The sequence below is a fragment of the Cervus canadensis genome, chromosome 21 (assembly GCF_019320065.1).
Source record: "Cervus canadensis isolate Bull #8, Minnesota chromosome 21, ASM1932006v1, whole genome shotgun sequence".
In the NCBI taxonomy this organism is placed as follows: domain Eukaryota; kingdom Metazoa; phylum Chordata; class Mammalia; order Artiodactyla; family Cervidae; genus Cervus; species Cervus canadensis.
In genome coordinates, this window is record NC_057406.1 from 14,070,602 (window position 1) to 14,139,496 (window position 68,895).

General features: G+C 45.4%; 1 protein-coding gene across 1 annotated transcript; it reads left to right on the forward strand.

Annotated features, from left to right (window-relative positions):
• Positions 1-14,666: 14,666 nt before the first annotated feature.
• On the forward strand, positions 14,667-57,360 carry GALNT8 (polypeptide N-acetylgalactosaminyltransferase 8; the record flags this gene model as incomplete). Its single annotated transcript, XM_043439902.1, has 11 exons — positions 14,667-15,135; positions 22,609-22,906; positions 35,368-35,534; positions 38,791-38,974; positions 40,309-40,506; positions 41,196-41,310; positions 44,579-44,764; positions 46,372-46,509; positions 47,644-47,739; positions 48,700-48,867; positions 53,181-57,360. Coding segments are annotated over 11 exons (2,163 nt in total), but the record flags the coding sequence as incomplete, so codon positions are not given.
• Positions 57,361-68,895: the final 11,535 nt, after the last annotated feature.

The following is a 68,895-nucleotide window of genomic DNA, read 5'->3' on the forward strand; positions in this document are numbered from 1 at the left end:
AATCCCATGGACAGAGGAGCCTGGCAGGCTACAGCACATGGGGTCACAAAAGAGTGGGACACGACTTAGTGACTAAACAACAACTAAAAGCAGAACATACTTTCTGAAGGCAGGAAGCGTTGAAGGGGACAGGGCCTCTGCTAACCTGCTGTCCCCCTTCTGGTCCTACAATCAGCCCTGAATGCATCTGTATGGGGTCCTTGGTCTTCTCAGAGGATAGTGGGAAAAACCCTTTAGAGCTATAGGGTTAAAAAATCCATGCTCCCGGAAAGGTAGAACTAGCCTGAGTAGCTGGGAGGAGAGTGGGCTGATGGCAAACTGCCCAGACCAGGCGGAGCAGGCCAGGAGGACATCACAGCGGAGAGGAGAGGGAAGAGACACACAGGGGAGGGGAATCAAGTGGTTTCCCAGGACCCACCTCTGCCCTGAAGCTCGGAGCCTCTCAAAGAGCCACTCGACCAGTTTGAAATTCATGCCATTACTTGCAGAAGATATCAGCCAGATTTAGAATCTGCACTAAATCAGCCGAGATGACAATCATTGGCACACAGACAACTGAGATGCACGCACCCTGTCTCCTATTTTGGGTCACGCTGCCTTCCTCAAAAGGCGTGAGAAAAAAACAAAAAAAAGGTTTTTAAAGGAGAGGTGCTCCTTTTAAAAAATTATTTATTTATTTATTTTTGGCTGTGTTGGATCTTCACTGCCATGGACTTGCTGTAGTTGTCGCGAGTGGGGAGCTACTCTCTAGTTGCGGTGCTCCGGCTTCTCAATGCGGTGGCTTCGCTTGCTGCAGAGTATGGGCTCTAGGGCTCGTGGGCTTCTGTAGTCCTGGCTCGTGGGCTCAAAAGCACAGGCTCAATAGTTATGCTGCATGGGCTTAGTTGCCCCGAACCATGTGGAATCTCCCTAGACCAGGGACAGAACCTGTGTCCCCTGCGTTGGCAGACTGATTCTTAATCACTGGACCGCCAGAGAAATCCAGGTATGGGAAAATTTCTATTTTGTAACTCCTGAGAGATGGAGGGAGAGTCTATTCCTAAAGAACTAGAAATAGGACAAAATGCCTAATAAAGTTTTTTCAAACATTGCCTTTCTTCCCCCGCCCCCCCGCCCCCTCCCACCAAGAATAATCCCACTGTGGCAACATTAAAGATGGCTTAGAGAAATCACAGCAATAGTTAATGATCATTAGCAATAGCTGTCCCAGAAGCACTCTACAGCCAGGCTGCCTCCCACCAGTCGTGGAAACAGTGTTACCAAACCTGGTTTGGGGTTTCCTCGCTGGCAGTAAAGCAATCTACTGACACCGGGTTGGGGTGAAAGAAAAAACAGTGTTTACTGTAGGGCACCAAGCAAGCAGAATGGGCAACTCATGCATGCTCAAAAGACCCAAAGTCCCTGATGGCTTTCAGAGGTGGGTTTCTTTTAATCAATTAATTTGTTGGTCACACCTAGAGGCATGTGGGATCTTAGTTCCCCGACCAGGGATCAAACTTGTGCCCCCTGCCTTGGGAGTGCAGTCTTAACCACTGGACCACCAGGGAAGTCCTCAGTGAAGGGTTTTTAAAGGCAATATTTTGGGTGAGCGTTGCAGCTTGCGGTCTTTCTTCTGATTGGTTGCTGGAGAGTTTGACAAGGTGATGTTTGGAGAATCTTAATCATCAGACGTCTGGTCCCAACCCATCTGGGGTCACCGTGCTGGTGGTCCGCATGTAGTCAGCATCTTCCACCTGGGTGGGGGGCAGCAGTCTCAGGTTCGGTAAGACAACTCAAAGATAGGTGTCAAGTGGCTATGCACAGCCCTTGGGAAGGCATAGGGCTCTCTTTTATCCTTGAACTATTGTTTAGGCTCTCGTTACTTTTCTTGCTTAACTGCTTTCTCTTTGTTTCTGTGTCGCCTCACTTCCCTAATCTGTAACTGCTTGAGACTGCTCTCTGGAACTCAGAGAAGGCTTAGGAGACTAAAGCCTCTTCCCACAAACAAGAAACGGGACCCAGAGGGGCTATGGTCCTGCGGAAGGCACCGGCGGGTCCTGCCTGGTTTCAATAACAATGTCCACTCATTCCATCACACAGGAGGTCACGCACACCACCACCACCACAAACCTATGGAGTCCTTCTGAAGGAGGAAACAGACAGAACAGGTTCCATCTTGAAAGCAGGACTCCATCTTCAGCGGGACTGTGGACTTTGAGCTATATGCTCAGTATTTATGAAAACAACATTCCAACTGGAAAACCAGACCCCCCGCCGCCGACTATGGAAGAGTCCCAGGGCTCGTACCTAGACTGTCTGTCACCTAAAAAAATACCCTAATTATCTGTGTAACTGCATAGAATCATAAATTCTATTATGCTTACTGGGGTATGACCACAGGCCTATTGATAATTGTCCACTGTTAACTATCTAGGCTTAAGGCATATGAATCACAGGTTAACTTTGTATCTTTCTTTTCCTTTGTCCAGACTAGTTTCAGAGAATTTGGGGAGATGGGTTTGAGCACGTACACTTAGGGTATATAAGGTTTTCACAAAAACTGTTCGGGGTCCTTGGCTAAGAGGAGACTCTGCCTTGGGCCCGCTGGTGTAATAAACTGCACTCCACTATCTACATTGTCCTTCTGAGTGAGTTTGTTTCCCGGAATGCTTGGCTACAACATTTGGTGCTTGGGCCAGGAAACTCCTCACTTTGAGGAGACAAGTCCCATTTGGGACTCTGAGGCCTTGCGGCTTGAACCTTCTAGAGGTGGGGAGGCTGCCCGCCCTTCTGGAAGGATTCTGCTTCTCAACGGCCAGACCTTTCACGTTAGCAGGTGGTGGACGGCAGCAGGGGAACTGAGCGCTCAGGCGAGGAGGAGCCCACCCAGCCGGCAGGGTGGAGGAGGGGCCCTGATCACCCCCCTGGGAGGGGCTGGAAGGGGCTCGGGCCCACAGGAGCCTGGAACAGGCAGGTGGCGGCGACTGCTTGGTACACAGGTCGACGAGCTTGGCAGGGCTTAGGAAGGAAATTTGTGAATGTCATTCAGGAGATGGTGTCCACGCCGTCTTGGGGAAAATTATTACCAAGTAATTGCCAGGGGTTTTTAGGAGAAAAAACTTGGTCCTTATGTGTTCACGGTCTTCCCTCGTCAAGGAGGTGTCCCATCTGCTGTGAAATTCTTGACCCCCTCGGAGTTGTCAGGCTGGAAGGAGGGGGATACGTAAGTGAGTACAAATTGGCTTTTCCAGAGATGGCCTGGGGCATGGGATAGTTAACCCATCTGTGTTTTCATCTGTACCTGATCAACCCTACCAAAGCAGAAGGGACTTTATAAGTTAAGGGAGAAACAGTCTTGGACCACGTGGTGTTCTGGTTTGGCCGTGCTGACCGGCAGGTGAAGACATGCAGATCCCCCTTCTCCCTCTGGGATCTGGCAGGTAAGGCTCTTCTCACCCCGGCTAGGAAGGAGGCGGAATGGCAATTTAAGTGTCTCATTGAGTGGGAATATCAGAAGTACACAGGGTACTGAGAACTTCGTAGACAGAACGAAAAGGAAAAGTAGAAGAAGGTCTGAGAAGGTAAACAAGATAGGGGGAAGTGAATCTAAGGCAACTGTATTGGAGTGCATGATTAAAAATTTAAAGATGGAATTTGGAGGAGACTATGGGGCGAAGGTGACGCCTAACTGCTTCCACCTACACTGTGAGGTCAAATGGCCCCCTATGGGAGTAGGATGGCCACCAGAGAACACCATGAACTTAAAAATAGTGAAAGCAGTCTATACAGTAGTCACAGGACAGCCAGGACACCCGGATCAATATCCATATATTGACTTACGGCTAGGGTTAGCTCAAGACCCTCCTGCTTGGATAAGGTTCTATATCCAGAAGGGAAAGGGAAAAATATTAATGGCACAAAAATTGACTGATGATAAAAAAGGAAATTCTACAGGATTTGGATGGAGATGACCTGACCCCTCCCCCATACGGGGTAATGAGGCACCTGCCTCCCAGTGCTCCACTAGGACCAGAGGCTGCCTTAATGCCCGATCCAGGGCCAGGTGAAGTTCCTGCAGCAGCCACTGCTCTTCCACCAGCTCTCCTGGAGATCGTAGAGCCACCGTTTCTGCAGGCTCCGATCCCAGCGATGGAGACTTCTGATCAATGCCCCCAGGATTCCACCTCAGCCGGACCTCCTAGATTGTATCCTCCTCTCCTGGTGAGTATTGATGGGAAGAGGGAAGAAAACACAGGAATGAGACAGAGGCTGTGCTCTGCCAAGGAACAGGGGCAAAGAACCCCACTACAGATGCCCCTCAGAGAGCTACAACAGCCTCCGGTTCAGGACACATGTGGGCACTACCATCAGCCCCCCTGTAGCCTATTATTACCAGCCATTTTCCTCTACGGATGTATTAAACAGGCAGAGACACACTCCACCATACTCGGGGGAGCCACAAGCCATGATTAGCCTAAGGGAGACTATTTTTCGAACCCACTGCCCTACATGGGATGACATAATCCAACTACTAGTCTCCCTTTTCAACCCTGAGGAAAGACAGAGGATCCTAACTGAGGCCAGAAAATGGTTAAGAGAAATGGCACCTGAGGGTACTACAAACCTGCAGCAATGGGCAGAACCAGCCACCCCGGATGAGAGGCCCAACTGGGACTGTGACACAGAGGAAGGGATGGGCCCCCTGGAGAGATATCAAGAGGCTATTTTACAAGGTCTCAAGAGCGGGGCCTGAAAAACCTGTAAGTGGGGCAAAACCCTCCAAAGTGATTCAAAGGGAAAGCGAATCACCCTCTGAGTTCCACGAAAGACTGTGTGAGGCCTGTAGGCTTTATACCAATAGAGCCAGAGGCTGCTGGGTTATAAATGCAGCCTTTGTGCCTCAAGCCTACCCCAAAAATGTCAGATGAGGGGACACCAAGTGACTCATGAATTTTTATACATCCCTGAATGCCCAGTACCTTTGTTGGGAAGAGACTTGCTGTCTAAATTGGGGGCACAAGTGACCTTTCCCCCAACGAAAGACCCTCTTTTCGAATGGGCTCAACCACCTGTTTACTCTTCCTCTTGGTAACCCCTCAAGATGAATGGAGGTTGCATGATCTCCCAGAAGGGAAACTGGACAGGCTAAACCGTTGAGAGAGAGTTAACTCAACAATTCCCTGAGGTCTGGGTGAAAGACAACGCCCCCAGGCTTGCAAAACAAGTCTCAATGCTAATAGAACTCAAACCCAGTACAATGACGTCAGCACTTGCCTTGGGCCTGCCAGACCTTGCTAAGCTGTTTATTCTTTAAACAGAAAAGGACTGTTTAAAAAGTGACTGAAAAGGACATGGTGGCCATGGGAGTGTTGTCCCAGACTATGGGGACATGGGACAGATCCATGGCTTATCTCCCGAAACGGCTGGACAATGTTGCCACTGGGTGTCCGGGATGCTTACAGGTAGTTGCTGCAGTTGCCTTACTGGTCCGGGAGGCAACCAAGCTGACTTTGGGCCAAGATTTGATCGTAAAAGTCCCGCATGAGGTCAACACTCTCCTGCGAGGGCACCCCCATAAATTGAGTATCCCGGATTACTCAATACCAGGGACTATTATGTGAAAACCCCTATGTTACTATTGAGCCTTGTCAGGCCCTGAATCCGGCCACTCTCCTTCCTGTGGGAGAAGGTGGGCCCTTACATGATTGCAAGGAAATATGCCAGCAGACCTGACTTAAGAGACCAGCCAATCCCAGACCCAGATTTGGTCCTGTACACCAATGGCACCAGCCTGGTGAAACGAGGACAAGGACTGTGGGGATATGCAGTAGTCATGGAAGAAACCATCGTTGGGGCTAGCTCTTAGCCATCACAATGATCCGCTCAACAGGCTGAACTATATGCTCTAATCCAGGCCCTCCAACTGCCAGAAGGTAAGAAGACAAACATTTACACAGACTCCAGTGTGCTTTTGCCACACTCCATGTACACGGGGCTCTGTGTAAGGAGAGAGGGCTTTTGACAGCTAGTGAAAAATAAGGAAGAAATTAAGACCCTATTAGATGCTGCCTGGGAACCAGAAAGGGTTGCAGTCATACACTGCCGAGGACATCAAAAAGAGGATATCCCCCGGGCTCGGGGAAACAGACTGGCAGATAAGACCACTAAACAAGCAGCCGAGGGCTTGGGGGTGACAAGTGAAGCCCCTATTAAAGCTCTCGTATTGGTGGAGCTGCCTGAGCTAACACTAGACTCTCAAAAATACACTGAAGGCCAAAACCAACTAGCCAAAGTCAAGACTAAAAAGGGATGGTGAGAATTGCCAAGTGGCAAATTATTGGTACCAGAGGAGCTGGCACCCACTCTGGTAAGCCAAACACACCAAGCGACCCACCTAGGTCACAATAAACTGGAGGAGCTAATTGGAAAATATTTCTTGGTTCCCCGCCTCTCTTCCCTATGCAGGACAGAATCTCAGAACTGCACTGCCTGCTCGCAATTCCTCCCAGCATCAGGGTCTTTTCCAATGAGTAGAGTATTGGGCACCTACCTCATATTTAAAGAACAAAAAGGAAAAGAACACCCTGACTGGCAAGGGAGGATAGGTTTCTAGGTATGCTGAACAATTATACCAAGTCTGGGATGAATAGTTCTGGATGACCCCAGAAAAGAGTCAATTAATTACTCCCACCGCTATATGCTGGGCACAAAAAGAACAAGGGGTAGGGTTTGGTGACTGTCCATTAGACCCAAAAGAACTAAAATATATGGGGTACCTATCTCCCAAACAATGTAAATGAACATTTGAGGTCACATACCACCCCAATCAGTCCATCCATTGGCCAGGCTCTGATTGGAAATATAACCCTGGAATCCGCTGGGTAGCGCCCAATGGAACCTAATGGCTTTGTGGGCCTAACCTTTGGCCTTGGTTGCCAATCGGCGGGGTAGGCCGTGGCACACTGGGATTCACTTTTGCCCATGGCACCATAAAACCTAACCCGCAACAAGCCCTGGTAAATCTCCCTTATTTACATGCTAGGTGGATAAGGTCTGTGTTTCAATGGTATGAGTATACTGCTGCCTTATTCGTACCTTCTATAGTTGGAGAAGACTCTTGAGAGTCCCTTGGACTGCAAGGAGATCCAACCAGTCCATCCTAAAGGAGATCAGTCCTGGGTGTTCATTGGAAGGACTGATGCTGAAGCTGAAACTCCAGTACTTTGGCCACCTGATGCGAAGAGCTGACTCATTTGAGAAGACCCTGATGCTGGCAGGGATTGGGGGCAGGAGGATGAGATGGCTGGATGGCATCACCGACTCAATGGGCATGAGTTTGAGTAAACTCCGGGAGTTGGTGATGGACAGGGAGGCCTGGCATGCTGTGATTCATGGGGTCGCAAAGAGTTGGACATGACTGAGCAACTGAACTGAACTGAACTGATAGGGACAACAGATATTATGATTAAAGTAGAGTAAATTTCACAAAACTAATTGACTAATTTCATGAAACAAGTCCTCCTAGATAGTGATAAAGCCATCCAAGCCTTAAATGCAGAACAAATCCAAGTGAGAAAAGCCTTCAGTGTGAGAGACCCTAGTTTGATCCCTGAGTGGGGAAGATCCCCTGGAGAAGGAACTGGCAACCCATTCCAGTATTCTTACCTGGAGAATCCCATGTACAGAGGAGCCTGGTGGGTTACAGTCCATGGGGTCGCAAAGAGTTTGGACATGACTTTGCAACTAGACAACAAGCAACAACAACTGGATCAGGAGAATAAGGCAAGGGCCCCGCATATAATTCAGGCAGGAAAATAATACCTGGAACACACAGTGAAAGATTGAAAAGGGCAATTAAAGAAGGAAGAAAAACCTACAAATGTGGAGGAGGAAGATGCCAAGATGTTCTAATAAGTGGTCTACAGTAGACCAGAAAGCTCTCTGCTGAGCTGGACATTCAAAGGAAAGAGAGACAGCCAAAGAGATGCATGAAAGGAAATGAAACAAAGAAGAAGAGACTGCAGCTCAAGAAAATGATTTTAAAAATCATTTTTTATCTTTTTTTTCCCTTCACATTGGATAATTTCTATTGATAGATCTGGAAATTAATGACCTTTTTGTCTGAAGTTGCCAGTCTGCTATTAAGTCCACCTGGTAAATTTTTAATTTCAGATACTTATAAATTTCAATTCTAGAACTCTCATTTGGTTCTTTTTTAGAGTTTCTACTTTTTTCATTGAGAGTTCACCACCTCTTCATTCATATGCCCATCTCTTTCTTTAAGTTCTTGGACATTTTTATAATAGCCATTTTTAAGTCCTAGTGTTTGAATGACCACATGTGAGTCACCTTCTGTCAGTTTCTGTTGACTTGTGTTTTAATGGGTCACATTTTTCTTCTTCTCCATATGTCCAGGAATTTGCAATTGTATCCTTGACCTTGTGAATGAATCCTTGTATACGTGCTGCCGAAGCGAGCACTGAATGAATCCTTGTAAAGCATCTTGTTCGTGTTGTTTTCCTTTAAAGAATGTTGAGTTTTGTTCTGTCAATATACTGGAAACTTACCTTGATACTGTTGAGACTTGTTTTGGTCTCAGAGTGGGTTTTCAGTTCAGTTCAGTTCAGTCGCTCAGTCATGTCTGACTCTTTGCGACGCCATGAACTGCAGCATGTCAGGCCTCCCTGTCCATCACCAACTCCCGGAGTTTACCCAAACTTATGCCCATTGAGTCGGTGATGCCATCCAACCATTTCATCCTCTGTTGTCTCCTTCTCCTCCTGCCTTCAATCTTTCCCAGCATCAGGGTCTTCTCAAATGAGTCAGCTCTTCACATCAGGTGGCCAAAGTACTGGAGTTTCACCTTCAACATCAGTCCTTCCAATGAACACCCAGGACTGATCTCCTTTAGGATGGACTGGTTGGATCTCCTTACAGTCCTAGGGACTCTCAAGAGTCTTCTCCAACGCCACAGTTCAAAAGCATCAATTCTTTGGCACTCAGCTTTCTTTATAGTCCAACTCTCACATCCATACATGACTACTGGAAAAGCCATAGCCTTGACTGGACAAACCTTTGTTGACAAAGTAATGTCTCTGCTTTTTAATATGCTGTCTAGGTTGGTCATAACTTTCCTTCCAAGGAGTAAGCATCTTTTAATTTCATGGCTGCAATCACCATCTGCAATGCTTTTGGAGCCCAGAAAAAGAAAGTCAGCCACTGTTTTCACTGTTTTCCCCTCTATTTGCGATAAAGTGATGAGATTAGAGTGTTCTTTATCCTTGGGCATGGTTCTTACATGTAAGCAGTGGTTTTCCTACTGTCTTAGCAGAATACTCAGGGTGTTTTTACTAAGATGTCTTCTTCGTGACTCAGCCAGAATTCCTCTATCTACCAAGACTGTGTGATCTCTAGCATCTTTGTTATGCCTCAGGCCTGTAGCAGTTTGCTAACTAGACCTTGTGGAGTTTCTCCCTGGCTCATTCCCTTGTCTGGGAATCTGGAGGGACTCCTCAGAAATCTTCCTCTTTCTATGTAGCTCCTTTAACTTTTTGGTTCCCTGCCCTGAAATTTACAGATGCTTTAGCAACTGCCAAACTCTGCTCTCTGATTCTGCTTGGGGCTTACTATCTTACTCCATGGTTGCAAAATGATCTCCAGATTGAGAGATGGGGGTAAATGTAGGGTTCATCTCATGTTTCCGTTCTCTTAGGGATCACAGTTAATTGTTGCCTACTGCCTGAAAACCAGTGTCTCATATATTTTGTTCAGTTTTATAGTCTTGTCAAGAGGGACAATCTGATTCCAAATACTCTGTCATAGCTGGAAGCAGACATTGATTCCAGAATTTTTTTTTTTTAAAGCATTGTGGTGTTTTCTTATATGTTTTCAACTGCATGTGTGTGCTCAGTTGGGTCTGACTCTTTGTGACCTTATGGACTGCAGCCCGTCAAACACCTCTATCCATGGAATTTTCCAGGCAAGAATACTGCAGTGGGTTGTCATTTCCTATTCCAGGGGATCTTCCTGACCCAGGGGTCAAACCCACATGTCTTTGTCTCCTGCATTGGCAGGTGGATGCATTACTACTGAACCACCTGGGAAGTCCTTGTTTTCAGCTGAATCTTCAGTAAATTCAACGTAAGGTAGAGATACCACTTTCTCAAACCCAACAAACTAACCAGCACTTGTCTGAAATTCCTGAATATCTTTTCCTTAGTGCTTCTTCCATATATTTTTTTTTCAAAAGGATAGTTTCACCTTGAATTATTTAAAGTCTCACTGGAATGCCTAAATGAAACAGAAGCTGAGCTGTTGCTGGCAGGTGGCAGCTGGTAATTAAGATCGTGCTTCAAATATCATCCATCAGATAACATTTGAAGAACTGAGTTTAAAGGTTTATGAAAGTGAATTACATGGACAAGTCTGGGCATGGACAATTACATAAAACTTACATTTACTCTAGTTCTGATAATAATGGCCAAGACTTTCTGGCTAGGTCTCTGATGAAACTCACAACCAGATGTGATAAAAAAACAAAGAAAAAAGCCAGACTGTTTTGGTTGTGAGTCCAGATCCTCTCTTCTTATGTTGCTTTGTTCTGCCATCTATATTGGTCCATTTTTAAGGCTATTTTTTTTCCTTGGCCCAACTCTATTCTTTGATAAGCACTCAGAACTGATGAACTAATTGCAAGGAATCCTGTTGCTCTACTATTTCTCAAAGTTAAATGTTTATCAATTGTATTGATTACACCATTGGCTCTTCCTAATTATGTACATATGCGTTAGATTTTACAGTGCTAATTTTGCAGTGTGATTCTCTTTCCTCTGTTGTTCTGGTGGAAAAACTTGTCTAAGCCTCTTGATTATCAATGGGAAAGGCCATCTTTAAAGTGAATTTCCTACTCAACAATTTGGCTCACCTTATGATTTTGGGGGTGGTGAGGGAAGGCATCTTACAATCTTATAGTCCCACTCCTGGCTAAGCAGTTGAAGCGAACAACTGTTGCCTTGGAACTCTTGTTTCTGCATCATACATACACTTTACCATAATGACAAATATATAGGCAACCAGTCCAGGAGGTCAGGAAGGACGTTAGAACATGGATATCTGTGCAAAAGAAAAACTCTGCAGTTTATCTGTACTAATCCCCCAAACTACAGCATAAAAAAGTGAAAGACGCTCAGTCATGTCTGACTCTTTGCAACCCCATGGGCTGTAACAGTCCATGGAATTCTCCAGGCCAGAATCCTGGAGTGGGTAGCCTTTCCCTTCTCCAGGGGATCTTCCCAACCCAGAGATCGAACCCAGGTCTCCCACATTGCAGGTGGATTCTTTACCAGCTGAGCCACCAGGGAAGCCCCATAGCATAAAAAAGTGTGATTAAAAAGCTGAAACAAGTACAACCTAATCCAGAGTGCTTACCTTCTGATTCTGCTTCCTTATCTGTGATGTGGAGTAATAGTCCTCCCATCACGGGGTGGTTATGAAGGCCAGATGAGATCACAAGCACCCAGTGCCTACCGCGGGCTGGTCCTACCACTTAAAAGAGATTTATTTCTCTTTCCTTACAACGCATGCTCACAATCCACAAATAAGCTTTTTCTTAGCCACTGTCATCAACCCTATTCCTTGTCAAATGAATGAATCCTCTGAAATTACGCAGATATTTGTAACTGGTTAAGAAAGGGTACAGTTTAAACTATTGAGGACATACTATCCTTTAGTGATCATAGAACGAGCAGAAATTTTAGTGGTGAAGTATGGAAGGGGGCTGGAATTTCCTTCTAAGAAGTCAGCATTTATGATCGACAAAAGCAACCCGTTCTGAAATGTTTACTGTCTGGCTGGAGGTTGTATGCAAGGGAAAGAAAAGACAGACATTATTAATGATTGAATCGCCATTTTTTCCCCCAGGAGGATTTAAGACACTGTAATTGAAGGGAATGACAATCCACTCCAGTATTCTTGCCTAGAGAATTCCATGGACAGAGAAGCCTGGCGGGCTACAGTTCGTGGGGTTGCAAAGAGTTGGACACGACTGAGCAACTAACAGACAGACAGACAGAAACCATTTAAAATTTTTATTTATTTTACTTTCCAGTTAAAAAATTTCCATCTGGTTCTCCTTTATGTCTTCTATTTCTTTCCTGAGATTTTCTACTTCTTTGCTGACTTACTATTTTTTTCATTTCTTTCAAGCATGTTTGTTAACTGCTTGTCAAAGTACTTTTCTAATGGCTGCTTTAAAACCCTTATAAAACAGTTTCAACATCTGTGTCCTACTGCTTTTAGTGTCTGTTGATTGCCTTTTCTCATTCAAGTTGAGATTTTCCTGGTTCTTGGTACGGCACATAATTTTTTTTTTTTATTATTGCATCCTGGACATTTTGGTATTATATCATGAGATTCTGTGTCTTGTTTAAATTTTCTGTTTTAGCAGGACTTTCTGACACTGCTCTGGTGGGGAAAGGGAGATGCCACTTCGTTATGACAGGGAGGGGTGAAAGTCTAGGCTTCCCACTTGGCCTCCATTGACACCTGGGGGAGGGAGGCCTCATTATTGTTGTGGAGGGGGAGGAAGTTCAGTTTCCCCTTGAGCTCTCTGCTGACACCACATTGGCTGAGAGAGAGAGGGACACTTCAGTGCTGTTCTTACTGACATCACAGGGAACAGGGACAAAAGTTACGGCTCTCTGACTCCATCCTGAAGGGGGATGGTGGAAGGCGCCCCTTGTCACAGCTGGAGAAGGGGGGTAGGAGTGAAGGCTTCCCGTGTGGTCTTTGTTGATGACTGGTCCTGATGTGATGGGTTTTCAGGGCTGTTTGGCTGGAGAAGGGCAGTTTTTTGGTTGTTGTTTTTGTTTTTAAAAAATCTTTGCTTACTTGGCTGCACTGGGTCTTAGTTGCAGCATGTGGGATCTTTAGGTGCACATCATGTGGGGTCTAGTTCCCTGATCAGGGATTGAACCCAGGCGCCCTGTCCTGGGAGTGCAGAGTCTTAGCCACTGGACAATCAGAGAAATCCCTGGAGTAGGGCAGTTATTATTTGAAGGTTTTCTGTCTTGCTAGACTGCCCCTTTGTGTATAAACAGCAGGCATTTCTCGGTGCTTTTATAGTTTTTGCCTGTTGATATGGACAGGTTGGCAACTTCTCAATGTTCAGTCTAGGACCCCTCAGCTGAAAAGTGAAACCGGGGAACTCACTACTGAATTTTTCCTCAGGTCTCAAGATCTCTAGCTGATCTGCTCTATTCTCTCCACCTTTTAAAGTCTGATGTACAGTGGCCAGAGCTTTTGGTTATTCTTTGTGGAGAGGAATAGAGACAAGTGGGTCCATTCCACTTTGCATCAGAAACGGAAGCAATCAGCCATTTAAAATTTCTTTTGACTCTAATTTGCATGTGAACGCAAGGGAAAAACTGATGAAAACAAAAGAACTGATTACTTTTCATTTGGTTCTTTTTCTTTCCACCTGCTTTTCCTAAAACCCTATGTCTTTGCTTTAATCCACACTCGTCTGCATGTGCTGTGTTTGGGGACCTGGGACAGAGTGGATGATATTATGAAGCGATTCAACCCTTAGTTAAGAACTTTGAACTTTGGGGCTCTGGGTACCTATTTTACTATTATTATTTTTAAAATATTTATTTATTTTATTTTTTTCTCTGCTGGGTCTTCACTGCTGCATGCGGGCTTTCTCTAGTTATGGCGAGCGGGGGCTTCTCATTCCAGTGGCTTCTCTTGTTGAGGAGCACACTCTAGGGCACTCAGAGTCCCGTAGTTGAGGTTCATGGGCTCTAGAGAGCAGGCTCAATAGTAGTTGTGGCACACGTGCTTAGTTGCTCTGAAGCATGTGGGATCTCCCCTGACTGGGGATTGAACCTTTGTCCCCTGCGTTGACAGGTGGATTCTTAACCACTGGACCACCAGGGAAGCCCTGGGGAACTATTTTAAATGTTAATCTGTGATGATGATAATCAGGTGATTTGTCCAAAGCATGCAGTGGGTGCAAGGTGTGGGGCAGAAGAGTTACTGGAAGCTGAAGGTGAGGGGAGGCTAGCACCTCAGTGTGCAGAGCTGGGCAGTGACTAGAGAAGCAAGGCTGAGCCCTGGGGCTTACCCCAGTGGGCCCCCTCCAGCTCACTCATCTGCTTCTAGGTAGAACCCGCAGGAAGTTTTCCTGAACTGACAACTGTTGCAGACCTATAATTTTCAAGACCCTATATGCAAGCATGCTCAGTCGCTCAGTCGTGTCCAACTCTTTGTGACCCCACGGACTATATCCCTCTAGGCTCCTCTGTCCATGTGATTCTCCAGGCAAGACTACTGGAGTGGATTGCCATTTCCTCCTCCAGGGGATCTTCCTGACCCAGGGATGGAACCTGCATGTCCTGTGTCTCTGGCATTGGCAGGAGGGTTCTTTACCACTGAGCCACCGGCGAAAAAGACATCTCAGACGCCATCCTTGCTCTCAAAAAGCACGTGGTCCAGAAACTTCTCACTCAGTGGATTCTTCCCTCCTACTGTTTCTTCTCTGCTACACTCACAGGTCTAGACCTCACACGCCCTTTCGGTGAGTCTCCTAAGGGCTCCTACCAGAGAGAAGAAACATTCAGAACCAAAAGGAAATCAAACAGAACCGAGAGAGAAGAGCCTCCGCTGGCTCCGGGAGCAAGCAGTAACCTGACTTCTGCACAAGGTGTGCCCAGGTGACTTGCCCATCCTTGGGCGGCTGCCATGACACATTCCGCACGCTTGACGCTGCCCGGGGAGAACCAGGCAGCCCGGCGCGGCTTTCCTACTCAGAGCATCTGGCTCAGCGGCCAGGGTATCCTCTATGCAGCCAGCACAGTCCGGGCTCAGCTCATTGTGATCCTCAGCCTGCCTGGGCAGTGACACTCCCCTCGGCCCCCGGGGAGCAGCAGAGCCAGGGACAGAATAACATGCTCAGGAGAAATGTCCTCAGAGTCCTCAGCATCGGGCTGCCGCTGGTCTTCGCTCTCAACCTCCTCCTGATATTTTACACCAAGAGGATTGTACAGGAGTTGATCCTGGGGGATCATCAGAAGAAGCTGCATTTTGCTCCGTCTGAACAGAATGGGACAGTGATGGACAGACTCTCTCGACTGGAGGCGGATTTGCTGCATCTGAGTAAGTCAGCAGAACTGACTCGAAAGGGACGGTGTGTGTGCCTGTCTGTGCCTGTGAGGGTGCATTTAGGGGCACAGAATAAAGGGGTGTGGAGGGAAAAAGGAGGGAGAATTAGTGGGACTCAGAGCCAGCAGCTGATGGAGGGGAACAGGCTGTGTGTATGTGTGTGTGTGTGTGTGCACCTCAGGGGGGGCACACACACCCTGGTGAAGTCTGTGCAGAAAGAGCCCCCTGGCTGATGTGTCCTACAAGTCAACCTCTTTTTAAAATTGAGTTAAAGTTGGCATATGCTGCAGCTGCTTAGTTGCTCAGTTGTGTCTGACTCTTTGCCACCCCCATGGACTGTGTCCCTCCATGGAATTCTCCAAGAGTGGGGTGCCATGCCCTCCTCCAGGGGATCTTCCTGACCCAGGGATAGCACCCGTTTCTTCTGAGTCTCCTGCATTGGCAGGCAGATTCTTTACCTCTAGTGCCACCTGGGAAGCCCAACTGACATATAGTTCAGTTCAGTCCTGTCACTCAGTCGTGTCCGACTCTTTGCGACCCCATGGACTGCAGCACGCCAGGCCTCCCTGTCCATCACCAACTCCCAGAGTTTACTCAAACTCATGTCCATTGAGTCAGTGATGCCATCCAACCATCTCATCCTCTGTCGTCCTCTTCTCCTCCTGCCTTCAATCGTTCCCAACATCAGGGTCTTTTCAAATAAGTCATAGGATTACATTAATTTCATGTGTAGGACATAAGGATTCAATATTTGTATCTTTCGTGAAATGGTCACAATAAATCTGATTAACATTTGCTGTCTCACACAGTTCTACACTTTTTCCTTGGGATGAGAACTTTTGAGATTGACTCTATCCCCAGCTTTTAAACAATACAGCATTATTGACTATAGTTGCCAAACTGTACATTATATCTCCAGGACTTATTTATTTTATAACTGGGATTGTGTAGCTTTTGACCTTCTTTACACGCTTTGCTCACCCCCAGCCTGCCTCTAGCAACCATTAATCTGTTCCCTGTATCTTTAAACTATATATATATATATATTTGACTGCACCTCATATAAGATCTTTGAGAATCTTTTTTTAGTTGCAGCATGCAGACCTCTTAGTTGCAGAATGTGAAATCTAGTTCCCTGACTAAGGATCAAACCAGGGCCCCGTGCGCTGTGAGTGCGGAGTCTTAGCCACCGGGCTGCCAGGGCAGTCCCTGTTCTTTGCATCTATGAACTCATTTCCCCCCATTCTTTTTAGATTCCACACATCAATGAGACCCGATAATATTTGTCTTTGGCTTTTTTCACTTAAGATGATGCCCTCAGGGTCCAGCACATTTTAACCTCTTCCCAGGAATTCTGGGGTTTGTTTTTAAAACTCACCATGAAACTCTACCTCCTGTGAATTTCATGTATCTTGGCATCTGCTTCCAGTGAAGGCAGGAATCATGGGCTTCCCGCGTGATAAGAATCTCATGCTCGTGCCCTGGAGGAGAGGGGTCTGGAATGTGAGAGCAGAGAATCGACTGCGCAGATGTGTGGCTGTGTGCCCGTGGAGCCTGGGTGGTGGGGAGTGTCTTTTTTTTTCTGTTTAATTTAAAAAAAATGATTATTTAATTATTTGGCTGCACTACGTCCCAGTTGCGGTGTGTAGAATCTCTGATCTACATCGCAGCATGCAGGACCTTTAGTTATGCCACGTGATACCTTTTAGTCATGGCATGTGGAATCTAGTTTCCAGACCAGGGATCAAACCCAGGCCTCCTGTATTGGGAGTGCAGAGTCTTAGCCACTGGACCACCAGGAAATTTCCTCTTTTTGTTTAATTTTTTTAATTTTTAAAATTTTTATAGAATTTCAAAGGTTATTTTTCATTTACATTTATTATAAAATATTGGCTATATTCCCCATGTTGTACAGTACATGCATGAGCCTACGTTACATCCAGTAACAATCTGTGCCTCCCCTTGCCCTACTCCTGTGTTGCCCGCAAACATTGATAGCCACTAGTGTGTTCTCTATATCTGAGTCTATTTCTCTTTTCTCTTTTGTTATATTCACTAGTCTATTGTATTTTTTTTTTTAGATTCCACATATAAGTGATGTCATATAGTTCTTGTCTTTTTCTGTCTGACTTATTTCACTTAGCATAATAGCCTTGGGGAATGTCTTTAAAAAAATAATTCTGTTTATTTATTTATTTTAGTTATTTTGGCTGTGGTGGGTCTTTGTTGTCGCAGTCAGTCTTTCTCTAGTTGCGGAGAGTAGGGGCTACTCTCTAGCTGCAGTGAACAGGCTTTTCATTGCAGTGGCTTCTCTTGTTGCAGAGCGCGGGGGCTAGGACACCCAGGCTTCAGTAGTTTCAGCCCATGGGCTCCGTAGCTGCAGTTCCTGGGCTCTAGCGCACAGGCTCAGCAGTTGTGTGCATGCATCGGCTTAGTTGCTCCACTGCATGTGGAATCTTCCTGGACCAGGGATCAAACCCATGTCCCCCTGCATTGGCAGGCAGATTCTTAGCCACTGGACCACCAGGGAAGCCTAGGGAGTGTCTTTCAAAAAAAACAAGAACTGAGCCTTGTCAGGGTTCAGGGTGAGGCAGAGGGATAGATGGAAGGTCAGACAGGAAGAGGAAAGGAAGGGAAGAAATCAGAGAAGGGGAGATATGGAGAGGGGACAAGAGAGGAGAAAAGAGAGGAGCACAGAAATGGAGCCCAGAGTGAAAATGTCCAGGGCGGAGGGTGGAAGAATTGATAGGGAGGAAAAAAGGGAAAATAGATGAGGGGAGAGAGAAGGAGGCATGAAGCATGGTTTCCATCCCCCATCACAAGACTCTTAGGTTATTGTGGTTCAGATTTCTGGAAGGCAGTTTTCACAAAGTGAAAGTGTTAGTCACTCAGTCATGTCAGATCCCATAGACTGTAGCCCACCAGGCTCCTCTGTCCATGGGATTCTCCAGGCAAGAATACTGGAGTGGATTGCCATTTCCTTCTTCAAGGGATCTTTCCAACTCAGGGATCGAACCTGAGTCTCCTGCATTGCAGGCAGATTCTTTACCGTCTGAGCCACCAGGGAAGGTTTCTCAGGGGACGGTTCAGTAGATGAGTGTCTTGTGATGTGCTTTACCACTCTATGCCCTGGGCCTGGCACAGAGAAATTAAGTAGATGAGTGAGTGACTGAGTGTAGGAAGGAGAGAACAGAGGACAAGCAGCCAGGGATGAAGAGAAGGGTGATCCAGGGGAAAGAGTTAGGGAAAACAGAGAAGATTGTCAGCTCCCGAGGCCCTGGCTTTGAGAGCCCTTGGCTGGTTTGCACGTTGACTATGCAAACATTCCCCGTGCAATTTCACCAGAGGATGTCTGTGTATCTTGGCCATCACTGTCACTCCTTGGCTGAGCACGCAGACCACACCAGCTCTCTGGCTCACCCACCCTGTGTTAGCCTCCTCAGGTCTTAAAATAGCAGGAGTTCTGCCAAGAGCCTGGCTAGTCTTTCCTCCCGCTGGGACACGATGTGCCCTGAGAAGCCATCCAGAGCTGTTTATTTCCATCTCTTTCTTTGCACAACCGGTTCCTCCTTTGCTTGTTGTTCTCTATGCTCTACACGTTCTATTCACTCAGAAATGACGTGGTGTCAGGGACTCCCTACCCGCTGAGATGAATTTCAAAGTGTTTTCTGGACCCCGTTTCCAGATCACAAATGCTTTTCTTTCCAGAAGGGCTTGCTGAAATGGAAAGCTTGTTCAACGACCCCTCCTTCTGGTTGCTCCTTATCTCCCAGAAGACTGAAGAAAATCATGACAGTAAGGACACCTGAGCAAATTATGAAGTCTGTGAAGAGCCAAAGCAAACACATAATGATAATCATATCCCTATTGTGGGAGGGCTTGATAACTCTAAACCAGTTTTCTGGAACTTCCCTGGGGGTTCTTAAAAGGCCCCATCAGAGTGACACTTGGGTATGTCCCCTTTGGGCCTTGGAGGTGGTCTAGTAACACAGTCTTCATCCCACCGGGTTCTGCGCTTCCATTGTCAACAATTTCCCACTGACAGCAGTGAATGAGAGCGGAAGATCAGATAACCCCCAGAGCAGAGTGTGAAAAGTGAAAATGTTGGTTGCTCAGACGTGTGTGACTCTTTGCCACCCAGTGGGCTATAGCTTGCCAAGCTCCTCTGTCCACCAGATCCTCCAGGCAAGAATACTGGAGTGGGTTGCCATTTCCCTCTCCAAGAGATCTTCTAGATCCAGGGACCGAACCCAGGTCTCCTGCATTGCAGGCAGACTCTGTACCATCTGAGCCACCAGGGAATCTCCAAAGAGGAGTATAAGAGAGTTTAAAGGCCCAAAAATCCAAGGCCTTTCTGTGATCCCCGTGCTTAGCACAGAAGACTTTGAATCAAAATATGATTTCATTTGGAATAGTGTGAAAATCCCGCTCCCATTTTTATTTTCTGCCTGAGCAACTATGAGAGCTAGTTCCCAGGAGCCTTCTCTGAAAGATCCTCCATTTATTTTTCTTTCCAGGTTTGCTTTGACCATCCTCTTTCCGTCTCATAGGCATTTCTGTGGTTGACTCTTCTCATTCATGGGCCAGGTTTAGGTCACCTTCCAAAAATACCCTCCTCCCACTGGTCAGGTTTCCCTGCATCCCTCTTAGGGGCTAGGCATGTAGCTGAAATTCTGCCCACGTTTTGCACACCAAACCGCGTACTGTGGTGTGGAGCTGCCTCTGTCCAGAGGGGTTCACACAGTGGGACCGTCCTCTCCTGAAGCTGGTACCCCAGGGCTGCAATCATCCGAAAAAGGGATTCTCTCTTCTAACTTGCAGGATCGTACTACATGAGCTAGAGGTGATCCCGTCAATTTGGTTGGAGTTTAGTGTGTTTCTAAGGGAGGACTGGGACTCCCCTGGTGACTCGGTGATAAGGAATTGCCAGCCAGTGCATGAGATGCAGGTTCAATCCCTGGCCCGAGAAGATCCCCTGGAGGAGGAAATGGCAACGCACTCCAGTACTTTTGCCTGGGAAATCTCATGGACAGAGGAGACTGGTGGGCTACTGTCCATGGGGCCGAAAAGAGTCAGACACAACTGAAGTGACTGAAAAGCAACAGAGCGGGTATTGGTGGGACCTTAAGCAAGTCCCTCTGGTGGAGTGCCTTTGAATCGAAACCACTAGGTGGGTATTTTGGGGGCCTTTGAAGAGCTCTGGTGCTTTATGTCTTAAAGTAGAAAAAATTCCATGTGAGAGAGGCCAAGTGATAGGTAAGGAATTTATTAGAATAGGAATTGAGAGTCCCTTAATAGAGTAGAGTTCAAAGTCACTGCAAGGAGATCAAGCCAGTCATTCCTAAAGGAAATCAACCCTGAATATTCATTGGAAGGACTGATGCTGAAGAAGCTCCAATACTTTGACCACCTGATGTGAAGAACTGACTCATTGGAAAAGACTCTGATGCTGGGAAAGATTGAGGGCAGGAGGAGAAGAGGGTGACAGAGGATGAGATGGTTAGATAGCATCATTGACTCAATCTACACGACTTTGAGGAAGCTCTGGGAAGCCTGGCATGCTACAGTCCATGGGGTCGCAATGAGTTGGACACGACAGAGCGAATGAAATGAACTGAGCTGAACCGATTAGAATAGGATGCTTGAGAGGCTTAAAGTGGGTAGGCTAGAGGGTGCTTCCACAAGAACTTAGCAGGCTACAGTTTTATAATCAAAGGAAAAGTGGGGAGGGGGAGAAAACCTTCTTCCTCATTCGTGGGTAGATGTCATGCTTCCATCATCAGCCCCTTCTCCAGGTTGGGTGGGGGGTTGATTTTCTTGTCCCTACATGGTCAAGCCAGGACTATCATGGCACTATGGGAAAATTATCCAGGTCTCAGTACAATGAGTGCCTTTCACTTTGAAATGCCATCTTTCCATAACCATTGTTTTGATGTGTAGAGAGAGCGCACCCTAAGGATCATTAACTTGTTGAACTCACTGGGCAGGATGTGGGGCTCATGCCACCATTTTTTTATTGTTTGGGGGCATGTCTCGTGTTTCTGTTGCATGGTTTTGTGGCTAAGGAAGCCTGCTTGCTTCTGTGGTTAAGCAAACCTGCTTTCTTAAAGTGACGGTTAACTTACAGAGGTCTCCCATATTTTTTTCTACTTACACCTCGCTAATGGGATTAACTATTTAATCACCTACTTGGTCCCTTTACTCTGTTGCTGTCACCATGATTACCATTTTGGGGTTGAATGCTGAGGAGTGTCATAGTCAATGTTGGACTTGGAAAATACTAATCAGTCAACTCTAGCTTTCGTTCAATTGAAAGTCCCCAAGTATGGCTCCTGCCAGTGTCTCTGTCCCCAGAGTGACAGCACCCCAACCCCCACCCCCAGGAAACTCTCTAAGACCAACAGGTAGGTAGGTCTGCCCAGGCTTCTATTAAATGACTGCTTTTGCTCTGGGTCCTGGTGTGCCTGAGGTTTTGTGTGTGTGCCCTTTAAAAGTGAAATCTCTATTTCTCCCAGTCCCTTGGGACTTCAAAATTAAGCCTTTCTGGTCTTGAAAGTCAAATGCTATGGGGGCTCATTTTCCTGGTGCGGGACCCCCAGGCTGGGGAATCCTACATGCAGCTCAGAACTCTCACTCCTGGAGGAGAACCTCTGCATTATAACCATTCTCCAGTTTGGGAGTCTCCAATTTTCCTTTGGCTGCGCTGGGTCTTAGTTGCAGCACGTGGGATCTAGTTTCCTGACCACAGGTCCAGGCCCCCTGGACCACCAGGGAGGTCTGTCCAGTTTCTTGATGCCTTTCGTTGTGGAAGAACTTTTCTGGCCTTTGTCACCCATGGCTGCTCTGTGGGTGGTATTGATGTTGGCGTGCTTGAGAGAGAGAGGGTGATCTCGGGCCCTTTTGGTTCCATTGAAGGAAGGAGTCAGAAGACTATTGTAACAGCCCGTTACTTATCACGAAAGCCTGACTGTCCTCTTTCCTCAGCCGACACTTTCCTGCCAATCTCGACACACTCTCTCCCTCCTTACAGGCCATACCATGGCCATCCATTCACAGTCTTCATCTCTGCCCCGAGTCCCGCTGTCACCCGGGTCCCTGCAGCGTCCTGTGATTAACTGATCCAATCGCTCGGCTACCCCTCTGTAAAGGCTCCTGCCTCACTCTTTCACAGTGTGCTCTGGGCTTTGTCATCCTCCCGAACTGCTCCCCTCGAAAATGACAAACACACACTATCTAGCCCTGACCACAACCTCAGGACCCTGGAGCAAGCTCATTCAACCTTTCCATAACAATACCATCTCTCCAGGTCTTCTCTTGCCAATATCTACAACTCCTTGCACACTTGTTCTGTTGCACCCTGCTAAAAGTCTGGGGAGAAAAACATTTCAAGGAAATGTGGATGAGAAAGTAACGCCCCGGTAGCTAACAACTGGCTGAGATGTTTTCTCCCCTGCCCTTCGTTTGCAGAACAAACTATGAAGCTGGCTACGAAACACTCAGAAGATGGGGTTGGCAGGCTGGCAATGATGAAAGATGAAAAGCATCCTTTTCCAGATACAGCTCATGCCAAGGAGGGTGGCTTCTTCAAGGAAAATCCCCACAAGGTTCTCTTCCCAGACTCAGAACTTTTCAGGAAGTGGGGTAGGGACCTTTCTGAGGCTCAGCAGAAAGAGGCTGAGGACCTCTTCCAGAAGTTTGGCTATAACGTGTACCTCAGTGACCGGTTGCCCCTGGATCGTACCCTCCCAGACACTCGAGATTCCAGGTAAGACGGACCAAGACAGGCTTTCTAGGGACCTCAGTGTCGTCTGAAGACAAGCTTTGGGAGGTGGCTTAGATGGTAAAGAATCTGCCTGCGATGCAGAAGACCCAGGTTCAATCCATGGGTTGGGAAGATCCCCTGGTAAAGGGGATGGCTATCCACTCCAGTATTCTTGTCTGGAGAATTCCATGGACAGAGAAGACTGGCGGGTTACTGTCCATGGGGTTGCAAAGAGTTGGATACAACTGAATGACTAACATTTTGAGAGTAGCAGAAGTCAAGGGTTGAAAAGAAGTGTGGGAAAGTGAGAAATTCGTGAGGAAGTGGGTCAGGGGGTAGAAAGTTCCGGAAGACTGACAGAGCAGAATTCTCGACTTTAGTCCATTTTATAATGGCAGCTCTGAGAAGATAACTGATGGATTTAAGTGTTTACAGCCCCTCAGAGCTGAGCAGAGGTATCAGAGAAACACAGATTCTTGAGAATTCTGATAGGATGGGTCAAACTCATAATTTTACAGATGAGGAAACTGAGGCTGAGAGACAGAAACAACTTGGGCAAGTTGAAGGAAGTTAACAGTGCTACTGTTCTCCCTAATGTTTCTCTCAAATTCTCTGCTTGGACCCTTCTTTATTTTAAAAAATATTTGTTTATTTGGCTCAGGTGAGTTTTCTTTGTGGCATTCAGGATCTTTAGTTGCAACATGTGGGAACTAGTTCCCTGACCAGGGATTGAACCTGGGACCCCTGCATTAGATGCAGTCTTAGCCTCTGGACCACCAGGGTCTTATTAATTTTAACTTAAAGAAACTTTCCTCTCTCCTTCTGTTTTCCCTTCCTATTTTTTTTTTCTCATTCTGCCTCTCTTTAGTAAGTTTTTTCTGCCTCCTTACTAAATTTTAAAAATAACAGTTTTTGGAGATGAATTCACATACCATACAATTTACTAAAGTGCATGATTTAATGATTTTTAGTTTATTCATCACCATTATCAATTTTAAAACATTTTCACCTCTTTTGAAAGAAAACCTACCCCTCCTCACAGGCTCTCCCTGTCTGCCTACAACTTCCTCATCCTTAGGCAACCACTGATTTGCTTTTTGTCCCCATGGACTTGCCTCTTCTGGACATTTTGTATAAATGGAATCATATAACATGGAGTATTCTGTATGTAGCATAATGTTTTCAAGTGTCATTCATGTTATAGCTTATAACATTCATCACTACTTTATTTGTCACTATCATTCCTTTTATGGTAAAATAAGATTTCGTTGTCCAGTTGTATACCACCTCTTTGTTATCTGTTTACCAGTTGATGGACATTTGGATTATTTCCACTTTTTGACTACTATGAATAATGCTGGTTTGAACATTTATGTACAAGTTCTTGTGTGGACATATGTCTTCATTTTTCTTGGTTATACCCTAGGAGTAGAATTGCTGGACCATATGATGACTCTATATTTAAACTTCCAAGGAACTGCCAGACTGTTTTCCAAAGTGGCTGCATCATTTTATATTCCCTCTAGCAGCATATGAGAGTTTTGATTTTTTTTTAACATACTTATCAAGATTTGTTTTTGTTTTTTGATCATAGCCATCTTAGTGAGTGTGAAAGTGCAAAGTGCAAGTCGCTCAGTCATGTCCGACTCTTTGCGACCCCAAGGACTTTATAGTCCATGGAATTCTCCAGGCCAGAATACTGGAGTGGGTAGCCTTGCCCTTTTCCAGGGGATTTTCCCAATCCAGGGATCAAACCCAGGTATCCTGCATTACAGGCAGATTCTTTACCAGCTGAGCCACTGGGGAAGCCCAAGTGGTATACAACTGTGGTTTTGATTTAAATTTCCCTGTTGTCTAATAATGCTGAACATTTTTCATGTGTTTGTGGGCCATTTGTTTATTTTCTATGGAGAAATGTCCATTTAGACACTTTCTACTTTTAAGAAGGTATTTGTCTTTTCATTATTGAGTTGCAAGTGTTTTTTAATAGGAATTTAACCTGTTTTTAAATTTGTTGGTGGATAGTTGTTTATAGTATTCCCTATTTTCTAATTTTCCATGTAATCTTTTTCTTTGGCCCAATGGTAATTTAAGAATGTGTTTTTTGATTTCCACCTATTTGTGAATTTCTAATATCTTTCTGTTTTCATCTCTCATGCCACTTCACTGTGATCAGAGAATCATACTTCATATGAATTTAGTCTTTTAAAATTTATTGAGGCTTATTATATGCTCTAGCACACAGCCTCTCGTGAAGAATAGCGCATGTACAGTTAAAAGCAATCTGCTTTTGTTGTGTAGCCTGTTCTTATGGACGCCACTAGGTCTCACCAATTTGAAGCGTTGTTTCAGTTCAGTTCAGTCGCCCAGTCATGTCCAACTCTTTGCGACCCCATGAATCGCAGCACGCCAGGCCTCCCTGTCCATCACCAGCTCCCGGAGTTTACTCAAACTCATGCCCATCGAGTTGGTGATGCCATCCAGCCATCTCATCCTCTGTCGTCCCCTTCTCCTCCTGCCCCCAATCCCTCCCAGCATTGGGGTCTTTTCCAATAAGTCAATTCTTCTCACGAGGTGGCCAAAGTACTGGAGTTTCAGCTTCAGCATCAGTCCTTCCAATGAACACCCAGGACTGATCTCCTTTAGGATGGACTAATTGGATCTCCTTGCAGTCCAAGGGACTCTCAAGAGTCTTCTCCAGCTCCACACTTCAAAAGCATCAATTTTTCAGCGCTTAGCTTTCTTCACAGTCCAACTCTCACATCCACACATGACCACTGGAAAAACTATAGCCTTGACCAGATGGACCTTTGTTGGCAAAGTAATGTCTCTATTTTTTTTTTTTATTATTATTATTTTTTTTCCAGTGGGTTTTGTCATACATTGATATGAATCAGCCATGGATTTACATGTATTCCCAATCCCGATCCCCCCTCCCACCTCCCTCTCCACCCGATTCCTCTGGGTCTTCCCAGTGCACCAGGCCGGAGCACTTGTCTCATGCATCCCACTTGGGCTGGTGATCTGTTTCACCATAGATAGTATACATGCTGTTCTTTTGCAATATCCCACCCACACATTCTCCCACAAAGTTCAAAAGTCTGTTCTGTATTTCTGTGTCTCTTTTTCTGTTTTGCATATAGGGTTATCGTTATCACCTTTATAAATTCCATATATATGTGTTAGTATGCTGTAATGCTCTTTATCTTTCTGGCTTACTTCACTCTGTATAATGGGCTCCAGCTTCATCCATCTCATTAGGACTGGTTCAAATGAATTCTTTTTAATGGCTGAGTAATATTCCATGGTGTATATGTACCACAGCTTCCTTATCCATTCATCTGCTGATGGGCATCTAGGTTGCTTCCATGTCCTGGCTAATATAAACAGTGCTGCGATGAACATTGGGGTACACGTGTCTCTTTCAGATCTGGTTTCCTAGATGTGTATGCCCAGCAGTGGGATCGCTGGGTCATATGGCAGTTCTATTTCCAGTTTTTTAAGGAATCTTCACACTGTTCTCCATAGTGGCTGTACTAGTTTGCATTCCCACCAACAGTGTAAGAGGGTTCCCTTTTCTCCACATCCTCTCCAGCATTTATTGTTCGTAGACTTTTGGATAGCAGCCATTCCGACCGGTGTGAGATGGTACCTCACTGTGGTTTTGATTTGCATTTCTCTGATAATGAGTGATGTTGAGCATTTTTTCATGTGTTTGTTAGCCATCTGTATGTCTTCTTTGGAGAAAAGTCTGTTTAGTTATTTGGCCCATTTTTTTATTGGGTTGTTTATTTTTCTGGTATTGAGCTGCATGAGCTGCTTGTATAGTTTTTAGGTTAATTGTTTGTCAGTTGCTTTGTTTGCTATTATTTTCTCCCATTCTGAAGGCTGTCTTTTCACCTTGCTTATAGTTTCCTTCACTGTGCAAAAGCTTTTAAGTTTAATTAGGTCCCATTTGTTTAGTTTTGCTTTTATTTCCAATATTCTGGGAGGTGGGTCATAGAGGATCTTGCTGTGATTTATGTCGGAGAGTGTTTTGCCTATGTTCTCCTCTAGGAGTTTTATAGTTTCTGGTCTTACATTTAGATCTTTAATCCATTTTGAGTTTATTTTTGTCTCTATTTTTTAACATGCTTTCTAGGTTGGTCATAACTTTCCTTCCAAGAAGTAAGCGTCTTTTAATTTCATGGCTGCAGTCACCATCTGCAGTGATTTTGGAGCCCCCAAAAATAAAGTCGGACACTGTTTCCACTGTCTCTCCATCTATTTCCCATGAGGTGATGGGACCAGATGCCATGATCTTAGTTTTCTGAATGTTAAGCTTTAAGCCAACTTTTTCATTCTCCTCTTTCACTTTCATCAAGAAGCTTTTTAGTTCCTCTTCACTCTCTGCCATAAGGGTGATGTCATCTGCATATCTGAGGTTATTGATATTTCTCCCGGCAAGCTTGATTTCAGCTTGTGCTTCTTCCAGCCCAGCGTTTCTCATGATGTACTCTGCATAGAAGTTAAATAAGCAGGGTGACAATGTACAGCCTTGACGTACTCCTTTTCCTATTTGGAACCAGTCTGTTGTTTCATGTCCAGTTCTAACTGTTGCTTCCTGACCTGCATACAGGTTTCTCAAGAGGGTGGTCAGGTGGTCTGGTGTTCCCATCTCTTTCAGAATTTTCCATAGTTTATTGTGATCCACACAGTCAAAGTCTTTGGCATAGTCAATAAAGCAGAAGTAGATGTTTTTCTGGAACTCTCTTGCTTTTTTGATGATCCAGCGCATATTGGCAATTTGATCTCTGGTTCCTCTGCCTTTTCTAAAACCAGCTTGAACATCTGGAAGTTCACGGTTTATGTGTTGCTGAAGCCAGGCCTGGAGAATTTTGAGCATTACTTTACTAGCGTGTGAGATGAGTGCAATTGTGCAGTAGTTTGAGCATTCTTTTGGATTGTCTTTCTTAGGGATTGGAATGAAAACTGACCTTTTCCAGTCCTGTGGCCACTGTTGACTTTTCCAAATTTGCTGGCATATTGAGTGCAGCACTTTCACAGCATCATCTTTCAGGATTTGAAATAGTTCAACTGGAATTCCAGCACCTCCACTAGCTTTGTTCGTAGTGATGCTTTCTAAGGCCCACTTGACTTCACATTCCAGGATGTCTGGCTCTAGGTGAGTGATCACACCATTGTGATTATCTGGGTCGTGAAGTTCTTTTTCGTACAGTTCTTCTGTGTATTCTTGCCACCTCTTCTTAATATCTTCTGCTTCTGTTAGGTCCATACCATTTCTGTCCTTTATTGAGCCCATCTTTGTCTGAAATGTTCCCTTGGTATCTCTAATTTTCTTGAAGAGATCTCTAGTCTTTCCCATTCTGTTGTTTTCCTCTATTTCTTTGCACTGATCGCTGAGGAAGGCTTTCTTATTTCTCCTGGCTATTCTTTGGAACTGCATTCAAATGGGAATATCTTTCCTTTTCTCCTTCTCCAGGCCAGAATACTGGAGTGGGTAGCCTTTCCCTTCTCCAGGGGATCTTCCCAACCCGGGGATCGAACACAGGTCTCCGGCACTGCAGGCCAGTTCTTTACCAGCTGAGCCACAAGGGAAGCCTGCAGTGTTGTTTAAGTCTTGCCTAGTTGTGGCGCATACTTCGTTGCTCCGAGGCATGTGAGCTTGTTCAACCCGGAACAGGGATTGAACTGGTGTCCCTTGCACTGCAAGGCATATTCGTAACCACTGGACTACCAGGAAAACCTTCCTTGTTTATGTTGTGTTTAGTTGTTGTTCGGGGCTTCTCTTGTGGCTCAGACAGTAAAGATTCTGCCTGCAATGGGGGAGACCTGGGTTCGATCACTGGGTCGGGAAGATCCCCTGGAGAAGTAAGTGGCAACCCTCTACAGTATTCTTGCCTGGAGAATCTCACGGACAGAGGAGCCTGGCAGACTACAGTTCATGGACTTGAAAAGAGTTGGGCAGGACTGAGTGACTAACACTTTCCTTTCCACTTTCTTTGAAAGTGGGGTATTGAAATAGCCGGTGATTATTGTCGAATTGTCTGTTATTCTCTTCAGTCTGTCAGGGTTTGCTTCATGTATTTTGGTACTCTGATGCTAGGAATAAATGTTTAAAACTGGTATATCTTCCTGATGGTTAGATCCTTTTATGGTTACAAAGTCTCTCCCTTTATAACTAACAACATTTTAATTTTACCATCTATTTTGTCTGATTTTAGAATAACCTCTCTAACTTTTTATGGTTGCTGTCTGCCGATATATCCTTCACTTTCAACCTACTTGTATCTTTTGATCTAAAATGTTTCCTAAAGACAACATATAGTTGGACCTTTTTTTAAAAAAATGCAATTGGACAATATTTACCTTTTGATTGGATTGCTTAATTCACCCACAATCATTGTTTTTATTGATATAGTTGGGTTTACCTCTGCCATTCTATTTTTGTTTTCTAATGCCTCTCATCTTTTCCCTCTGTTCCTCCATTACTGCTTGTCTTTTACATTAAGTGGCTATTTTCAAATGTAACAGTATAATAATTTTATTTTTCAGTATATTTTTATAGTTGTTTTCTTAATGGTTGTTCTAGGGCTTGTCACGTGCATCTTAACTTATCAGAGTCTGTTTAGACTTATTTCAGTGAGATATAGGAAGATTATATTTTTAACTCTATTCCCTCTTCCTCCTTTTTTCTATTATTTTTATACATATTTCAAATTGTATGGTACAAGCTCCAAAATATACTATTATAATTACATTACATAATTTTATATCTATTAAAGAAGATGAGAAAAAGGGAGAGGAAGTATAAATTTACAGTGTGTTATATTTATCTTATTTACCATGTCTGATTCTCTGCACTTATTCCTGTAGATTCAATTTACCATCTGGTGTGATTTCCTTACTTCAATACAGTTTTGCTCCCATCCATCTCTTTTGTGCTGTCTTGTCAAGTATATCAAATTGCTATATATTATAGTCCCAATAATACAATTACATACACTTTAAAAAATACAATTGCTTTTAAAATTAGTTACGAGAAGGAATACACTGTCTTTTATAATTACACAGTTACCTTTACTGGTGCTCTTTGTTTTTGCCCATTTGTGTGCGTGTGTGTGTGTATTTGCATTATGGCCCAAGATCACTTGCTTTTAGCCTAAAAAGACTCACAGACTTAGAGAATGAACTTAGGGTTACCAGATGGGAAGGAAAGAGGAAGAGATAGTTAGGAAGTTTGGGCTAAACATGTATATGCTACTATATTTAACATAGGTAACCAGCAAGGACCTACTGTATAGCACAGGGAATTCTGCTCAATATTATGTAACAACCTAAATGGGAAAATAATATGAAAAATAAGAGATAACTGAATCACTTTACTGTATACCTGAAGTTATCACAACATTGTTAATCAACTATACTCCAATATAAAATAAAAAGTTAAAAAATGTTAAATAATAAAAAGCAAGTATAAAAAAAGAAATTCGTATTTCTTTTAAGGTAGTCTGCTACCAGCAAATTCTCTCAATGTTTACTTGCCTTTATTTCCTCTTCACATTTGAAAGATATAAGATGCTTTGTTGATAGTCTTTTTTCTTTGGACAATTTCAGTATGTTGTCCCACTACCTTCTATTTTTATTGTATTTAATGAGATGTCAACTCTTAATATTGTTGAGGATCTCCTTGTATGTGGTGAGTCATTTTTCTCTGACTGCTTTCAATATTTTATCTTTGGCTTTTGGTATTTGGACTAAGGTGTGTCTGGGTGTGCATCGCTGCATTTCTCCTACTTTCTTTGGAACCTGCCTCAATTTCATCATTTAAGTCTTTAGGTGTGTGGATAAAATGCTGAGATCAGTGGGTAACTGACGCATTTTGGATCATTAAGGTTGAATTCTATAGAGACTAAGTCATGAAACGGCTTATTAGAAAGTATTAGTGTGGATGCAAACTATGTCTGATTCACGTACCCTTCTATACTTGAATAACATGAGTCATGTCTGCTGCTTACAAACCAAATGAGTGCTCTTCCATCCTGCTGACCATAAAAAAAAAAAAATCCACATGGCTCTGGTGGATGGATTCCAGAACTAAGGCATCCTGGAAACCACCACGCTTTGAGAACATAGGAAGACCACTCCCTGGACTTTTTAAATTTTATTTTATTTATTATTTATTTTTGACTGTGCTGGGTGCTCACTGCTGCGTGAGGGCTTTCTCTAGTTGTGACAAGCTGGGACTACTCTCTGTTGCAGTGCGTGGGCTTCTTATTGGATGGCTTCTCTTGTTGTGGAGCACAGGCCCTACAGCACCGGCTCAGTAGCTGTGGCACATGGGCTTAGTTGCTCTGCGGCATATAGAATATTCCCACATCAGGGATCAAACCTGTGTCCCCTGCACTGGCAGATGGATTTCTATCCACTGGACCACCAGGAAAGTCCTCCTTGGATTTTCTCTGAGAAAGAAGTATTTTAGTGATTCAGAGATGTCACATAAATTATAAGATAATATGAGGATAGACCTTCTATGTCTGCTACTGCTGTTGCTGCTAAGTCACTTCAGTCGTGTCTGACTCTGTGTGACCCCATAGAAGGCAGCCTACCAGCAAGATGCAAAGTGGTGGTCATCACTACTGGTTTTCCCAGTTTTCTGGATGGTTGTCTGATACCAGAAACATGCCAGCCCTGGCAGTCTCCAAGTGGTCACACCCTCCCTTTAATTTTCAGAGACCAGAGAAAGGCCATTCGGGGCAATCAATAAACTTTATTGAGTTTTAAGTAGATCCTACATGCTCAGGTGCTTCTTTTGTGTCCAACTCTTTTCAAGTCCATGGACTGTAGCCCACCAAACTCTTCTGTCCATAGGATTCTCCAGGAAAGAATACTGGAGTGGGTTGCCATTTCCTCTTCCAGAGGATCTTCCTGACCTAGGATCAAACCCATATCTCCTGTGTCTCACGCATTAGCAGGCAGATTCTATACCCCTGAGCCACCTGGGAAGCCCTAAGGAGATATTAAGTTCCAACAAACAAACACATGGAAAGGCAGGGCTTCAATAGTTAATCTTCAACAGGGAGTTCAGAAAAATGCCATGGCCAGATTAGTTACAAAACTTGCAGGGCCCAGTGCAAAATGAAAACGTGGGGCTTGTTATTTAAAAATTACTAAAAAATATTTCAAGATGGTGATAGCAAATTATTAAATCAAGTTAATTCACAAGTGTCGGAACCTGTGTGATTGCACTAGTCAGACACCCAGGAAGCTGGTCTTGCTGCCCTCCTAACTTGCCTCAGGAAACCCCAATGTATCAATAAGAAGATGTTTGGCAATTGTTGCATGTGTGCATATCAGTTTCTTTTGCTTTTCACAACAGCAGTTTCTGGCAATGTTGTCATTTGCATACAACTTATCTTTCTAGCTCTAACATCTGGGATCTGGCTGTGGTGCTAGTGGTAAAGAAACTGCCTGCCAGTGCAGGAGACATAAGAGACATGGGTTCGATCCCAGGGTCAGGAAGATCCCCTGGAGAAGGGCATGGCAACCCACTCCGGTATTCTTTCTTGGAGAATCTCATAGACAGAGGAGCCTGGCGGGCTACAGTCCATAGGGTTGCAAAGAGTCAGACATGACTTAAGCAACTTCGCACACACTTATAGCTCTAACATCTAGAAATTACTCACCTTATATATTTCTCCCTTTGTACCCTCCTGTTGCTAAGGGTAAGTGAGTGCATGTGGGTGTGCAGAGTTGTGTCTGCCTCTCTGTGACCCCGTGGACCTCAGCCTGCCAGGCTCCTCTGTCCATGGGATTCTCCAGGCAAGAATACTGGAGTAGGTTGTCATTTCCTCCTCCAGGGGATCTTTCTGACTGAGGGATTAAACCCACATCCGCTGCCTCTCCTGCTTGGCCGGTGGATTCTTTACCACTGAGCCACCTGGGAAGCCCACTAAGGGTGAGGGAGCAATTGTAATTCTATACTGGAAGTATTTGCTAAAGATTAATTCCTCCAGCTATTAACCAACCAATAAATATTTTTTATTATATTTTACTGCACTATCCAATATGGTAGCATCAGTCACGTATGGCTATTTAAATGAATTAAAAATGGATTAAATTTAAAAGCAGTTTTTTTGTTTTTTTTTTAGTTTACATAGCCTTGTTATAATGCTTACTAGCCACACGTGGCTAGTGTAGATCACAATGGACAGCATATACAGAACATCTGTATCACTGTAGGAAATTCTACTGGACAGAACTGGTCCACACATGCCAGTCAGGTGCTGGGAAACAAGGAGAACGGAGAGATCCTTCTTGCAGACTTCTGTATGGCTTTTCAGTGTTACTTGAAATTCTCTGCATGGCCTTTTGGAGTCCCTTGATGTGTCTCCAGAGTCAATCTCGATTACTCTGCATTTCATCAATGTTGGAGTGGCAAGAAAAAGGAGGAACTGATTTGGGGAGAAAAGATTAGCTGTGCAATTCCCCATTTTAATTTTTTTCCAACTTGTGTTTATTTATGTTTTACTTTTATGTTCTGTTTCCTGATTTCTCAAAGCCTTATAATGTTCCTTTTTGCCTTCTGAGAATTTTTTTTTTTGACAGTTCTGTGATCAGAGGAAATGTGTTCTGATTCTTTTAAAAAAACTTATTTTATTGGAATAGTTGCTTTACAATGTTGTGTTAGCTTCTGCTCTAGGCAAAGTGAATCAGCCATGAAGTGAAAACTGAAAGTGCTAGTCACCGAGTCATGTCTGAGTTCACCCCATTAGTTATGTTCACACCGTTGGCTATTAGGGAAACGGAAATCAAAGCAAGGGTAAGACAATACTTCATACTCCTGGAAGGCTATCATCTCAATGACAGATAATGCAAATATTGTCCAGAACATGGAGAAAAATTAAAGCCATCATTTATTATTGGTGGGAATGTAAAATGATGCAGCCACTTTAGAAAACAGTATAGCAGTTCATCACATTGTTAAATATAGAGTTACCACATGACTTAACAATTTCAGTCTTCAGTTCAGTTCAGTTCAGTCACTCAGTCTTGTCCGACTCTTTGCGACCCCATAGACTGCAGCTTGCCAGGCTTCCCTGTCCTTCACCGACTCCTGGAGCTTGCTCAAACTTGTCCATTGAGTCAGTGATGCCATCCAACCATCTCATCCTCTGTTGTCCCCTTCTCCTCCTGCCTTCAGTCTTTCCCAGCATCATCAGGGTCTTCTCTAATGAGTCAGCTCTTCATATCAGGTGGCCAAAGTGGAAGCTTCAGCTTCAGCATCAGTCCTTCCAATGAATATTAAGGGTTGACTTCCTTTAGGATTGACTTATTTGATCTCCTTGCAGTCCAAGGGACTCTCAAGAGGATCCTTCTCCAAGAATCTTCACCTAGGATGAGATGTGTGTATAAGTAAAATGAAAACATGCCAACATACTCATTCAAGAATTTTCATAGTGGCATTTATAACAGCCAAAAAGTAGAAGCATCCTAAATGTCCAATATTGGATGAACAGATAAATATGTGACATATCCATGCAATGTAATATTATTTGGCAATAGAAAGAAATGAAGTGCTGACATACGACACAACATTGATGAACTTTGAAAACATTATGCTGTGCGAACACAAAAGACCACATATTGTATGTTTCCATTTATATAGAAAGTCCAGAATGGGCAATTCTATAGAGATAAAAAGTAGGTTAATAATTGCCTATGGCTGAGGGGGAATGGGACTGGGGAGAAATGAAGAAATACTGCTAATGGGTATGGGGTTTCTTTCTAGTGTGATGAAACTGTCCTAAAATTAGATGGTGGTGATGGTTGCCTAACTCTGTGAATATTATTAAAAACAATGAAATGTGCAGTTTTAAATGGGTGACTTTTATTATGTGTAAAATATATCTTGATGAGGATGTTACAAAAGAAAAAAAGAGTAAGCCAGTGCCTTGCATATGGTAAGCATTTACTAAATGTAAGCTGTGACATTTAAAACATGTGTCAAGCACACTTCTTTGGACAGTTTGCCACCTCTCTATAGTCGTGAAGTTGAGGGATGTGTCCAAATGATGGAAGGTCTGAGAACATGGGGAAAGGGAGGCAGAAAGAGGACTTCTGGCAAAGAAGCTACTTTGGGGCAGGGGAAGGAATGGGAATTCTTTGTGGGGCAGGTGCCCCGCACAGTCAATAAACAGTCCCTCTGTTTATTCAAGGGGAAATGTCTACTGATGATTAATCAAAAAGAAATGAAGTTTATCCCCACAACAGGAGAACTTTGGACAAACAAATGAAAATCTTTCTACTGTGATAAGCAACTGACAGTTTCCCTTCCTAATGAGTTTGAGAGTTGGTGAACTGATTGAATTATTATAACATCCTGTGTAGTGAAGGGGGACTTTAGAGAACAATGTTTAAGTAATTAAAAGAGTGATATGGTTATTATAAAAGGTCTCTTACAGGTGTCGTTGGAAGCAGTATCCTTCACAGCTCCCATCTCTCAGCGTCATCCTCATATTCATGGATGAAGCTCTGTCTGTCATCCAGCGAGCCATCACCAGCATCATCCAGCGGACCCCCCCTCAATTGTTGAAAGAGATCATCTTAGTGGATGATTTTAGCTCAAATGGTGAGCAACTTGATCAAGGAATAGTATAAAAATGACCGTGTATGGATTGTGCTAGGATAAAGGGGTTTTAGCTTAGCTTCCCAGGTGGCACTGTGCTAAAGAATCTGCCTGCCAATGCAGGAGACACAGGAGATGCAGGTTCGATCCCTGAGTCAGGAAGTTCCCCTGGAGGAGGGCATGGCAACCCACTCCAGTATTCTTGCCTGGAGAATCCCATGGACAGAGGAGCCTGGGGGACAACAGTCCAGAGGGTTGCAAAGAGTCAGACACCATTGAGCATGCACACACACACACACACATGAAGACAGGAAGTTGGGTTTCTCATGGAGGGAAAAGAGAGGGACTGTTTATTGACTGTGCAGGGCACATTAATCTTCCCATAGTTGAGATAGGGGATGATCCTCTTGGTCACACAGAAGAAGAAACGAAGACAGAGAGGTCACACAGTGTGCTCCAATCACGTGGTGGATCTGCAGTCAGTCGGGCCCATGCACCATGAGGGAGACGGCAGGGAGAGAGGCGGGTCCAAAGCAAAACCCCAGATACCAGGGAGAGATTCAGAATCATCCCCTAGGAGGAAACCCCGATCTTCCTGGGTATTTAAGCCTGGAGAGAAGGGAGCTCTGGGTGCTGAGACTCTCCATAGTGGCTGGGTCTCTTGCTCAGGCCCTGCCCTCTCCCCCAACCTGGTCCAGTCCCCACTGAGATGATACAGCGAGAAGTAGAAGGCAGTGCGCTTGAGTCTTCACTTTATGGAATCTCAGTTCCACCCTTACAAGCTCTATCCCTTGAGTGACTTACTTCTCCACTAGCTTCCTTATCTGCAAAGCACGGATGTTGAGAATAATCATGATCTCATGGACTAGAGTGAGAATTAAAGAGGTAGTAATAGCAGTTAACACCATTTATTCTAAATACCTTATGTTCGTTAACTATTTGAAGCCAAAGAAAGTTCTAGGCTGTTCCAGACCCTATGTATAACACATCCTGCTCACTTGGGTCAGGAACCCGTTTGTGTCTTCCACGGAGATAATTTGCTTGGGAGGGAATGGCAGAGGGAACTGTTGGTCATTCTTTGACTCATGTCATTGGGGCAGCAATCACCTTCTCTCTTAGTAACCATGGAAACAGCAGCCAGTTTGAGCCTGCACTGAATTATGTATTGTATTAAAACCTTTTTTGTGTGTGTTAAATTGAGGAAAATGATCAGAAGTCTCTACCATGTCAGCCACAGGAGAAGCTTACCACTCATGTGACTTTAGGTGGTGGTGAGTCTCTCAGTTACTTCATGTCTCCAGTGTCACCATCTGTAAAATAATAGTGCTTCCTCACAGGGCTGTTTGGGAATTAACACATTTAGAGTCCTCAGGCAAGGGCTTGTCCCTAGTAAATGTCAGCTAGAGTAACTCTCCTTGTCTCCACCATCAATAGTAGTAAGATTGAAATACTACACATTGACATGATAGGTGTACCCACTTCCTTTGCCCCCCCCCCCAGATATGAAGCTTCATTTGCATCAAGTCAAATATTTCAAGGGGCAACAGATTTAATCCAAGTTTTTAAAAAATGATAGGAATACATAGACATATTTTTTAAAACAGAGGAGAGAGAGAAGAAGAAACTGTGAACAACGTGGAATAGCAAATCTTGTTTGCATTATTTTGGAGATTGTTGTTCAATCATTCAGTTGTGTTTGACTCTTTGTGACACCATGGATTGCAGCACACCAGGCTTCCCTGTCCATCACCATCTCCTGGAGCTTGCTCAAATTCAAGTCCATTGGGTTGGTGATGCCATCCAACCATCTCATCATTTGTCATCCCCTTCTCTTCCTGTGTTCAATCTTTCCCAGCATCAGAGTCTTTTCCAATGAGTTAGTTCTTCGCATCAGGTGGCCAAAATATTGGAGCTTCAGCCTCAGCAACAGTCCCTCCAGTGAATATTCGGGACTGATTTCCTTTACGGTTGACTGGTTTGATCTCCTTGCAGTCCAAGGGACTCTCAAGAGTCTTCTCCATTATCACAGTTCAAAAGCATTAATTCTTTGGCACTCAGCCTTCTTTGTTTTGGAGATAAACTTATTAGATAGAAGCTGAAAAGCAGATTCATCTGGGCACTCCATCCCAGTTGAGCCTGAGAAGGTCAAGTAGGAATATCTAAAAGAAAATGAAACAATTTCGGTTGTTTATGTGCTCTCCAGAAAATCTTGAGAGGTTAGCTGTGGAGATGATGTTCCAGGCTGTATCTGCAATGTCTGTCCATCAGCAACCCTACCTTAGTTAGGTCAGGCATGTCCCATTCATTTTTTAAAAACTTTTATTGGTGTATACAATGTTTTATTGGTTCCTACTGTACAGGAAAGTAAATGAGCTGTATCCCCTCCTTTTTGGATTTTTTTTCCCATTTAGATCACCGCAGAGCACTGAATTCCCCAACCCAGGGAATGAACTCATATCTCCTGCATTGTAGGCAAATTCTTTACTGTCTGAGCCACCAGGGAAACCCCAGGTTCTCATTAATTATCTATTTTATACATAGTGTCATAGTGTATATATGTCAATCCCAATCTCCCAGTTCATCTCACCCGCACTTTCTTTCCTTGGTGTCCATGTTTTTTCTCTACATCTGTGTCTCTATTTCTATTTTGTAAATAAGATCATCTATATAATTTTTCTAGATTCCGCACTATATGTTAATATGATATTTATTTTTCTATTTCTGACTTACTTCATTCTGTGTAACAGTCTCTAGATCCATCCATGTCTCTGCAAATGACACAACTTCATTCTTTTTTATGACCGAGTAATATTCCATTGTATATATGTGCCACATTTCTTTATCCATTCCTGTTGATGGACGTTTAGGTCACTTCCAAGTCCTGGCTATTGTAAATAGTGCTGCAATGAACATTGGAGTGCATGTATCTTTTGAAATTATGGTTTTCTCTGGTCCCATTCATTCTTATAATAATTTCTCAATACACTTAAAGTACCTGTAACAGTGCCTGACACAGCAGTTTTATTATGCTAAGATAGTTTAACCTCAAGAGAAAGATTGGGAATGGGAACATAAATTCTGAGGATGGAAGGCAGAGGACAAGCCAGTATAGGGGAAAGACTATTTTCTCAGTCAAGGCTGTAGAATTGCCCACCCTATGCAGGAGGTAGTCCAACCATTATGATATCCTAGTATAAAATTTCTGCACTGTGTTGATTATTGCACTCAGAATTTCTATAGGTGTGCCTTTGGTTGGCAGGAGAATTAAAGGCAGACTTGGATGAGAAGATTAAGCTTTACAACCTAAAGTCTCCAGGACTCCTGAAGATAATACGGCATACCGAGAGAAGAGGTCTGGCTGCAGCTCGAAACACCGGCAGGGAGGTGGCCACGGCCGATGTGGTTGCCATCTTGGATGCTCACATTGAAGTGAATGTTGGGTGGTAAGGCTCCAGGGGCTCGCTGTGGGGAAGGGGAGAGGGGAGAAATTGTATGTACAGTGAGTAGAGACGGGATATTGTGGAAGTAGCGAAAGTCAATACCAGAACTAAAGAAAAGGGAAGCTCCAAAAACTGTATATTTTTACTCAAGGACTTTGGTTGGCTACAGGAAGTAGTCTAGAGAAAAAACGATAGGCTTGGAGTATTGACAACTGGATACCAACCCTGACTATGACAGATATCTTGTGACTTTGAATGAGTCACAACTTAGGGCTTCCCCGGTGGCTCAGCAGTAAAGAATCCACCTGCTAATGTCGGAGATGCAGGTTCAGTCCCTGGGTTGGAGTAGGAAATGGCAACATGCTCTAGTATTCTTCCCGGAGTCCCCAAGGACAGAGGAGCCTGGAGGGTTACAGTCCATGGGGTTGAAAAAAAGTCAGACATGACTTAGCAACTAAACAAACAGATTACTTTATCTGTGAAATGAAGAGACTCGGTTCAGTTCAGTCACTCAGTCATGTCCAACTCTTTGTGACCCCATGGACTGCAGCATGCCAGGCTTTCCTGTCCATCACCAACTCCCAGAGCTTGCTCAAACTCATGTCCATTGAGTCGGTGAAGCCATCCAACCATCTCATCCTCTGTTGTCCCCTTCTCCTCCTGCCTTCAATCTTTCCCAGCAACAGGGTCTTTTCCAATGAGTCAGTTCTTCACATCAGGTGGCCAAAGTATTGGAGCTTCAGCATCAGTCTTTCCAATGAGTATTCAGAATTGATTTCCTTTAGGATTGACTGGTTTGATCTCCTTGCAGTCCAAGGGACTCTCAAGAGTCTTCTCCAGCACCACAGTTCAAAAGCACCAATTCTTCAGCACTCAGCTTTCTTTATGGTCCAACTCTCACAACCGTACATGAAGAGACTACCTTTTGGTAATTCTTAAGGTTTTCCCATGAAGTTACATGATATGAAGAGCTGTGTTATTCAAAGAATGTGGGGAATCAGATAGTAAAGAGATGTTATTTTGGAAGCAGGGAGACCCAAGAAATAAAGCAAATTCAGGCAGATACTAATAGCACTGCTCACAGTGGCTTGGGGTTGGTACTTGGGTACCCCAGTTTCAAATGTGCTCTTGTCTGGAGTCAGCTGCCAGCAGCCCCAGCTATTCCTCAAACCTGCAGATTCTCGGGACTCTGGAGAGTTCTGCCCACTAGCCAGCGTGGCCTGAGTGACGAAGGTGCTCAGGGTCAGGACAAGGGGATGGGATGGAGCAGCTTTGTCTGCTTGCTTTGGCTGTTATCCTCAAATCCCACCTGGGTCTGTTGCACACCCTTCTTGCAGGGCAGAGCCCATCTTGGCTCGGATTCAGGAAGACCGCACTGTGATCGTGTCTCCCGTGTTTGACAACATTCTTTTTGACACCTTTGAACTGATTCAGTATGCACTAGCGGTTGACGGGTTTGATTGGGAACTCTGGTGCCGCTATGATGCACTGCCGAAAGCCTGGGTTGATCTCCATGATGTCACTGCTCCTGTGAGGTCAGTCTGCATGAGCTCGGGAAATTTGATTAGTCCGGGGGAAGTCAGGGATGGACAGTCTGGGCTTTGTTTGTCTTTGGTGGTAGTCTTAGGAGTGGGGTGAGAGGAGTAGAGGAGTTGCAGTGAAGGACAGGGGATAGAGAGAAAAAAGCAGATCTCATAACCGACAAGGACCTCATGTAGAGCACATGGAACTCTGCCTGATGTTATGTGGCAGCCTGGATGGGAGGGGAGTTTGGGGGACAATGGATACATGTCTATGTATGGCTGAGAACCTTCACTGTTCAAGGGAAGCTATCACAACGTTGTTACTTGACTATACCCCAATACAAAATTAAAAGTTAAAAAAAGAACTGATCCAAGAAAGGAAATCACAGATACTTTGGCTATTTAAGGAATTTTAAGCAAAATAAAGCAAAGTGTGTAACGTCTTAGAAAACACTTCAGCCCCTTAAAGCATTTATCAGGCTATGGAGTAGGGATACTAAGATGGATTTCAATATAACCTGAGACGGGAAGGCTCCATGCTCTTAGTTCAGCCTGAGGGTTTAGGGCAAGCCTTCAGGATAAGAAGAAGCTTGGGTAGAGAGAGTTTCAAAGGCTACATCATCACTGAGCTTCCTACCCATCACCTTCATCCTGACATTCCGCATCCAGGGTTAGTGACTCTCTTGCCATGTGCTCCACAGAAGTCCTTCCATCATGGGCATCCTGGCTGCCAATAGGCTCTTCTTGGAAGAAATTGGCTCTCTGGATGGTGGGATGCTGACCTATGGAGGAGAGAATGTGGAACTTAGCCTGAGGGTAGGTATGTTTCCATTCTTATTATGGGACAGAGCAGAAGGGTAAGGTAGAGGATCTCTGGAACCTTGGAACAAGGATGGATGCCATTGGCTCAAGAGGTGAACAAATTCTCATGTTTCCAGGTTGATAGGGAGAGGCTGTGGAACTTCTAGAGTGGAGCTTCTTGGTATAGGTCTGTATAGTCTGGGAGATATTGCTGGGAAGATGGTGTCCCTATTTCCCTGAGGACTTCAGGCATTTTCCAAGCATCTCCTGAGATACACCAACTTTGGGGCGGGTGGTTCTCTGCAAGACCAGTCAGACAGAAACTGGAATGGGCACAGGGACCAGCTGATAAAGATGTGTGGGCAGCCAATCTGTCCCCCTGTGGACAGCCAAAGCAGCTGACAGGATGACATGAGTTCATGTCCATTTTCTTCCATGATCTGTTGCCCAGTTTTGTTGTTGTTTAGTTCCTAAGTCGTGTCCGACTCTTTTGCGATTCCATGGACTGTAGCAACTGAACACTCGAGTGGACTGTAGCCCTTCTGGATCTTCTGTCCATGGAATTTTCCCAGGCAAGAATCCTGGGATGTGTTGCCATTTTCTTCTTCAGGAGATCTTCCTGACCCAGGGATCGAACCCTCATCTCCTCCACTGCAGGCAATTCTTTACCCGTGAGTCACCAGAGAAGCCCCAGTTTATTTCCCTCCTAAGAATGACAGTGCAGTTCAAACGTGATAAATAACTTGAAATGATTTATAAACGTTTGAGAATTAGAACCCTTGTTTGATTTCTGTGACAGAGGCCAAAATAACAGAGGTTTAAATGAGATAGAAATTAATTCCTGTAATAGTTTGAACATGAGCAGTTCAGGATTCAGACGACAGTTCCAGTCTTCCCTGGTGGCTCAGCGGTAAAGAATCTACCTACAACCCAGAAGACCGCCTGCAACGCAGGAGACGTGGGTTTGATCCCTGGGTTGGGAAGATCCCCTGGAGTAGGAAGTGGCAACCTGCTCCAGTATTCTTGCCTGGAAAATCCTATGGACAGAGGAGCCTGGCTGGCTACAGTCCATGGGGTCACATGAGTTGGACATGACTTAGTGACTAAATTACCACCAGCAGGGTGTTGGGAACCAAGCCTCTTCCATCTCATTGTTCTGATACACTCAACACAACATCTGTATTCTCATCGGTATGAAGAGAACATCTTTTCAGGCGGCTCAGTGATAAAGAACCCGCCTGCCGAAGCAGGAGATGTAAGAGATGCGGATTTAATCCCTGGGTCAGGACGATCCCCTGGAGGAGGGCATGGCAACCCACTCCACTCATTCCAGGCTCCTTTGTCCATGGAATTCTCCAGGCAAAAATACTAGAGTGAGTTGCCGTACCCTCTGAATGGTCATTCTTCCCTTTTCTTGATAAAACAGTTTACCTGTATCCAGCTTCCGTGGTTTGCACATGTGGCCATTTGTCCTTTCAAACCTCTAAGCCTTTGCTAGGATGTACATTTCTCTAGGAACAGACCTTGGAGGACATCAGAGGTGCATGTGATGTTTTATTCTGACACCTAGAGGCCACGGCACTGATGGTGCCCCTGGGTGTGTATAAATACAGGTGGAGTTCTGGTCTGCTGGGAGAGAAAGTACTCCCACCCTGGTTCAGCACCATGTGTATCCCTGGTGCTGTGCCAGAGCATCACAGAATCCTTCTGGCTTTGTCATTTCTTAGCTGGTAAGGGTGGGCCCGTTACCTTAATGGGAATAATCATGATACCTACATGGTGAAGGCTAACTTCCTGAAAAATGTCAGGATGGTTTGTGATGCAAAGTGAGCCATTGCTACTATAATCAGAAACTTCCTGTTTCTTTTCGTGTGTTTCAGAGAAAGAGGGAGGGAATGGAGGATGGGTGGGTGGGGGGACATCTGGCAAGTGGGAATAAATTGAAAGAGAAAAATCTGAAAGCTGTTGGTCTAAGATAACCCATCCCAAGGTATTTAACTGAGCCACTGGACCTGAGATGTTCAGGGATTTGCAGACATGAGTGTGGTAAGTTGCTAACCACTGTTGGAAGGGCTTCCCTGCTGGCTCAGATGGTAAAGAATCCTCCTGCAATGCGGGAGACCTGTGTACAATCCTTGGCTCGGGAAGATCCCCTAGAGGAGGGCATGGCAACCCACTCCAGTATTCTTGCCTGAATCCCCATGGACAGAGGTGCCTGGCAGTCTGCAGTCCATGGCATCGCAAAGAGTTGGACATGACTGAGCATAACAGCTGGACAGGCTAGTATTTCCCAGAAAATGCAACTCGCTTGGAAGAGAACACACTGGAGCCATTCTATCAATTTAACATCACTAGATGTTGCATCTACAGGGACGAAGTGGTAGATCTACTTGCTACTACTTCTATCATCTACTGGGACAAAGACCAAATTTTTAAATATTTTAAGCCACATGTTAGAATGACAAGTATGCGTGTATCCATCAGGATAGCAAGGAAGAATGTTTACAACTAGACCATGATCAAGTCGGGGTGTCTCTTGGTCAAAAATTACCTGTAAGTAAGTAAGTAAATAAGTAAGTAAGTGAAGTTGCTCAGTCGTGTCCGACTCTTTGCGACCCCATGGACTGTAGCCCACCAGGCTCCTCTGTCCATGGGATTCTCCAGGCAAGAATACTGGGGTGGGTTGCCATTGCCTTCTCCAGGGGATCTTCCCGACCCAGGGATTGAACCCAGGTCTCGTGCATTGCAGGTAGACGCTTTAACCTCTGAGCCAAGTAGTAGCTATCAATAGCAGTGTAACAAAATTATCACAAACTTAGTGGCTCAAAGCAAAATCCAGTGATTATCTCACAGTTCCTGTGGGTCGGAGCCCATGCCTGGTGGGATTTCTGGAGTTCCTGTGCGACAGGAGAAGCAGTTTGTTTTCAATGAATAGGTTGGGAGGCTCATAGAGACAGGTAGAAAAACTGAATCACACTCTATTAAAAAATTTTTTTTTTAACGTGGACCATTTTTAAAGTCTTTATTGAACTTTTTACAATATTGCTTCTGGTTTATGGTCTGTTTTTTTGGTCACCAGGCATGTGGGATCTTAGTTCCCTGACCAGGGATCAAACCCTCACCCCCTGCAGTGGAAGCGCAGAGGCTTAACCACTGGACTGCCGGGGAGGTCCCTACATTCTTTAAAAAGTGATTCCGAAGAGAGGTGTCCCCGTCAACAGGCTGTGCTCTTCACGGTGGTGTCCAGCTTGCCCGGGTGATTTTGTTTTTCCTTCCCTTGCAGGTGTGGCAATGTGGAGGTAGCATTGAGGTCTTGCCCTGCTCCCGAGTTGCCCACCTGGAGAGACACCACAAGCCCTACTCCTTAGATCTGAGAATTCCTTTGAAGCGGAACGCCCTGAGAGTGGCTGAAATCTGGATGGACGAGTACAAAGACATGGTCTATATGGCCTGGAACATACCTCTGCAGGTTCGTCCTGGATGGGACAGAAGCTGAGAAGGATGGAGGAGGAGGAAGGGGTGGTGGTCCTGGCGGGAATGGGAAGGGACAAGAGTCCAAGCTTGGTCTGCTTGCTGCACCACGAGCCAATGAATCCAAGAGATGAGGTGTTGAGGCAAAGAATATGACTTTGTTCGCCAGAAGATGGCAAAGGAATGTCTCAAAATAGCCATCTTATGGGGTCTGGATGTCCTGTTCTTTTATAGATCAGAGATGGAGGGGAGGACGGTGAAGAAACAAAGTAAAAAGGCCATTAATCTTGCAAACATCTCCTAGGAGGCAAGCCTTAGGCAAGGGGGTGTGTTAATTTCTTCCTTCCTGCCATCCACAGGTGGACAGGGTTCTGAACAAAGGCACTTTAAGAGTCAGGCAGAGGGGCAGGATTCTCTGAGGCAGTAGGTATGATTATAACGAAAGCAACAGAAAGCAAGTCAAAGAAGTAGTTTCGGCCTGGAGTCAGAATTGGCTTCTCTCTGCAACAGGGCCACTCCAGCCCTAAAGACCTGAATTCACTTCCTCACAGCGTGAGGACAATGGCATTAACATTTGCGTCCCAGGACTAAGTTTCCGGCACCCACGGCTCATCACCACGTAGCTCTGGTGTAAGGTTTATTTTTATTATTCTAAGTTTACCAATTTAGAAGAAACGGAAACACAGAATGGAAGGGGAAAAGCTGTTTAAGGTAATAATGTCCTAAGAGCAGAGATAGGACTCAAACCAAGGAAACTTCTAGATTCTGTGCCCTTCATCCGTCATCTATACCGGGGGATTCCTTGTGGGGCAGGAGTGGGCAAGGATTCACTGTCTTAAGAGGACTTGAATATGGCAGTGGGGTGAGGGATGGTGGTAGCAGGCACCGTATTTCTACTGGACGCATGTGAGCAAGGATAACCTCCTTGGTTAAGGTCACATCGATGGCCTTAGTTCCTGAGGCTGATAGGACATGCTGTCTCTGTCCCTGAGCTGCGGCTCTGGGTTCAAGCATCCTTCCACTTTGATTCCCCACAGATACCACTTCTAGGACGTCTCCTTTAACCTCCCAGGCTTGCTGCCAGAATGCTCCTTTTGGAAGCCTTTTGTGGCCATCATGAGAACCATTTTGTGCCTGGTTGATGTGAATATCGTCTCAAACAGGAGCAGTCTGCATCAGCTTGCTACTGATGAGACATAAACCTGGATATGCAGGCCTCAAAAGTGACTCTGAGACCAGCAGAAATTCCTAGGGGTCAAGCTTCTTCCAATTTCCCTGGAAAACTATACGTGATAAAGGTTATCTTACAGGGAATCAGGAAAATACTTGCTTCCATCCTGCACTGTCTGTTTCCCTGATGCCTCAGTTGTAAAGAACTTGCCGGCCAATGCAGGAGACACAGATTCGATTCCTGGGTCAGGAAGATTCCCTGGAGGAGGAAATGGCAACCCACTCCAGTATTCTTGCCTGGAGAATCCCATGGACAGAGGAGCCTGGTGGGCCACAGTCCATGGGGTTACACAGAGTCAGACACATCTGAGCACACTCCTGTGGTGGAGACCAGGGTGTTACAGGGTACAGCCATGTTCCGTGTTTTCTTTGCAGAACTCTGGAATCGATTTTGGAGACATTTCTTCCAGAATGGCACTCCGGAAGAAACTGAAATGCAAAACTTTCGACTGGTATCTGAAAAATGTTTATCCTCTTCTGAAACCAGTCCGCAGCGTTGTGGCCTATGGAAGAGTATGTTTTAAGAAACTTCATTGCAGGTTTTAAACATTTGCCTGTAAAAGATGAAGAGATCTCAGTCTCATGACTTTCCAGACAAGGGTTTTCAAAACCCACTCCTCCCGCCCCCATTCTCTTCCTTCCCCCAACGCTCTCCTCCAACCTCTTGGTTTTCTTTCCTCTCTGTCCCCAGTCTCCATCTTTTCCTTCTCTCTGCCTCTGGTTCCTTACTTTGCAAACATCAGCCCTTGCTCAGACCCTCACGGTTCCTCGGCCCACCAGGGTGTGTGGCCTCACCCCCCTGAATGCGGGTGTAGGAGTCCTTCCTTTACCTGTGCTATGATGGTCTGAGGAGCGGGTGTTCCCATTGTAGCCATGCGTTCTGGGAAACAAACTCACCCAGAAGGACAGTGCAGATAGTGGAGTGCAGTTTGTTACACTGGCAGGCCCAAGGCAGAGTCTCATCTTAGCCAAGGACCCCGACCAGTTTTTGTGAAAACCTTATATACCCTAAGTACGTGCTCAAACCCCCCTCGCCAAATTCCCTGAAACTAGTCTGAACAAAGGAAAAGAAAGATACAATCAAAGTTAACCCATGATTCGTATGCCTTAAGCCTAGGTAGTTAACAGTGGACAATTATCAATAGGCTGTGGTCATACCCCAATAAGCATAATAGAATTTATGATTCTATTCGGTTAACAGATAATTAGGGTATTCTTTTAGGCAATGGGGAGTCTAGGTACAAGCCCTGGGGCTCCTCCATCTGCGGGGGGTCTGGTTTTCCAGTTGGTATGTTGTTTCCATAGATACTGGAAATACTGGGCACATAGCTCATGTATATACTGGGCACATAGCTCATGTATATACTGGGCATATAGCTCAAGGTCCACAGTCCGGCCCGAGATGGAGTCCTGCTTTCAAGATGGAGCCTGTTCTGTCTCTTTGCTCCTTCATTCCCAGGAAGCGCATCACAGCAGAGTTTCGCTTCGGCATTTGTCTAGTGCTTAGAAAGTGGCTGCCAGGATCTCACACCCTTGCCCCTTTGGGTACCCTTGGAGTACTGGCAAAGGTGCAAGGGCCTGGGAGGGTCGGGGAACCTCCTTCGCTGCCTCTTTCCAACTGTGTTGCCATGTGTTTTGCTCCCTCAGATGAAAAACACGTTGGATGAACGCGTCTGCCTGGACCAGGGAGCTGTTCCAGGCAACACCCCCATCATGCATCACTGCCATCAATACAGTTCCCAGGTATCGTCCTGCTCCAGCCCCCCCGGTCAGTCTGTTGTGGCTCAGCCCCTGGCGGGTTTGGACTTGGTGTTAGGTGATGGGGAGACAGGAGCTGAGCAGCCTGGGTAATGGGTCAAGGAGAAGCCCAAACTTGTGCTTGTAACTCAGCCCTTCTGAGCTCACCTGAGAGGTCATTCCATCTCAGGTACAGGAAGTGTGGGTAGAAAGGCTGCACTCTCTATGGTAATACCTTCATTGAAAACGACCCCCAATCCCTTCCTTTCCTCCTCCCCCGCCCCTTCCATCCTTGCACTGCCACCTTGTATGCCTTGGAAGGTGGACAGATGATACTCCCTGTGGCTTCTTCCACAGAGAAGGAAATAGGGGGCTAGGGAAGAGAGAAGCTGAATGGAAGCCCTTCCATGGGGTAGGAGCGATCGGGGACCACATGAAGGGTGCCCCCAGGGGACTTTTTCCAGCTGTCATGTGACTTTGCATGTTGCCCTCATGGGGAACCTTTTGAGGTCTGCAGGGTAGACAGCATTGGGGAAAAAAAAAAGCGCGAAGACACGAAAACAACCAATTTGTCCAAGTTCACAGAGCAAGCCAGGGAGTGAGTGAGCGTTTGAAAGGTTTTCTGACAAGTCCTTAACTGGGGTTTATAATGACAGCTTCTGAAGTTGAGTTGTATTGTTTCTGTTTTCCAAGATAAGCTCCCTTGCCCAGTAGGAAATGATTCTATTGGAGCCCTCGTGTGGAAGGAAGCAGGCTAGTGTCTTTTTGTCATGCCTGTTCTTCTTTCTCAAATCAGCTGGGGATGGGGAAGGGAACAGAGGAGACTCTTTGTTACCCAGGAATGCTCAAGGATTTCTCCATGGTGACTGGGTGTCTAAGGGACCCAAGAGCAGTCTTTATGTCCTCTGTGAGGTCAAGGGCATCCCTGACTCAGGGTCCATGGCCGATCCCTTTGTTCTCTTGCAGAACGTCTACTATCACCTAACCGGGGAACTCTATGTGGGACCACTGATTGCACAGAGAGACGCTGATGATCGCTGCCTGACAGACCCCGGCAAAGGGGAGAAGCCCACTCTAGAGCCATGTTCCAAGGCGGTTAAAGATAGACTGAACATACACTGGGATTTTAAACCGGTGAGTCACATGCTTCTGTTTCTTTTTAAGATAGATATATTAACGTATAGCCTGAGAGTTGGACCATAAAGAAGATTGAGTGCTGAAGAATATATACTTTCGAATTGTGGTGTTGGAGAAGACTCCTGAGAGTCCCTTGGACTGCAAGGAGATCAAACCAGTCAACCCTAAAGGAAATCAACCCTGAATACTCATTGGAAGGACTGATGCTGAAGCTGAAACTCCAATACTTTGGCCATCTGATGCAAAGAGCTGACTCATTTGAAAAGACCCTGATGCTGGGAAAGATTGAGGTTAAGAGGAGAAGAGGGCAGCAGAGGATGAGATGCTTAGGTGGCATCACTGACTCAATGGACATAAATTTGGGCAAACTCTGGGAGATAGTGGAGGACAGAGGAGCCTGATGTGTTTCAGTCCATAGAGTTGCAACAACAACAAGGACGAACAACAAAATAGTCTGAGGAGTTCAGATTTGATTTGATAGTGTTTTTGAAAGATTAATTTTGTGGCAGTGTGTAGGGAAAAGCCTAGAAATTTTTCTAGTCTGAGCATGAAACCCAGGACATAAAATAGTGAGTGTGTTGACCCAAGTTGGGTGGCCAAGGTAAAAAATATTGGAATCTGCTGTAACTTAATTCAGAGTTTGCCTTCTAATCCCAGTTCAGTCTTCTTTAGCTATTCTCTTATCCTTTTTTTGAGACTCAGTTTTTTCATCTTGATGAAACCTGTGGAGATGACTTAATGAGTTAACGTGTGTAAAGCAATTATCATGGTGCGTGGCTCATAGAAAATGTTCAACAATATTAACTTTTGTGATTATCAGAGAGTCTGGCACATTGGGCTGCAAATCACAGGAGCTGATGTAAAAGCGTTGATTTAACATCGTCAGTTGACTAAGAACAGGGTAGAGGGAATCTAGCAGAAGTCACGTGACACTGGCATGAGGGATGTGGCTGACCACAGTCCACATGTGAATTTACTATGTGATAAGGCTATGTTCTTAAGCCACATTGGCAGGAATGAGATGTCCTGAGGGAGAAGGGTAGGTGATGCTTTGTCTGTGAGAATATCTTTGAGCATCTTGGTGCTGTGTTAGGTTGGGTTCATATTTTAAGAGACATGGACTTATCTAACAATAAATCTTAAAGCTAATAACCCCTTGAGGAATGCTATGGACTGTCTCCAGGAAAACATACATAGGTACCTAAAGCAGACATTACTTTCCTGACAAAGGTCCATCTAGTCAAAGCTACAGTTTTTCCAGTAGTCATGTATGGATGTGCACCAAAGAATTGATGCTTTTGGATTGTGGTGTTGGGGAAGACTCTTGAGAGTCCCTTGGACTGCAAGGAGATCAAACCAGTCAATCCTAAAGGAAATCAATTCTGAATATTTATTGGAAGGACTGATGCTGAAGCTGAAGCTCCAATACTTTGGCCAACTGATGTGAAGAGCTGACTCATTGGAAAAGATCCTAATGCTGGGCAAGATTGAAGGCAGGAGGAGAAGGGGATGACAGAGGATGAGATGGATGGATGGCATCATCGATTTGATGGACACGAGTTTGAGCAAGCTCTGGAAGTTGGTGATGGACAGGGAAGCCTGCATGCTGCAGTCCATGGGGTCACAAAGAGTCGAACACGGCTGAGCAACTGAACTGAACTGAAGGTGCACAGTTTTTTGAGTATTTTGTTGAAGACTTTTTTTGTCTGAGCTCATTAGGGATAATGGTCTGTATCAGGGTGATTTTTGTTGTTGTTTGGTCACCAAGTCATGTCCAACTCTTTTGAGACCCCATGGACTGTAGCCCGCCAGGCTCCTCTGTCCTTGGGATTTCCCAGGTAATAACACCGGAGTGGGTTGCCATTTCCTTCTCTAAGGGATTTTCCCAATCCAGGGTTCAGATCCACACCTCTTGCATTGGCAGATAGTTTCTTACACACTGAGCCTCCAGGGAAGCCTGTAAATTGTAATAACCAAGATTTAATGGGTATATGTTTAAGTACTAAGCATTGGAATAAACACTACCTAATTTAATCCTTACCCAAATCTTATAAGAGATGTACTACCATTAGCTCAACTTTTCTGTGAAGTTACTAAAGCACAAAGAAGTCAAACAACATCCCCCAGGTCACAGAATTCAAACACAGAATCATATCCATTGTTTTTGCCTCACTGCTTGGTAAGTTTGATTCTTTTTTTTTTGTAAGTTTGATTATTAAAGGGAACAGAATACTGAATGTTGGTTGAAAAAGATGGTTGAGTTAGGAGCTTTTTTTCCCCTTCTCGAATAATAGAACATTTGGATATATTTAAAGTCAGTAGGAAAGGAATCTGCCAAGAGGGAGAAATAAGAGAAGGATGTTAGACAGGAAGGGTGTTTCTTCAGCGTCAGGGATGGCTGGGCTCGGAGCATGGGGTCGCTGACTGCAGAGGCAGAGACAGGGCAGCTCCCCTGAGACCATCCCTGAGATTGCTCATGACACTTGGGAGGGGGCTAGATTGGCTGGAAGCAAGGTCTTTTGACAAAGGAACAGATGAAGGCATTTAGTGAAGGTGGTCGAGGGGTAAAAGCGTGCTGAGGGGGCCTGGACGAGGAGCCCGCAGGAGTCAGCCAAGTTCTGAGGTCAGACTGCTCCAGGCACTTCTGGGGCCAGGCTACTCGGTTAATGGACCCTCTCCAGGAACACTCTGCAGTCCAGGAATGGGGCCCAGAGAATGGGGCAGTGGGACTGATGGCGGCAGTTGAAGAACGGGAGGGCAGCCCTGAATGACTGATGCTGGAGGGATGCACCCAGGGAGGTGTGGAGGTGGCTGGCAGAGTGAGACCCAGGTGGCAAGGGAGGAATCAGGTGAGACTGAGGAGCAGGGTCATTGCGGGCAGTCTGTGGTTGGAAGAGATGAGAGGCAGGGATGCGGGGGTCAGAGAGGGAGCAGAGATTTGGATGTTCATTTCAGTTCAGTTCAGTCACTTAGTCGTGTCTGACTCTTTGCGACCCCATGAACCACAGCACGCCAGGCCTCCCTGTCCATCACCAGCTCCTGGAGTCCACCCAAACCCGTGTCCATTGAGTCAGTGATGCCGTCCAACCATCTTATCCTCTGTCGTCCCCTTCTGCTCCTGCCATCAATCTTTCCCAGCATCAGGGTCTTTTCCAATGAGTCAGGTCTTCGCATCATAGAGAGCAGCAACCCACTCTAGTATTCTTGCCTGGAGGATCCTATGGACAGAGAAGCCTAGCGGGCTATCGTCCATAGGGTTGCAAAGAGTCAGACATGACTGAGCCACTAAACAGAAGCAGCTCTGCTTGGTGTCAAGGAAACACGTGGGGAGGGGTAGGTCATGGAGGGGGAGCAGTGAGCTCTGGGCTTCTCACCAGACATCTGCCTGGATGCTGTGAACTCTGAGGATATAGGGAACCGCTTCACCCGAGCACTGAGGCAGATTCTTGCAAAGTGGTGGAGAGCGGGATGGGGAGTGGAAAAATTAGGAGAAGGGGACAGGGCCAGGACAGATGGCATGGCCCTCGGTGTCAAGGTGAGCAGGTAAGGAGCAAAGAGGTGATGTCGGGGGTGATGGAGGTGGCACAAGGGGGCACAGAGTAGGACGCCCTCCCTCCCTCAGCCCCGTGAGGATGCGGAAAGGCAGAGATGAGCTAAGATCTGTGGCACGTCTTGCATGTTAGGCACAGAGCTTGGTCAGTATTAACCCTGATATGGTCATCTGCCCACACTCTCCATTAACCGCGCAAGCATTCAGCTCTGACTCTTTGGCTTTAAAGCCCTCAGTGTTTCCAGCAGTAAACCTTGTTGACGCCCCCACAACAGGGGGGCAGGAACTGCCCCTCAGAGAAAGCAGGTGGAGAAAACAGGCTGAGATTCTTGAATGGAGCTTTTGCTCCTGTCTCACCAGGGAGCCTTACTAGTAGGAGGCAGGGTCCGGATGGGTTTCACGAGCTCAGTGGTGGAGATGTAGAAAGGAGACCAAGTAGAAGACCACGGTTCTCCAGGATGCAGGCTGACTTGCCAGCCGGGCTGACCTGATGCCTCCAGCTCAGGAGGGGCGGAGGAGAACAGAGGAGCCGGCCCAGCACTGCTCACTCCCGGGTCTGGGGTTAGCTTGCCGTGGGGGGAGGAGAGAAGGTTCTGGGTGATCTAACTCTGCGCTTGGCTTCCTGTCTCCTCTGGATGACTTGCTGAGGACTGAGGGAGCCCTCGGACTTGTATCAGAGCATGGCAGGCAGACTGGGAGCAGGTGAAGGGATGTTCTCCCCGGGCGTGTTAGTAATTTCGCTCTTTCTCCTTTCATCCAGGGCAGAGCCGTTATCAACAGAGCCACCAAACGATGTCTGGAGATGAAGAAGAACATTTGGGGTGGCTACATGCTTGTTCTCCAGGCCTGCACTGCGCAAGTGTGGACAATCCAGTACACTGTCCGAAACTGGGGGTCAGACTAAGGTCCAGGGATGCTCGGAGAGCCTGGGTTCTTGCCACAGCTCCCAATGCTGCTCAAAACAGAGAAAGGGGGAGAGAAAGTGTGTGTGCATGTGTGTGTGTGTGTGTTTACTGTAACTTCAGCTAGTACTATCCTGAAAGGGGCAAATCAACCAGTAATCTTTAAAAAAAAAAAAGCCCTCCATCCAGCCAGCCCCGCACCCCACAGCAGGTTTCTTTGGAAATACCCATCTCTCCCACAGGGTAGGGGGGGACACACCTAACTAGCCAGTCCCACTCTGCCCAGTGCATGAAAATGGTGGAAAAAAATCCAAGCCCTTAAGGGTCTTTCTCTAAGGAGCTTATCACATTTAATAGGCTTGACTACTTGTTTCCTGCTACTATATTTGAAAATTATGGAGAAAAGGAGGCTTGAAACAGAGGGGCATCACTTATTGGGACACAAAGAAGGGATTGTAGGCAAATAACTAAGACCAGAGGATCCTTGCTGCAGCCCATTGGATAAATCCTTTCCTATAGGTGGTGAGTTAGGCGGATCTGTCAGGGGTATCAGCTTCCATGAGGTCTTAGAGGCTGGTGGGGGTGGGCGTCGGGGTGGGAGAAGTAGAACGCGCTGTGAGTGCTATGTTGCTGGGTTTGCCTTTCAAGGGCATCCTTTTATCTTTTCATGTCAGGGTTACCTGGGTGTGATTCTGGGAATCATCGGGCTTCCTTTAAGCATTAGGCAGACAAGACACTGATAATTTAGCACAGAATTAAATCAGCTCAGATTTTTTCAAGTAACTTTTTTATAAACGTACAAGTCATACATGTACAGCTTGATAAAATGTTTGCAGTGACCATATCAATATCAAGGACTAAACTGTTACCGCAATCAGAGATTTTATGATGAAAAAAATGAAGAGGATAAATGTGAAGCAAATGTATAACTTCTAGCTTCTGCCCAGAACTTTGAAAGGAAAATTCAATTCATAGCCAAGTTTTTTTTTTTTTTTTTTTTTTTTAAAGCATGTGCCTAATAGAAAAATGGGCAAAAGTCACAATATTCTTAAAAGAAAAAATGTTTAACCTCACAAGTTAAAACTGTACTGAAATCATTTTTCACTTAATGGTGAAAATTTTAAAGTATAATGGCACATTCTGGTCAGCAGGACTGGGGAAGTAGGCAATCTCATGTTTCGATGGTAGGGATGAAAACTGGTACAATGCTTTTGGGGGGATGTTTGGCATTATCTAAAAATATTATATGTGTACTTTCTATTTGTGCCACTAATTGCACCTCTAGAAATTCATAACTCCAAAAACAAGAAAATAATTATGTACAAAATAATTCCTTGCAGTGTTGATTGCAGTCGTAAAATGTTGGAAACAAACCATATACTCAAACATCAGAGAGTGGTCCACCTAGTGGGGTGCAACTATAAGAAAGAATGAGGGCCATTTTTTGAATGGATATGGAGTGATTTCCAGTGTGAAAGAGGAAAAGCAGCCTCTAAAGTTATGTGCCTTTTAGGCCAGGCTTCCCTTTCCTTCACTAACTCCTGGAGTTTGCACAACTCATGCCCATCGAGTCAATGGTGCCATCCAAACATCTCATTCTCTGCTGCCCCCTTCTCCTTCTGCCCTAGTCTTTCGCAGCATCAGGGGCTTGGTCTTTTCCCCAAAATACAGAGCCTGATTCTATAATCTTCAGGGAATATCACTTAAACCCAAGCCGAGGGACATTCTTCAAAATAAATGGTCTTTATATTTCGTGACGTCAGTCATAAAGAACAAAGACCAACTGAGGAACTGCCCCAGAGTAAAGGAGATTAAAGCGACAGGACAGGCCTCTCTTGTTTGCACCTCCTGCTGCTCCTGGATTCTGGCACTTTTCCAAAGAAAGATGGGCCTGAGACTCTGATCAGGTGTCCGGGCCTTTTCTCCAGGCCCCAGCTGTCATCCACAGCAGCCTTGAGCATCCCAGTGCTCTTTAGGACAAGCATCTTCCTCATCTGTGCAAAACCTGAGATAAAGGGCCAAGGTCTGGGTCATAACAAACTGAGATTCTACCAGTTCCAAAGTTAATCTCCTCAACAGTCACTTTATTTTCCTTGCAATCCATTTTTACAATAGGAAATGTGCTTTTAGCTAATTTCCTAATTTTAAGGAAATTTGTAAAGTCCTTTTCTTAAAAAAAATAAATTTATCTTCGGTGTGCTGGGTCCTCCTGTGGCCTGTGGGCTTTCTCTCGTTGCGGAAGCAGGGGATACTCTCTAATTGCTGTGTGTAGGCTTCTCATTGCAGTGGCTTCTCTCATTGCGGTTCATGGTCTCCAGAGGGCAGGCTCAGTAGTTGTGGCATACAGGCTTCGTTGCCCTGTGACATGTGGGATCTTCCCAGACTCAGGGATTGAACCAGTGTTCCCTGCATTGCAAGGCAGATTCTTAACCACTGGACCACCAGGGAAGCCCCATAAAGTCCTTTTATAAAGATTAGGTGGAACAGAGTTAGGCCAGTAACGTCCTGGCAAAGATTGAAGGCAGGAGGAGAAGGGGACGACAGAGGATGAGATGGTTGGATGGCATCACCAACTCAATGGACATGAGTTCAAGTAAGCTCCGGGAGTTGGTGATGGACAGGGAGGCCTGGCCGGCTGCATTGTCCATGGGGTTGCAAAGAGTCGGACAGGACTGAGTGACTGAATTGAACTGAGTAATGTCCTCGTGAAAAATTATCACTAGAACTGGTGAATAAATCAGCTTCTCATGACTTTAAGTTGTTATATTTTAAAAAACATGGCTTGTTCCCCTGCCACAAACATTTTGACAAGTATAGTTCAAAGAGCAAACCTGTGTCAGGATTTCAAGTCTACTGTCCTTGAAACTATAAAAATCAAATCTCTCAATACTACGAGAAAATTGTTTGGCCTTCCTAACAAAGAGCTTTAGGCAAAAACTCAACTTTATGACAAAGAAGAAATAGGTGTGGTTTTCATTTTATTTAATATAAACCGTTGTGTCAGCATTTCCCTAATATTTTCCTTCTTTCTTTGACAAGTCATCACAGTTAAGTCAGGACTTGTCTTTTCCAAGTACCTTGTCAGTCTTCTTCATTCTTTGAATTTTCTTCACTAGCTACTAAATGAAGCTGGGGGCTGCTGTTTCTATGTTTTCCATTGTTGTTTAGTTGCTAAGTCATGTCCGACTCTATGTGACCCCATGGACTATAGCCCACCAGGCCCCTCTGTCCATGGGATTCTCCAGGCAAAAATACTGGAGTGGGTTGCCATTTGCTTCTCAGGGGATCTTCCTGACCCAGGGATTGAACCTGGGTTTCCTGCCCTGGCAGGCAGAGTCTTTACCACTGAGCCACCAGGAAAGCCAATATGTTTTCTAGCCAAGGCTAAATTGAAGAAGACAGGCTTATGGGTTCCTGTTTTCACAGGTGATTTGTCCTGAGGCTGGACTGCAGCCCCAAGTCCCAGTTCCTCCCCTACCCCATCAAGCTACCTACTTCCCTTCCAGGGGCCCTGCTGATGGCCCATCCCCACCAGACCTGCAGCTCAAACTTGGAAGAATTGCTTGGGAAATTTCTGTGTTTTTCCAAATTTCAAATTTCGAGGAAAACCAGTGGAGAAGTTAGGAAAACAAGAAAAAATTATTATTCTCTTTTGAGAATGAAAACTTTGCGAGTAACACAGAGATGTTACTGCTCTGAAGGAATCCACTGAAGTGTGATGGAACATGAGTGCAGGAGATGCTGACACAGAGTCCAAGGTTAAGGGTGATAGTTTTGGAAACCAGGACAGGAACACCCGGAAGAAAAGCAGTGATGATTAACCAGTTGATCTTCCAAGCTGTAGCTACAGCCATGTTATAAGTGTGTGTCTATGACCTGCCTGTCTCTAATGGTGAGTGACTTTTGCAAATAAAATAATAACTAATACATTTTATTAATTTATTAATACATTTTGTGCATTGTATGCTTTCCACGAATCTTATGAATGGTGTTCCAAGAAATAATAAATTTTGGAAGCAAAACACGTTTTAAAAAGAGTGATCACGTTTTAAAAAGAGCGATTTCAATGTATGATTCTGACTAGTGCTGTTAACTATTAATGTCTCACTGGGAGATCTGAATGTTACATTATAATGCACCATGATGTTTGCTGGTATTTATTTTAAAGATTTTTTTTTATTGGACCATTTTTAAAGTCTTCATTGAATTTGTTACAATATTGCTTCTGTTTTATGCATTTTGGCCAGAGGCATGTGGGCTCTTAGCTCCCCAATCAGGGATCAAACCTGAATCCCCTGCATTGGAAGGAGAAGTTCCACCCACCAGGGCATCCTGCTGGTGTTTTCTAGTGTTTGAATATTTGCTATAGACTCTAGTGTTCATAAATGCAACTACAATTAATATTTCTTTGTATATAATTTTTAGATATCCATAAGTAAAGAAAATAATTAATTTTAGAAATAATTAAAGAATAACTTGGGCTTCCCTGGTAGCTCAGATGGTAAAGAATCTGCCTGCAGTACAGGAGACCCAGGTTCTATCCCTGGGTCAGGAAGACCCCCCAGAGAAAGGCATGGCGACCCACTCCAGTATTCTTGCCTGGAGAATTCCATGGACAGAGGAGCCTGGTGGGCTGCAGTCCATGGGGTCGCAAAGAGCAACTAATGTGACTGAGGCACTAACACACAATAACTTATGATTTGGGGTGTTACTGAAAATTCCCCCAAATTCTAATTTTTGTTCCTGAACCCTAAAGATAGTACCTGTTGATAAACTGTTGGGGATAATACCTTAACAGTGCTGGAACCTGCCAGGTGGTTTCCCCTAATTTACTGCCCAGGGTTTCCATTAGTCAGTCAGTCAAACTGGGTTTCTCAGGATTTCCTCTTAAAAAACTGTTCTTTTTCACCAAAGTTTTTTGGCCATATTTTTTAAAATCCACTTCACTGAGGAGTGGCTGATATGTACACATTTAATGCACACAGTTTAATAAGTCTGGGGACAAGTGTCACCCGGGAACCCATCCCTCCTATCAAGAGCACAGATAACCATCACCTCCTAAAGTTTCCTTTGGCCATTATTATATTATTAGCACATGCACCGTAAGTGTTATCCTCTTAGGAAAATTTTAAGTGTAAAATATAGAATTATTGGCACTTCACTGGTGGTCCAGCAGTTAGGACTGGGTTTAATCCCTCGTGGAGGATCTAAGATCCTACATGCTCCCCCAAAATTTTTAAAAATGCAGAATGATTAGCCATAGACACTAGACTATAGAGGAGATCCCATAGCTCACTCATCTCGCATCTTTATACCCATTGACCATCCTCTCCCTATGTCCCCCTTCCCTGACCCATGGCATCCACCATGCTACTCTCTACCTCTATAAATTTAGTTAGTTTTATAAAACTAACCTATGACATCTAAAACTAACTAACCTTCTATGACAGAGGATGAAGTGGTTGGCTGGCATCACCGACTTGATGGACATGAGTTTGAACAAGCTCCGGGAGTTGGTGATGGACAGGGAAGCCTGGCATGCTGCCATCCATGGGGTCACAGAGAGTTGGACACAACTGATGACCTAACAGCAGCAGCAGATTCTACATATAAATGAGATGATACAGTATTTGTCTTTCTGTGTCTGGCTTATCTCAGTTAGCATCATGTCCTCTAGGTCTAGCCATGTTGCCACACATTTGCCAAACTTTTCAAAATGCCTTTGACAAAGCTACTTTCCCAGAAGCCTTTTCTTCTCATGTCCATGTGTCCCTTGCTGTGGGTGGCCAGGGGGGCTGTGGCCCCATGGGGAGCAGCCTGGATATGGTGTTTGGTGGCTTCCCACGGGTTCACAGTGGTTCTCACGATTGTAACCATCTTCAGCAATTGGTTCCCTGTGACTGTTTAATCTTCCAAGACTTCTCTCCAGGGCAGGAGAGTTTTGCTGGAGACTGAATAAAGTCAAATGTATTTATACTTCCCCAGTTGCCTCTGATCCATGCGGGGAAGGGGAAAATCTAGAAATATGGGTTACAAGGACAGTGGCAAAAAAGGGGACTCTGCCTAAAGCTCTAGTATCATAATTTGGGGAACCCCTTTCCTCCAAAAGTGCCAGCCCCAGCCTTATGGAGGGATGCCTTCAATGCCTGCTGGAGTCTTTTGTTACTGACTGGTAGAAGGTGCAGGGAAGGTGTTATGGATTCTGTGAAGATGCCTCAGGATGGATGCTCTGCACTCTAAGCCATAAGTGTTAGTCACTCAGTCACGTCCAACTCTTTGAGATCCCATGGACTGTAGCCCGCCAGGCTCCTCTGTCCATGGCATTCTCCAGTCAAGAATACTGGAGTGGGTAGCCATGCCCTTCTCCAGGGGATCTTCCCAACCCAGAGATCGAACCCAAGTTTCCTGTATTGCAGGCGGATTCTTTACCATCTTAGCCACCAAGGAAGCCCACTCTAAGCATAGGTCCTGCCATCCTGATGATGGCTTATCTTCCACAACTGTAACCAGCTGCTGGGTCCTGGGAGGGCTGCTGCTCTGGCGACTGGCTACCTGCTGAGCCTGCCTTGCTCTGCTGGACTGGAACGCTGCATCACTGGGAATTGTCCAGCTTGGCTTAGGGAACAGGGGGGATGGACTGAGGCAGCAGAAAAGAATTGACTTGGGGGCAAAAGGTGTGGCCACTGCAAAGTCAGTTTGGGTGATGGAGAACCTGTGGGATGGGTGTGGCTGTGTGGGTACCAACAGTACCTACACATCCTAGGGCAGCGGATCCTGCAGGGTGATGGAAGGTGCAGGGTGGGCAAAGGCTGGTTTTGCCTCTAGTAGCTGCTACAGGAGCCCCCATGGTACTGAACAGCCCCCAGGGAGCTCTGGCAGTGGCAGGTAGTGAAACGCTGATAGCTGAGCCTGGGGATTGACCAGGCAGGCAAGTGTGAAACAGCCAGGAGAAGGGGGCCTCTGTGTGGCTGCCGCGGTTCCTGATCCACTCCCTGCAGGACAGCTCTGGCTTTCTCACTGTGCCTGAGGCTTCCCAACCTCCATCCTCAAACCTTAGGACTTTTGCTTCTGGGATAAACTCAGTTCTGGAGGAGCAGGCACTGGCTCAATTCATCAGTGGTGAACTTGCTCTTGTGCAGCTTTCTGTTCAGTCTGGAGGGAGCAAGAGGGGGTCTTTACTCATAGACACTTTGCCCAACAGAACTTGAATCAGACAGGATGTTTTCCATAGAGGAGTTTTTGTTTGTTTGTTTGTTTTTCAGGTTCTACCCCAGTCCTTAGGAGACTGAGAAGAGCTTGCTGCAAAGGGGCGAGACCCCCAGCTATGAGACTCATGACTTTATGGCAAATAGATGGGGAAAAAATGGAAGCAGTGACAGATTTTATTTTCTTGGGCTCCAAAATCACTGCAGATGGTGACTGTAGCCATGAAATTAAAAGATGCCTGTTTCTTGGAGGGAAAGCTATGACATACCTAGATAGCATGGTAAAAAGCAGAGGTATCACTTTGCTGACAAAAGTCCCTAGAGTCAAAACTATGGTTTTTCCAGTAGTCACATATGGATGTGAGAGCTGGTCCATAGAGAAGCCTGAGCACCGAAAAATTGATGCTTTCAAATTATGGTGCTAGAGAAGACTTTTGAAAGTCCCCTGAACTGCAAGGAGAGCAAAGTCCTAAAGGAAATCCTAAAGGAAATCAAGCCGGAATATTCAGTGGAAGGACTGATGCTGAAGTTGAAGCTCTAATACTTTGGCCATCTGATGTGAGAAACTGACTCATTATAAAAGACCCTGATGCTGGGAAAGATTGAGAAAGTGGCAACAGAGGATGGGATGGTTGGATGGCATCATCAACTCAATGGACACGAATCTGAGCAAACTCTGGGAGATAATGGAGGACAGAGGACCTGTGTGCTGCAGTCCATGAAGTTGCAATGAGTTGCACAGGACTTAGTGGGTAAACAACAACAAAATGAGACTTACTTTCTCTCTTGAACTTTTTGGGATTGGGGAAGATTTCTTAAAAGTCTAATAAGAAAAATCCTTAAAAAGGGAAGGCATGTTTTCTACCTTACCATGTAGGACTCCCTGTAGCCAAGTTCTCTCAGGGATAGAGAGACAGAGAGAGAGACATAGAGAGACAGAGAGAGAGAGAGAAAGAAAGAGAGAGAGAGGTTCAGGAGTCCTGGGCTCTATCCAAAGCCTTCACAGAAGTAGATCCACTGATATTGATCAGAACTACTTTCCAAGTGGGGACCAATGGCCAACACAGCAGACCCCTGGCCATCTTGAGCTTTTCTAAACATCCTGCTTATGTCTGGAGGGAGGGCAGGGGTGCTGAAAAAATAAAAACAGTCCAGGATCTGTTCTATCCAGAAGGCAAGGAAGGGAGGTTCTTAAAGAAGCAGCCAAGTTCTCCGTGGGGTGGTGGCTGTGGTTGGGTTGGGCCTCTTTGGGCAAATAGACCAGCTGGCTGGTCACCAACTGAGTGCGATGTGGTCGAAACAGCAACTGTTCTGAAGTCCAGCTTGCCCTGGCCTGAGGCGGGAGTGGCCTGGCCGGTCCAGCAGTGGAGAGACTTCGTCTCAGACATGCTTGGAATGAGTGCACCCAGTCGAGTTCTTTGCCAGGACTCTTGTCTCTCTCCACTCCATCCTTGGATCCTTTTGGCTCCAGAGGTTCCTGCTTTTCTTGGCCAAAGGCCTTAGAGAGAGAAAGAGAGAGAGAGAGAGAGGTGGGGGTTTGTAGGAGTCTTTTTATTATGGGCTCCTGGTTACTGGAATTCAAAAATCTGGCTGTGAATGCTTATTCCTGGCCAACTGTTGGCACCAACGTTATAACAAGGATCAACTTCAACCCTCCACCCGCTTTGAGTCAAATATGGAAAAACTCCATTTGGCAGTGCTTTCCCCTGACATAGCAGCATGAAGAGAGACAAACATCCCAAGTTTAAAAAGGGGAAACTTCGGAGTCAAGCAGAGGTTCTCTTGGACTCTTATTCTGATAAGTAAGACTTTCAACTCTGTCATCAATCCTGGTATTTGTGATCAGGAATGACTTCTAGATTAGGAATGCGAATCAGGTCTTAAGCCACAGCTGGAATAAAAGAAAACAGCGTACTAAAAGTCCTTGTACGAGGCTTCCCCAGTGGCTCAGTAGTAAACAACCTGCCTGCCAATGCAGGAGATGCAGGTTCGATCCCTGGATCAGGAAGATCCCCTGGAGGAGGAAATGGCAACCCACTCCAGTAAGTCAGAAAGGGAGGGTCAAATACCATATGATAACACTTATATGTGAAATCTAAATTATGACAAAAATAAACCTATCTATGAAACAGAAACAGACTCACAGACATAGAGAACAGACTTGTGTTGCCATGGGGGAGGGGAGCAGGAAGAGGGATGGACTGGGAGTTTGTAATTAGCAGATGCAAACTATCACATTTAGGATGAATGAACAACAGGGTCCTCCTGTATAGCACAGGGAGCTATATTCCAACCTCCTGGGGTAAGCCATAGTGGAAAAGAATATTTAAAAAAAAATGTATATAAAAAAGAAAAAGAAAAGAAACATCCTCCACCCTGCCTTCTTCAGGAACGCACAGAGAAACAAAAGGATAAATAATACTCAGATCTTATTTTTCATTGTAAATATTTCCAAAACATATAAAGGCAAAAACAAACAAATAAAAAAGCCTACATCATCCAACCACTTTCAGGTAATAATGATAAATTTCTCCTTATTTCCTTCTTGTCTTTTTTTCTTTGAATCTATGTGTCTGAATATAAACATTTTATAAAATTAGGACCATACTTTATACACAGGTGTAGCTTGAATTTTTAAATTTAATACTTTAAAGAAATCCAGCCTTTTTCACTAGCTCATTATTTCTGAATATAGAGGAGTCATCTGCTGAAAGACAGAAATTTCTAGTACAGGCTTTAGAAGATAACTCTGTGGAATGATGGTGTGGGTGAATCTTTAAGGCACAAATTTTAGGTGCAACAGAGCACTTCCTCCGTCAACCAGGCCAGCACCAGGGCTGCTGCTCCAAGAGGAAGAAGGAGGAGGCAGGTGTGTTAGAAAGAAAGAATTCTGTTCTCCTAGGTGTGTCTTCCCCTAGTTCTGTTCTCCAGTGACTATAGACCCATAGGACTCGGTCTGGTCTGTAATGATGGAGTCAGCACCTCCCAGCCGAGAGCAAAAGGAGCCTCCTGCCTTGGAAAATGTTCCTCAACCGAGATGATGTTTATTGAGCATCTACTAGGTTCGGGGCTCTGGGGGCTGTGCAAATGCCACTCGTCATCCTCCAAACAACCTGACCACGTAAGCATTATGTCCACATTCTACAAAGGCAGAAAGTAAGTCTCTCAGAGATTATATACCAGTTCATGGTCACACAACTGGTGAATGGTCAGATGAGGACTATAACTGGATTTCCAGTGTGTAGCAGGATCAAAAAATATAGCCTTTGAAATAAACAAAAAACATGACTTCGAATCACTTTTGTTAAAACACACCTTTCCTCCAGACTCTATAAATGATACGTATTTATTGAAGAAATATTGCTACCAATCTCTTACTTTTCTTTGGTCCCTCGGTTTGGAAAGTCTCTGCTTATCTGATTTTCCTTTCCGGGATTTTTTTTTTTTTGAAGATTTTTTTTTTAATGTGTACCATTTTTAAAGTCTCTATTGAATTTGTTACAATATTGCTTCTGATTAAGATTTTGTTTTTCTGGCCATGAAGTATGTTGGATCTTAGTGCCCTGGCCAGGGATCAAACTTGTGTCCCCTGCATTGGAGGGTGGATTTTTAACCACTGAAACACCAGGAAAGTCCCCAGGATTATCTGTCTTAAGGTCAGTTGATCACCTTAATTCTACTGTGCTGAGTAACATGTCTTAGTGACTGTTACAGGCATCAGGATGTGGAGACCATTGGAGGGGCCATTATTCTACCTACTACTGTGACAAGTGGATTTTTGTCAGGATTCTGCTTATTCTGCCATCTACTGCAATCTGACGTGTGGGTGTGCAAAGGCTGTTGTGAAGCACCAAACAGGAGGATCCCCCCAGACTGGAGAAAGAGAAGGCAGCTGGCCTGAGATTTAAGGTGGTGGGACGGGGCTGGGGGTCCATGCAGAGCAAACAGTTTGCAAAGACCTGGGTGGGATGGCAGTTAAGATCGTCTACGTTGCTGGAGCATAAGGTACTTCTCCACGCTCTGCCTGTGTTGTCCTTGAGGAGGGGGCCTGAGATGGACAGGTAAGAACGGGCAGGTCTCGGGGGAACTTGGGTGCAGTTAAGGTGCTGGACTTCATGCTGTAGCCACGAGTAAGCCACTGAAAGATTTCTGAACAGAGGAGCAGATGTGCTGATGTGCTGGCCAGGTATCATTACATTCCGGGGATTCTTCCGTGCGTGCTTGGGGCTTCCTTGGGTTCCTCCTGGGGACCACACACACTCTACCTGTTTCTAAAATGAGCACAGTGCAGCCCTTTCAGACCATCTTAACCCACCTTCTGGGGCATCCCAGGTGGTGCTAGTGGTAAAGAGCTTGCCTGCCAGTGCAGGAGACATAAGAGATGTGGGTTCGATCCCTAAAGTGGGAAGATTGCCTGGAGAAGGAAATGGCAACCCACTCCAGTACCGTTGCCTGGAAAATCACATGGACAGAGGAGCCTGGCAAGCTACGGTCCATGGGGTCACAAAGAGTTGGACACGAATGGGGACTGAGCACAGCCTACCCTCTGGGTTAACCCTGGTGCCTGCTGTTGCTAAGGCTGCCGCAAGGTCCTCAAAGGCGACTCTGCAGAATCTCTTCCCATGTTATGTCCAGGACGAGGCTCTGATTACCTCCCTGCTTCCAGTGTCTTCCCCCACCTCCCACCACCCCCCCAGGGGCCATCTTCATTAAGGTCCTAATTAGGACAGCAGCAATGGGCTGTAAATGCAGCTGTAGGAGATGATCGCTTGTCTCAGCAGATTTGTTGTTTCTCTGAGAGCAGGAGCAGAAGCGATGATGGAGCAGCTGTGGGATGGGGGTGAAAGCACCGGTGTTAGGCAGAAAATCTGCCTGTGAATCCCAGCCCTGCCACTGAACAGCATCTGACAGTGAGCAAGTCACAGAAATTCAGCTGCAACTCAGTTCCATAATCCTTAGAATGGGGGAAGGTATTAACCCATCAGGCCCCTCTGTCAATGGAATTCTCCAGGCAAGAATACTGGAGTGGGTAGCCATTTCCTTCTCCAGGGGATCTTCCCGACCCAGGGATCGAACCCACATCTCCTGCGTTGCAGGCAGACTCTTTATTGTCTGAGCCACCAGGGAAGCCCTGTATTAGCCAGGGTAGGCTAACTGCTGTAACCAACGTTTACCCAGTAGTTTAACTTGATAAAAGTTTATGAATTTCTCATGCAACAGCCACACAGGTGTTCTGCTTAGCTCTCCTCCACCCTGCGACTCAGGGACTCAGCCAGCCTCCACCTTACGGCTCCCTCAGCCCCTCCACCCCGCAGTCCTCGGCGCCTCCTCATCTGGTCAACAGATGGGGGAAGGAGAGAGAGTGTTCATGCTTGTGTGGTTTCAGGGCCAGTCTGGGAAGTGACCCACATCCTTTTTGTCTACATTCCACTGCGCAGAACCCAGTCACATGACTGTATCCACATAATTGCAAGGGAAGCTGGGAAACGTAGTCCAGTTGTGTGTCCAGGATGAGAAGGAAATGGTTCACTGCACACTGGGTCGGTCTTTCCCACTATTTGACTATAGGGGCAAATGTTTTCCAGACTTAAATTGCTGATAGGTCAGTGCCTCTAGCAGTGCCTTGGACAGGTAAGGGTTGAATGTGGGTTTTTTTTTCAATGAATTTTTATTGGAGTATAGTTGCTTTACAATGTTGTGTTAGTTTGTGCTATAGTATACACTACTGTATAGTGAATTAGCTCTATATACACAGACATTGGGGCTTCCTTGGTGGCTCAGTAGTAAAGAATCCACCTGCCAATGCAGAAGACACAGGTTCAATTCCTGGGTCGGGAAGTTCCCCTGGAGAAGGAAACGGCAACCCACTCCAGTATTCTTGCCTGGGAAACCCATGGACAGAGGAGCCTGGTGGGCTACAATCCACAGGGTTGCACAGAGTCGGACACAACTGAAGCGACTTAGCATGCATGCATGCATAAGTAGCGTATATACGTCAATCCCAACCTCCCAAGTCATCCTACTCCTCCACACTGTTACCTCCTGGCTGTCCCTACATTTGCTCTCTACGTCTGTGTCTCTATTTCCGCTTTGCAAATAAGATCATCTGTACCATTTTTCTAGATTCCACACATATGCATTAATGTATGCTATTTGTTTCTCTGAATGTGGTTTTTGTGCCCGGGAAAGTGTGTCTCTGAAGAAAACAAACACCCCAGGAAGGAAATGTAAATTGTGGGTTGTGAGAGCTCTCCTCCTTCATGGTTTCTTTAAATGTACCAGGAAACAAGATTCAGTAAGAAACAGTCCATTAGCAGCAGTAAAACATCCTTCAAAGGAAAACTGCATTAGCCTTGGCACCCTTAGGACAGAGATGCTGTCTGCCAGGAGATGCTTCTTCCTGTCTGCTCTGATGGGGTCAAGGTCCCTAGGCTTCTTCAGCTTCCTTTGCTGCTTCTTCTTCAATGACTTGCCCCCTTCCCCATCCTCAGACTGCCCCTCCCCCCACACCCACACTACTTCCCCTCATGGAGGATTAATAGGGGCTGACTCAGGAGTGATACACAGGAGATGGGTGGGTTACACTGGACCAAATAATTTAGAGGAATAAATAAGGCAACCTCAGTCATCAATGGCTCAGAAGGTAAGGAATCTGCCTGCAATGCAGGAAATGCAGGAGACATGGGTTCAGTCCCTGGGTCGGGAAGATATCCTGGAGAAGGAAAGGGCAACACACTCCAGTATTCTTGCCTGAAAAACCTCATGGACAGAGGAGCCTGGCGGGCTACAGTCCATGGGGTCACAAAGAGCTGGATGTGACTGAGCGACTAAGCACACAGTCATCAAAAGGAGAATGAAGTGGCATTTGGCCTAAGAGAAAGATCCAGACTAATTCAGACGCTTGTGCAAGGGAATATGCACATCACTTGAACAGAAAGCAGAGGGACCGCTCATGCTAACGTCTTATAACGAAGTAAGACTGTTTCTTCCAAGTGTTAGGGCCCTAATGCCTTTCCAATCCCCCATCCCGCTCAGCTCCCATGTTAGGATGGAAACTTAATTAGGAATGGAGGACCTTCCATCTCCCTTCCTGCATATTTCAGAACTGCTGATTTTATTAGGGCAAGGATTTATTTTCTTAAGACATAATGCGGAGATTATTTCTTCCAGTTCAAGCCCTACCTTGGAAAAAGCAGCAGGAAGCAACTACCAAATGAGCGTGCTGCTTTTGCAGCCATCCCAGGGGACAGATGTGTCTCCACCAAGTGTCTGGCTGTTGAGAGCTGCAGCGAGCTGGGTAATGAACTCTGTGATCCGAAGCCTGGGGGCTGGCTGGGAGGGGCCTTCTAAGGATGGCTTGGGAAGCAAGTCCATCTCTGAAGATGCCCAAGAAGATGCCATCCAAAGAGCACTGCTGAGCTGTATGTGTGAGGGCTGCGGGGCAGGCTGTAGAGGGTGATGAACGCAGGTCGTTTGAAAGAAGGACAAAATGAGTTGCAGTGAAATGATGCTTGTGGCCCAGGACTCAGAGCTTTTATCCAGCCACGAGCTATTCTTGCTCTGCTGAGGGTGGGGGGAGGGCTGGAGGCTGCTTCTGCTTTAGAGGGAGGATGTGAAAGAGAAGAGAGGGTGCTGGGCTGGGGCTCAGGGGGCAGACTGGAGGTTAAGGCTCGCTCCGCCCGGGAGCCAGAGGAGAGCGGAGGAGGAGGAGGAGCTGAAGAAGGAGCCTGGTGGTGAGTAGAGAACCCAGGACTCAGGATCCCTGTCCTAGAGCCCCCAGCTTCCCTGTTCTAGGGGTGAGGACCAAAGAGAGTTGGTGGGTGAAGACACTGGGTGAAAGATCTCTGTCTGCCTTTCCCTTTGACTCTTTTCCTGGTGGTGGATCTCCTCTGAAAAGGGGGTCCCCATGTGTGTTGTTAAAAACCTGGATTCGGGGACTTCTTTGGTGGTCCACTAGGGTTTTGATGGCGGCTCAGTGATAAAGAATCCACCTGCAAGGCAGGAGACACAGGAGACACGGGTTCGATCCCTGGGTCGGGAAGATCCCCTGGAGGAGGAAATGGCAACCCATTTCAGAATTCTTGGTTGGAGAATCCCATGGACAAGAGGGGCCTGATGGGCTACAGTTCATGCGGTAGCAAAGAGTCAGGCATGACTGAGCACACACACATGTATTACACACTGGTGGTCCAATGGCCAAGACTCCACACACCCAATGCAGGGGGTCAGGGTTCGATGCCTAGTCAGGGAACTAGATCCTACATGCTGCAGCTAAAGGATCCCTCATGCTCTGACTTAAAAAAAAATCCTGCAACAAAGGCCCAGTGCAGCCAAATAAGTAAAATAAATATTAAAACTTTTTTTCTTA